Here is a 72089-nt window from a genome sequence, read left to right on the forward strand (position 1 = left end):
GTTCAACATCTTTTTCTACTCAACACACGGTGAATTTCTTCAGCATTGTGGTGAACGGTTATCAAGGTTTTCTGTCCATTTACTTGAACTTCTTCCAAGATCTTGATCAAGTCGTGGTGTTGCAACAATTGCTTTACCAATGTGAGATTCATCCTGACAGGTGTAGGTAGTAATTTGTAAATCGGTGTATCATTAGATTGTATAAGTTGATGAGATATAACTGGTGCTAAATAAGAAAAATCACATCCAGTAATTTTAACAAAATTACAAACACAAAAATTTGAATGATTTCTAATATTTACCATCACTGTATCTACTAATATAGAGTTACAAGCAGTCCTCAAGCACACACAACCTTTGCCAATATACACTAATACAGTTTCTTGATTGTCAGGACGAATCTCAAAATGACAAAAATTCTGCTCAGTGTTCAGACAAATGTCTTGAGCACTGATTGTATTACTTTCACAGATGAATCCTTGCTGTTCTCGCACAATACAAGATTCTAAATTGACAGTTTGCCATTTTTCCTCTACTTTTTGGACCCATACTCTGTGTTCGAAAGGATAGAGTATAGTTCTGTTGTGGTTCAATCCTAATGCAATGATAGGGTAAATTATGTATATTGAAGCATTGTGTATGGTTAACACAAAGGTCGTGGCTGTGTTTGTGATGGGGTTATAAGTGAAGTTTACTAAAGTAAACTAAAGTAAAGTGGCTTCTCTTATGATTGAGGTGGCTACTGATTGCATCCACAGTTGTGCCTGAGTACAACTGAGAGCCAAAGAAAGGTTATTTTGGACCACACTAAGTGTGTCTTTTATATTTACTTCTGGTAGCCAATTTATTCATTAATATTTCTGAATCAATACCATTTAAGACTTCCAATCCTGTCCCCAACACACCAGTTAGGTCTTTAACTTAATCTTTACTATCCCACTCCCATTCAATTACTACAGTAGGTAAGTGAAAAGATGTAGAAAAGCATTAGCAGCTTATACTATTGGTCATTTTAAAAATTTAGGCCTTCAGATTCGATTAATGAATGATTTGTGTTATTCTCTGTTTCCCTCAGAGTTCTTCTGCAAAAAGGAAAACAAACAGGGCTCGTCTCCTTGAGGCAAGAATAATTAAAATGATACAATTATCCGGGGGTGCAGCTTGTGGTTTTGGAAAAGTTCCAAACCATTCTCACAATTGTTTCACAGTGTTTTCACCTGTAGCCCTGCCAAAAGCTTCAGTTTGGACCAATTCTGGGGTTATTCCCCCCCACCAGCACAAAATGTTTACCTCCTGTTTGCTTAAAGGGGCTAAAATAATCCACCTGCCAGATATCCCACAAACCTTTACCCTCCCTTAAATGTAGAGGGTTGTCTTCTAAAGGGTGCCTTTCAAGCTGTCTTCGACATTGTTTGCTGACCAGGGCTTCATGATACAAGCCTTTAGCTCCAGTGTGTTTGCATTTTACATGTAACCATTCTAACAAGCGTTCCCAGTCTTCTGAAATTTGGTCCTTTTGTACGGGGGCCAGTCTTGCTAACTCATCAGCTCAGTTATTCCATTTTCTGCGGATCCCCCATCTACCTGATGAGAAGCTACCCAGCCCACAGCTTGTATAGCTAGGTTTTTTAAAGTTCCTTCAGATATTGAGAAAATGTTACAATAGTGTTCAATCTGAGCATACCACTTTCATACTGAGGCTTCCTGGACCACCTCATCAGGGGTACGGGCCCCAGAAGTGACTGTTTTTATTATTTTAAATGAGCTTCTTAATACGATCGGCTGTTGTCATGCAATCTTCTCTACTTCTACTAGAGTCAGGCTAGCAACGAACAAACTTTTCTCCCAGGCACACTGGGAGTTAAAAAGAGAATGGGCATTTATTACCACTCTTTGTTCTCACATTTCTTGTATAACCGGTTTGATACCTTTCTTGGCACCCAGGGGAAGGGGGTATTGTTCTGTGGACTGTAAGGCACTGAGGACGCAAAAATGTCACTTCAAGGGAGAAACCCCACACCTTTTAGCATCTTCTTCCTTCAGAGCAGAAATCTGTGCACTGGCATCGATTAAAAAGGTTACAAGTGCATGCTTAGGACCCACTATAGCCGTGATCAATAAATCTCCCCTCTTTGTGTGTGTGAGCTGTTGGATATAAATCCATCCTCCATCCCCCTGCCCACTACTAGGGAATGGAGGTTCTAGTTTTCCTGTTTCTCGGAGAGACTCTGGAAGTCCCCTTATCAAGGGAGTTATCATGTCAGGATTCACTGGCAGCATCATTGGGGATTCATATTCGGGAATCAATTTTCTTTCATGTATCATTTGCAAGCAGGCTGCTTTGTGTACACTTTCTAGCAATTGATTGGGTGTGCCAGTGATTGCCAGGGGTTCTCCCCCAGTTAGGGATACGTGTCACACGTACTCCATTTCAGATTCTTTAGGGAGGTGACCACACTCTTTCTTTAGTTTGGTCAGCTCAGTGTCAGTGTAAGGTGTTTGCTTACTTGTAATGTGAGGGTCAGTATGCTCCTCATTGATTTGATTTATTTGTCGGATACTTTTCTCTTCTAGCTCCCACTCTCTCAGCACTCCTGTGTTTTTTAAATATTTTTTTTAATAAGCTATTTTCTTCCTTCTCTTTTTCTAATTGTTGTTCTAAACTGAAGGTAGTTTTTTGCAAAATCTGCACCAGATTTTCAAGGGATTCTATAATTTTGCTTTCATTACTACATCGTCTGAGATGATCTTCAATCGCTGCTACTAGGTTAGCTCCTAGGACAGCACAGACTATAGCTTTATCCTTATTTGATCTAAACTTAGACTTAGTCTATAAAGAAATCACTCGGTCTACTACACTCTGTAAATTAGCCCAATTATCATGAGCCCAGTCTTCTCCAGGTACGGAGGGTCAAGCCCCATACTCTGCTAAAAGTGTGTAGAACGAGTCTCGACTTCTCACATCTCGATTATTAGCCTTTTCAGTCATTCTTATTACGAAGGGGCAAAACCCACTATGGGAAGGCACAACTTAGTTACAAAAGCCACAGCAACTGCTGCATCACCCTTCTCTTTCCTGAGTGGTTGAAGGGGCCAAAAATCTGCTACGGGAAGGCTCAACTTAGTTATACTAACAAATAAGATTACCCCTTCACTCTCCCTAGCAGACAATTCTCATCAACATGAGAGCAACACCCCTTTTGCACTTTGAGATCTTCTGGTTTGATTCCAAGAGACAGAGCCCTCTACACTACCTGCACTCCTCTGTTTCCCAGAATCCTGTCCGTGATGCCAATTTAATGTCACGGTGCATTCGGTGATGGACTCATGATGGTGAGGCGCAGAAATGATCTTACAACCCTTAAGATTGTAAAGAAGGTATGTATTTACAGCGCTGGACACATGAGGGATAATTTCACCTAATACATGTGTAAAATTACAGTAGCTGTGAGCTTGGTTAAATGCAGTCAAGTGTTACATATTCATGAAAGTTTTAGGAATGCCTATACATATTCATAACCTGTCCCCGAGAAGGCAGCTCTTATTACAATGAGTTCCAGGAGACCATTTCCATAGTCTCCACCTCCGGTTCCTCCTAGTTGCACCTGCGCAGTGATCATGAACCCGGGTCCTCTTCTCTGTACACCGTCACCTTTGGTCCAGTGTGATGAGTTGGTTAGGACTCAGACTGCTGAGTTGGTTAAAACTGGCATATCCCCTGTCCTGTGCCCAAGTTTCTGTTATCTAGTTCACCCAAGGATGCACCAAGGATGCACCCAAGGATTACTATCTTTGCAAGGCGTCAGCGAACTCCTTTTTCTCATACAATAAGTTACACAAAGCTAAGCAAGGTTAGGCAATAGTGATGTGGGTTAAAGGGTTAGCTCTCTGTTAGTTCTTTAAGTCTTTAAGTGTTAGTTCTTTAAGTGTTAATTAGTTAATTGTTAATTCCCTGTATCAATGGTTCATTTACCTTGATCTCGAAGAGCAAAATTAAGGCCTGGACACATTCCTGTGTAGCCTCATCTAGGTGTTCCTGCTCCAGCAGGGGGATTGGACTAGATGATCTTTTGAGGTCCCTTCCAATCCCTAACATTCTGTGATTCTGTGAACTAATACTGTTCAAGTCTGAATGGCCACATCACATGTTGTGGGGGTTTGAGTGGATGCAGTAACTGATGTTGCAGTTGTAGTGGCTGCAGTATCCAAGTCAGGAACTGGAGTTGCTGCAGAGTCTGTTGAGGGGGGTGCAGTAGCTATTGTATCTGTTATAAGAACTGACGTAGTTGCAGAATCTGTCTAGGGGGGTACAGTAGCTGGCATGGGCATTTCAGTGGCTGAAGTGCTTGTAGCTTTAAGAGCGGCAATTCCTGTCACTAGCAAAGACTGACACACATTCCAGAGACTCTTCACTCAAATGTCCAGGGATATTCAAAATTCCCCAAAGCATCTATAATTTGCTCTAATGCCACAGGCAGAGAATAGTTAAATAGCTGTCCTAAAATATCACTCCTGAAACTGAGAAAACAAAAGGCACAGGTCTCTTTAATTTCTTCTGCTTCTACCAAAGAATTCCAAAAATGCATACTCCTGAAGTATGATAACAATTAATAGAAATACATCATTGGCTTAATTAGGATTAAATAAATCACTTCTACACAACCCATGAACAAAACTTTTATAACAACTTTATTCTGACTTCCAGAGATGACATTCCACACAAAAATATTAACAATAAGAATTAATCCCAAAAAAGACATTATTAAATCCAACCAAATTTGCAACAGCATCCTTTAAACAAAACCTGTTACAGTTTTTTTCTTATCTTATCCCCGTATGGCTCTCTCTATCCATACTTTCTCTTTCCCCATACGTTCATCTCTCCCTGTATGGGTCACAAATTAAATCTGTCAAGGTTTAAAGCAAGGCAACAATAAACAATGGCAGATGCCCTCTGTTAATCCCCACCACCATAAAAGGTGATAGAAAGATAAGGAAGAAGGACTTCAAGTTAGAAAGAGTCTTACAAGTTGGAAAAATTTTAAAGGTTTTACTAATGCTACTAATAAATAGAGAATAAATATATATACAAAATATACAAAAGCAATCTTGAATGTCCGATATGGAGTTGGCATCACTCCAGCAGCGGCGGAGCTAGGAGCTTGGCTCCAGCAGGTGTAGGGCAGGCACCCGGAAGTCATGGGCGGGACTTCACAGCAAACCAGAAAATGGATTTCAAGGATGCAGGGCCTGAGGCCTATAGATCACAGGCAGACAGACAAGGTTTTCTCCAGATTCTAGCCACGGTCGAAGAGGCGAGACCCTTGTGATCTCTGCTCTTATATAGGGTACATGATGATTATGGGATGGAATACTCAGTTGGTCAATTTTAGTCAGTTGTTCCATCCACTCCTCCTTCCAAATATGTCCCATTATCCGTTAACCTTGGTTACCATAGTAATAAATCTAAGCATGAGCTTCTTCAGCATTCCGTTGGTCCTCTTATCAGCACCAGTACAGTGTCTAGGAAAAATATGCAGTTACTTAGAAGGCACTTAGCTGAACTTAGCTGAAAGGAAAAATCACTAAAAGAGAACTGGTCTTGTTTTTAACAAAACCAGGACACAAGTTTACTGAATAGGGTCTCCCATACAATATTTCAGAAGGGCTTACTTTTTCTCTTATTCTTGAAGTAATGTGAATTCTCAGGAAAACAATTTACAATACATCTATCCATTTTGCATGAGATTCCTGTCACAATTTAGCTAATTGTCTTTTTATAGATTGATTCATTATTTCTACCTTCCCACTACAATGAAGTCTCTAAGGGGTATGTAAATCCCATCTTACCCCTAGAAGAGTAGAAATGGTCTGTATTATTTCTACTATAAAATGTGGAACGGCCAAACCTTGGTATGATTTTATTCAATAATTTCTTTGCTACTTCCCTAGTTTTGTTGGTCCGTCATGGGAAAGTTTCAGGTCATCTGGAAAATTCAGAAAAATCAATTTACCAAAATTGTCCCAGAAAATTCCCTCTTTTTACCTCTCCAGGTGGAGGCTTTAACCCGATCTTACAACTTTGCATTTTAGGTCAAATTGCATATCTTTTAACACTTACTATCATAGCATCTACTCTCATATAGGTTTTGTAGGATCAAGGCACACATTATCGCTTCATTGGCCACTTTCTTTGCAGTTTAACTTCAGATTGTCCAAATTGGTGAGCCTTACAATGCATTACTGACACCTCTGGTGATACTTGTAAAGTCAGAAGTCCTCTTTCTTTCCACATTGTCTCATGTGCATGCACAATTCCAAAAGCATATGCAGAGTCTCTATATATTAACCCACTCGCCTTGTTACAGTTCTTAGGCTCTAATCAAAGCAATCAGCTCAGCTTTCTGTGCTGACATATTTGATGGCAATGATTGTGATTCAGTTATATTCTCTAGTTACCACAGCATATCCAGATGGTCGTTCTTCACTCAGAGCAAAACTGCTCCCATGAACAGAGTCTACTCTGCATCTTCCAGTGGAGAATCCTTTAAGTCTGGTCTGCTAGAAAAAACTTGTTCAGTAGTTGGTTATGATTAAATATAAGCAATAGAATAGCAGGATTCAAAATGTTGTTGTTTTTAAACCTACATCATCCTGTTCCAGTAATGCTGCTTGGTACTGTACCAGGTGACAGCCAACGGTGTCCTTGTTGTTCCAGCACTGAGGCCACAGCATATGGTGCAAATGCAGTAATCTGCTGTCCCAAAGTTAATTTCCCTGCCTCCTGAATCAGCAACACAGTCACAGATACCTGCCAAGCTTCTAATTATTTTACCAGTATGTCACCAAACAAAGCAGGATTGTTCTTAAGTCCTTTTGGCAAACAGTCTAGCAAGCTGCATCTTTCTTCCAGTGGTAGGTCTTTCCCATTCAAAGGTGAAAAGCTTCTGGCTCTCTAAATCCCATCGTATACAGAAAATGCATCTTTCAAGTCTAAAACAGTAAAATAAATGTTATTTCCTGCTATATTAGTCGAAGAGTGTATGGGCTTTGGCACTACCAGGTGCACATTTATCACAATAGGATTAATGGCTCTCAAATATTGTATCAACCAGTATTCCATAGAATGTGGTTTCTTTACTGGCAAAATTGGAGTATTATTTCTCCCTTATGAGTATTATTTCTCCCTTATGAAGAAAGGCTGAGGGAGCTGGGTCTCTTTAGTTTGGAGAAGAGGAGACTGAGGGGTAACCTTATTAATGTTTATAAATATATAAAGGGTGAGTGCCACGAGGATGGAGTCAGGCTCTTCTCAGTGGCAAACAATGATAGGACAAGGGGCAATGGGATCAAGCTGGAACACAAGAGGTTCCACTTAAATTTGAGAAAGAACTTCTTCTCAGTGAGGGTAACAGAGCACTGGAACAGGCTACCCAGGGAGGTTGTGGAGTCTCCTTCCCTGGAGACATTCAAAGCCTGCCTGGACACATTCCTGTGCGACCTCACCTAGGCGTTCCTGCTCCAGCAGGGGGATTGGACTAGATGATCTTTTGAGGTCCCTTCCAATCCCAAACAGACAGACAGACAGACATACATACATACATACATACATACATATTCTGATTGACATTCCTGCAAAAGTCCATAGTGCATAAACTTGTTAATCAAAGTCTCTAACCCCACTTTGGCTTCCATGTTTATTGGATGTTGTTTTTCCTTACCGAATTGAAGTCCTGTTTCAGTTCTGTCTCAGTTCTGTTAGTGTAGTGTTGGCTTTACCAGGTACTTTAGCTGCCCATACTAGTGAAAATACAGTATCCAAAATTTCCTTGGAGATTTCTTGCTCACTTTGCTGTTCTGATTGCAGCAAGCAGATCTGTGCTTTCCAAGCATTTTCTTGTGGGATATGCAGCTGAACAGAGTTCTCAGAAAATGTTATTTGAGTTTAAAATTCTTAAGATTCTTCTCTCCCTGATAACCGTTCACTCCGGAGTCTGTATTTTAGAACTCCAGAGGCAAACTTTCAGGCGAGGTCTGATAACCGTATGCAGAGCAGACTTTCAGGAAACAAATTCTCAGAAAAAAAAAATTTAATGGAGTAGAATAGCAGGAGGACTGGCTCAAGCTGGGTACCTGCACAGAGGTTCCGACCTGAGCATAGAAAACCATAGACTTTTATATCTTTGCAAATCATTCGTACCATGATTCAGTCCAATAGCAATATTTCATTTTGAGGTCTTCTTGCTTCTCATTGGATCTTTTTCTCTGATTCCATGTCGGCCTTTATTTTGTTCAGCTTAGACATTATTTATGGTCCATAGCCTTGCAGGTACTGTTTTGTCTGAATAAATCCTTTCTTCTCAGCAAAGTGCAAAATAGGCCCTGTTTTGCAGATGTCTGTAATGTCTCCGTGTTAGCCTTGGATCGTCGTTTTTCCCATTAGTTCTGTTTTTCCAAGCAAAGTGCAAACTAGACCTTATCTTTCAAGTGTTCAGTGTAGTCTGTAGTTGCTTTTGGTAAATATGAGCAGAACTTTGAAATGGAGAAATAAACTTAACGACAGAGTCAGTTATACTGTTAAGCAGCATTCTTTTATTTTATCAGTGCTGGGGAACACTGGGGATCATCCTCCATAAGTGCTCCAAAGACTGGATGCTCTTGCATTGCTTATATTCACATAATTATTACATATGTATTACAATTTTTGAAAATTTTGACATACATCTATACTAAAAAATAACTGATGAAGTTAGTTATAATTGTTTAGTTTCTTACAATACATCTATTAATTATTATTTAAATATAAACTCTGCTTCTAATCAATGTATTACTTAATCTCCTGTCTCTCTCTTGTCATGCAGAAGGATCTAAAACTTGAAAAATATCCCCTCGTTTTGCAGATGGTCAGAAAGCATTTATCACGTCAATTGGTTAATGATGGGTACATCTTTTGTAACTTAATCACGGTATACATGAATTTGGCAGTTTCTCTTCAACTTTACAGCTTAAAATTTTAGCAAATCCAGCTTACCAAGTAACATAAAGAAAAGAGTATATTAAAAAACATACTACTTTATACCGCTAAATGATTCATTACATTTGGTGTGCATCTACTTAAACTAAATGATTAATACTGAACTTGAATTGGGCTCATCCACTGACCTGTGAGTAGTAAAACCATTGCCATACAGCTCACTTATTTAGCAGGGAGAGCTCAAAGTGGGCTCATCTAGGCTGTCATATTCATAGAATGAAGTGGTTGACTCGTAGTCAAATTGCATGCAGTAGGAAAAGTATGCAAAAGACTCACTGCGCTCACAAGTTACTGGCATTCAGTGTGCCATCCTGCTTCCTTGTGGGTCTCCTGGAAGGAGTTCTTGGCCTGGCTATGGCTCAGGCCCTTACCTCCTCTGGAGCCTGGACCAAACTGCTGCTGGTTTGGCTGAGGGGGGGTCGAGTGCATCTGCCACAATCATGCATATTCATTACATTTCCAGGAAATCCTTTACATATGCATTACATTTCTTGGAACCACTTCACATATGGTTTAGTGCTAGAGTTACGTTATTGTTGGACTCAGTGAACCTGAGGATCTCTTGCAAATGAAATGATTATATGATTCTATATGTAAATGTCCCCAGCACATGCGCAGTTCAATGAGTCAGGGGTCTTGCGAGAGTCCTGGGAGGAAGTAAGTCTTTCTCAGCCGCCCTGCTGTTTGACCTCAAGTCCTGGGCAGGCACAGTTCCTTTGTTATTTGGCTTGTAACCGCAAAGACAGTCTGAACTGGTCCTTGTGCTGGTCTCATCACCTTGTCTTCTAAGAGCAAGCGCATTGTGTCTTACCCTGTTTCCCCCAAAATAAGACCTACCCAGAAAATAAACGCTAGCATGATTTTTCAGGATTTTTGAGGATGCTTGAAATATAAGCCCTACGCCAAAAATAAGCCCTAGTTACAGTTCATTAAAAAATGTCAATTTAAATAGTGTCTAGGTAGCTATACATATAAAAAAGTAATAAGTTTTGGAGCAAAAATTAATATAAGACCCTGTCTTATTTTTGGGGAAACAGGGTAGCCTTCTCCTGCTTATCTTAATGAATACCATTCTTTTTACTTAATGCCTAGTAAGTGCCTAACACCTAACATATATGAACCTTAATTTTATTAAATTATTTTATTACTAATTTCAGATTTTTGGTATCACCATCATTCATCACTGCTGGGAGAGGGACAGAGATCAGGCCAACCCCTGTGGAGGGGTTTCTGTTAGATGGAGATTTGTTACTGAACCAGCCAGGAATTTCAAGGGCAGCTCAAAAGTTGAGAGCAGGACCTGCTGAGAGAGGCAGCTCTACAATAACAAGGCCTCAACGTGACGTAAATCAATGGACCTATCAGCGGTGAGACTCCAGTGCATGGACATTTCGTGAACATAGATGATATCCAATCAGTGAATGCATGATCGGAGCGTGGACGGGTGATCAGAGAATAGTTGCATATATAAGGAGGTTTGTTTCTGTAATAAATGGCTTTGCGTGATTCACATTGAATTGGAATGCTGAGTCCTTTATTCACTCCAACAAATGGTGACCCCGACGTGATACTCTGAACGGTGTATCACTACGATCGGGGAAAAGCCTGGAGTGGTCCAGCTGGAGGTGGATCAGCTGGACTGAGAACCGGGAGGAGGCGTACGGACATTCCGCAGACAAATTTGTCAAAGAAATCGCCGGAAAAGGTGAGCGGCTGGGGCAGGAGGAGGGAAGAGTGAAGCTCCTCCTGATATTCTCTCTGTGAGAGGACTTAAATATTAAGAAAGTAACATACATAGACTGTTAGTTTGGTGTAGAACTAACGGCTACCTGGGAGAAACCGAGAAGGCTTTTAAACTTGAACTTTGGGACGATATAGGGCAGAAATTATGGGATAAGGTCAGCAATGGAGATAAAGAAGCTAAATCATTAGTAACTACATCGAAGTTTATAATTACCACCTTAAAAGATCTTAAGGTTGAATGGTCTGCTGCTGCTGGAATTTTTGTAGCGTTGCAGCCTGATAAGAATCCTGAAAGTCGCTGTGAAGTTTACCCGGTTCATGTCTTTGATACCGTCCCTATTCCATCCCCTACTGTGCTTTTGGCATCCCCTATAGCTCAGCAGTCCAGGGCAGGGGGGAGGAAAAATGCCGAGCAGGTGGTCTCCTACACTATTACCCAACCCTGATGAGAATAGCAAGTCCAAAGGATTGGAGTCAGACAACTTTGCCCAAAGAACCTGTGAAAGGTGAGAATGCTAAAGTTGTAAACAAGTGTACTATCAATCCTTTTACCAATTTGTATCTGCCTTTATTGTCTTTTAACCCTCCAACTTCCACGAGAGAGCAGAAGGAGTTGCCGGATAAGAACTGGGCAAAAGAACTGTGTGGAAGATTAGATCAGCTAATAGCGAGTGAATCCAGCAGTCGGCAATGCGGTCATGGTGATCGTGATGGGAAAGGGGATGTGCCTGGGGACTCAGGTTTTACGAATAATTATGATTCTAGAAACTACTGGCGAGAATGTGCACTCTTCCGAACCCCCCTGTTAGTAATGATTCTACAGCACCATTCAAGTCCGCGTTATCTGATGACTTGGATGAAGATGAGGGTTTGCAGCATTTTTTTTTTTTGAAAAGTTAACAGGAAAAAGAGTATGTGTACATGTTTCCCCGAGATCAGATAAAAACCATGAAAGACTAAAGCAAAATTAGACCTATGTAATGTAACAGCTATAGATCATTTAGGATGGAACGATGGGGATTCGTTGAAAGGGGCGGGTATCCCCCAACTCTTGGAAGAGACACTAATTGACACATCACAATAACAGGCGTGATTAGTTTCTGAAATCCTGAGGCAGTCAGCAGACCTCGCATATCAAGCTATGACAGAGGTGCCTGAAACCAACAAAGCAGCCAAATTATTTACAGATATTAATCAGGGTCCCAATGAGAATTACATGCAATTTATTGACCACCTTCAAGATGTCATCAATAAGCAGGTTGAAAACTTAGAAGCTAAGGAAGCACTGGCCTTGAAATTAGCAGTAGAGAATACTAATGTTTGCTATCAACATGTTATTTGCGAGTTTTACAGTACATATTACATGCTTCTGTGTATTGCCTCTCTGAAAATCAAGCAGCTTGTCAGGAATGTGAGTTAATTGTTTTGTGCCGTAAAACCTTCTCCCCATTTTTCCGACTCACGCTGCAAGCAGCCCTGTGTTTCCCTCCCTCCCTCCCTCTTCTCAAGGTCTTTACTTACAAGATGGGGTCAGAAATTACTGTTTTCAGTTGTGTTCCTAAGAAATCGGTATTGGGAGGTGTTTTACAACATAGGAAAGCACTTGGAAATAGGAGAAAATAGGATCTTGTTAAGTATTGAAATTAGTGTTAACTGCTGTGTAAGTTAGATGAATGGGAAAAGCGCCCAGAGAATAGAATCTTGAAGTAAAACTCTGTGTTGCAATTAATGTTGTTTTTAAGGCGAGAAGAGCAGGACAAAAAAAAACTCTACAAGAGATCATTAAATCATTTCAGACAGTTTTACAGGCGGAGCGATTTGAACTTCAACAAGCTGAGAGAGAATTAACTGACAACACACAGGTCACAGTAAACTTGTTAAAGTCTGCAAGATGATTTCCTTATTAACCTGTTTTCTTTGTGGGTATCTGTTTAACCATGATGCAGTTTTGGTAGGTCTTTGTTATATGGTACGATGAGTTCACAAACTGTTAAATCATGAGAATCTGTTGACTCAAAATGTGCGTTTTGTGATAATACAGAAGACCATGAGTAATTTAGTTCTTTACTGAGTGAATGTGATGGTAAAATTTTCGTGTGTAGCAACTGTTATTTTTCTTTCTAGCATGCTAGCTTTATTCCAGTATCCAGACTTGCACAACTCTATGATAGGCTGTGTCTCATCTCGATGTGCTTGATTTGGCTCTTTTGTATGCGCACCATGTAAAGAATCCTGGTTTTGGGATAACAGTTGTAGCGTACCAGATGAGACACTAATAAAAGCCTTGCCCAGTCCAGCTTGCTGCGGCGGCGGGGGAGCGGGTGCCAATTGGGCGCCAGCGTGCACTGCCCTGTTTTGTCAGGGAGACCCAGAGGTACCTCCATCTGGCTGAGTAGTAAGCAGTTCTGTCGAGGGTTTAGATTGCAGGGTGACAACAAAAACCCTGGCAGATGTATTGTTAACCTCCTCTCCCCCCCACTTCCCCCTTTTGCCCCTCCCTCTCCCCCCTTCCCACTAAGGACAGGCGATCGGGAGGGAAAGAAGGACAGAGAGAAGAGAGTTGGAAAAATTAAAGATGTTTTACTAATGCTACTAATAAGAATAGAGAAAATAATACAAAATATACAAAACCAATCTTGTAAGTCTCAGCAACTGCAGAGCCAGCACCCAAAGTCCTGGATTAGACTCTGTAGCCAACCGGAGCTGGATTCAGTCTCTCACTAGGTCTCAGTTCGCAGGGACGACTAGCAAGGTCCTCTCCTAATGTCAACCATAAGCAGAAGGGAAAAGGAAAAGGGTGAGATCCTTGTGATCTCCCACTTTTATATGAAGTATTCACATGAATGGAATGTTATACACCACTGGTCAGTCTCTGGGTCACCAGTTTCTCGTTGCCCCTCTCACGAGATGTCCATCCGTGCTTATCAATAAGTTTGCATTCAGTTGCTAGGTTTACCAAAACATGTGTCTGGTTCTCCAGGAAAATGCAGCTAATATGAAGGCTTTAGCTGACAGGCAAAATTCACTAAAAGAGAAACTTGTTTTTCAACAAAACCAGGACAAGTTCAAAGGTGCAATGCAAAAATTGAGATATTGTCTTGAATTAGTGTAACTGTGATCCATCTGCATATTTGAACTTGGTATTTGGTTTTTATATCTGAGCTCAGTATTTTAATTTGCAGATATATATATATTTAGTACCAAAATAATTTTATTTGGGGAGATAATTACAAAATGGGAACCGATTCTGCTACTCAAGTACTACCTTGCTCCCCCTTAGGATGTATCCTTACAAATTAGAGTAATTGCTTATGTTGTTACCTAATAATTTTGAGACCAGAAAAGAATTTAAGTTGTTAAACTTTGATTCGCATTGAATTTATGCATTTGTTGGAGGTATGGGAACTAAAACTAAATGCTATGATAGATGTGAATTTGGAAGAGGTTGTATTTAAAAGTTGCTAGAATATGGACTGATTTGGATCTAGGAAAACAGAATAATGGATTTGTGTTTATTATACTGTTTTTTGACATCTGTAAATTGTAAAAGGTAAATGGAGCTAAGTAATGTAACTATTGCTGAGCTACTCGGAATTGCATATAAAGTGTATTATGGTTGGAATGAAATGGGAAAACAAAAAAAGCAAAATATCCCAGGTCTGTGTCAAGTTGCAAGATAAACTCAGCTCATTGTAACTGAGGATTTTGCCAGGGCCTCCTACTTCGTACCAGCAATTATGCCAGCTGCGTGGCCTTGGTACATCTGAACTGCAGCAAGAAGAGAGAGAAAAAAAAAAAAAAAATTGGAAAAACCTGGCTGCCCACTTTCAAGGCGGTGAAAGGGGGGTTTTCTCTCCCCCCCACTGCAGCGATGTAATACTGAATGGAGCAGTCTGGGGGTGAAATTTAAAGGCATCCCTAGCAGATCTGTAGTTCTAATGAAACTGGGAAATTAAACCAAAAATTTGTTAATAGACTTATTCTGTGGTAACTAATTGTGAAAGACTTCTTCGTAAATTCACCATGATAGTTTTTGAGATTGTGGGAAAGAAAGAAAGAAAGACCTTTTTTTTTTTTTTTGAGACCAATGGAATGCCAAATTTGAAACAAAGTTTTACCATATGAATTCTTGTAGCTGCCAGAAAGCCCTGTACATCTCTTGGGTCAAGATTTGTTAAGTAAATTGTAAGTTCAAATAACATTTTCTGAGAATTCTGTTTAGTTGCATGGCCCACAAGAAGCTACTTGGATGGTGAAGATATGCTTGCTGCAAGTGAGACATGTCCAAGGAAATTTGGAATGCTGTATTTCCACTAGTATTAACAGCCAATGTTTTGATAAAGAAAACACTACACTGATAGAACTGAAACAGGACTTCAATCCGGTAAGGGAAAACAATATCCAATAAATATGACAACCAAAATGGAATTAGAGACTTTGATGAATAAATTTCTGACAACCTTAGAAGCTAACTGCATTCGATTGGACTTGCAGATTTGTCTAAGAAACAACCTGTGGCTATTATGGGACAGTATGATGAGATTGCTAACAGACTGATAGATCAATTGTCACTCTGATCAAGAAAATGCAGGGAATGAATTTAAGTCTTAATAGGCCATGATCCTTTTATTATATACGTACCATTTGTGAAATTTAATTCTGATTTTTTTTATTTGTAATCTATGTCCTTGTAAATTGAACTAGCTGGTTTTCTTAACAGCACAGCTGTTGGCATTCATAAATGTAAATTGCTGCAGAACCTTCAAGTCTTTAACATCAGGTCACAGGCCATACTTGGTTTTGGTCTGATCCTACATACTTGCAAAGTTTTTGTTGATGGTTTTGAGAAGTCTCATAAAGCTGTAGTGGTCTGGCATGAAGATAAAAATTGGCATTATTCTGTAAAAATTATTGAAGGTTCAACCCAATTAGCAGAACTTGGCACAGCTTTAAATTACTTAGAGCTTTTTAAGGAGGAACCTCTATATTTGATTTGTGATTTTGAGTACGTAGTCAAGGTCCAACGCATGTATCTGATTCCGAAGCTGTTTGCTTGTTTATTTAAAAACAAACAAACAAAAAACAAACAAACAAACAAAACAAAAAAAAAAAGGGGGGGGGGAGGAGAAGTAGGGGAAACACCACCACAGGGCCAGTTGTCGGAGTCATTGTATGTGATGAAATAATTTGCAAGTATGACCCAAGGCCATGGTAGGTCAGAGGGAACCTACATTGGTTGTGGTCAGGTTGCTGGTCAATGGAGAGGGCCACATCGATTGAAGGCCTGGGGAGGGGGTTGTGTTTGTGGCATTGCAGGGCGGGGATCGGGGTGGATTCCTGCGAGGTGGGTCGGGCCGTGGCTGAGTGGAGATGGCAAGGATTCGGTGAATGCGAATGGACAGGAGGGAGATAAGTTGTGAGGACTGTTTCAGATGTAGACCATGAATCCTGGTTCGGTGTTGTGGATGCTCACAGACCTGGTGATCTAGAAGCCTATTAGCAAGCTCGTGGTGTGCCTTCTGTGGAGAATGACAATTTGAACAAACAGCAGGAGAGTCAAAAAGGCAATATTACGCTTAGATAGTCAATGCACTCTTTCTCACTGATCTAGCAGCTGGTAAAACCTTAGGAGACATATCAAAGTTAAGCTATTGGTCTTTTAAATAGGTTAATCTAACTTCTGAAGTACTAACTCAATTAATAATAGATGTTGATGGTATTGGACATGTTGCTCTACAAAATCACGCAGTTATAGGTTTTCTGCTTTTAACATCAGGATTCTGGTTGTGCTGTATTAACTTGTTTGATTATTCTGGATCTATTAATAAGTGCTTTAGACAAAGTAGAACAGTACATTAATAAGATTGCCGTAGTAAAATTAAGGTTTGACACATAGCTTAAATGTTTTGGAATAAGTGGGTAGTTGTTTGATCTTATTAAATAAGGCTTAGTTGCATTATATGTAACTGTGATTGTTGTGTTAATCATGTGCTGTATATTGCAGTGTATTTCAAAGATGATTCAGCGCGCTGTAAATGGGGTCTGGCTGGTTCAAGAACAAAAAGAGGGGAATTGTGGAGGGGTTTCTGTTAGATGGAGATTTGTTACTGAACCAGCCAGGAATTTCAAGGCCAACTCAAAAGCTGAGAGCAGGACCTGCCGTGGGAGAGAAGCAGCTCTACAATAACAAGACCTCAATGTGATGTAAATCAACGGACCTATGAGCAGTGAGACTCCAGCGTGTGGACAGCTCATGAACATAGATGATATCCAATTAGTGAATGCATGATTGGAGCGTGGACGCATGATCAGAGAATAGTTGCATATATAAGGAGGCTTGTTTCTGTAATAAATGGCTTTGCGTGATTCACGTTGAATTGGAATGCTGAGTCCTTTATTCACTCCAACAAACCCCCACAGCTCTGCTCCTGCGGGACCACCAGTGAGGGTCCTATCCCACAGCATGGCAGAGTAGTGGAGGGGACACCAACTCACTGAGGCAGTAGCCATTGGCCAGCCCCTCCGCTTGTACCATGCATGCCACCAACAACCAGCAATTGCCCAAGGAGCTGGGGGGAGAGAGCAGGAGGGTCAGCACCGTGCATCTCCTCCACGTCCCAGAGACAACTCTGGACTCACCTCGGCATCCTGGGTATCCATTCAACTGATCCGGGAGATGGGGTGCTTGGGGATCACCAGGAAGTGGACGGGGTTTTGAGGAGCCACGTCGCAGAAGACCAGGCACTGCTGGGGGGAGCAGGGTGAGCCCCGCACCCATGGGTGTTGCCCACCCCCCCCCTCTCCCCCGTACAGACACGTGCTCTGCTGTCCTGGTTATCTTGTCGACTTCATAGAGCAAGGGTGTCAAACTCATTTTCACCGGGGACTCCTACAGGAGTACATCTATACAGTCCTAAAATTACATTCGGCCCTTTGTAGGCAACCGCAAGGCTGATGTGGTCCCCAGTGAAAATGAGTTTGACACCCCTGTCATAGAGGATTCTGGCAGGCATGCTGCTGCCTGCTGCGCCTTGCCCACCTCCTCGTCCTGCCCGCTGGGCACCGCTAAGCACCACTGAGGCGGAGGGGCACGCGGGCCTTACGACCTCCCCCCATAGGGATGTGGACCCTGTGGCCTAGGGTGGTGGGGGAATGCGGGAGGCACAGGGAGATACACAGGCCAGGGTGATGTGGGGTGCAGTAGGCACATGGGGGCGATTTACATGGAGGTGATATGCATGGGAGTTATGGGGGATGCACGTGGAGGTGAGGGTGGACACACACGGGTGCTCAGAGGCCCAGTGCAGTGCCGTGTGGGTGCTCACTGCAGGGCTCATGCCCGCCGCAGACCTTGCCCCGAGGTGAGAGCAGCGGCGAGTGAGACACAGGGCAAAGGCACGACCAAACCCCCGGCTTCCCTGCACGCAGAGTCCCCCGCATCGCCCAGCCACGCGCCTGCCCACCTCACCACCTATTCGCCTCTGTCACTCCCATGCCTGGACCCTCGGCGCCTTAAAGGGTCCGCACGCCCCCAGGGTCGACACCTCTGAGCACTATGTAGGCATCACCTACGCACCGGCCCGCTGAACCTCTGCCGGAGAGGAACTCGCCGAGCTCGAGTTCCCACTCGACCCTCCCCGCCGCCAGTGCCCCCTCAAAGACCCTGGGGCGAAGGCTGGGCCAGACGGGGTTTATTGGGTGCTTCAGAAGCCCATGCAGGGACGTTTGTGGCGGGGCTGGGAAGCGGAGAAGAGCTGACTCTGGGAGGAGAGGATGGAGAGCTGGCTAGCCTGGCTGCCGGGGGGGGTGAAATTCGGCCCCCACTACCAGGTAGTCCCGCAGTGCCTTCTGCCGCTCAGCGCAGGCTCTGGGAGGAGAACAGAGCTTCGTCGGGTGCCAGCAATGCCGGGGGACTGCCTCGCCCCGCGCCCGCGGAGAACCTTCCCGGGAGAACATGGGGTCTGGCCGGGGAAGAGCGGCGGTGACAGCTCAGCTCCAACAACTCGGACTGGTGGGTGAGGGAGGGGGTGAAGCTGGCTGAAAGGCTGTGACGACCCCGGGCTTGCTTCTGCTGCCTCTCCTGCAGCGCCCACTGCCTCTGAGCCAGGTTGAAGCTCGTCTTTTCTTCCCACCACTGCCTCCAGTCCCTGAACCAGGCTGCCGTCAGACAGGTGCTCAGGGGGACCGGACCCCCTGCCAGCTCCGGGGTCTGTGGCAGGGCTGGGGGCTCCCAGCACTGGATGCAACCCCCTTCCTGCACGGTCTGGCGCAGCCGCTAGCATGCCTGCCTGTGCAGGGTGCTGGAGATCACTGGCACCCCCAGAGGTGCCTGAGGACTGGAGGAAAGCAAATGTCACTCCAGTCTTCAAAAAGGGCAAGAAGGAGGACCCGGGGAACTATAGACCGGTCAGCCTCACCTCCATCCCTGGAAAGGCGATGGAACAACTTATCCTTGGTGCCATCTCAAGGCATATAGAGGATAGAGGGTCATAAGGGGCAGTCAACATGGCTTCACCAAGGGGAAGTCATGCTTAACCAACCTCATAGCCTTTTATGAGGACATAATGAAATGGATAGATGATGGCAGAGCAGTGGATGTGGTCTACCTTGACTTCAGTAAAGCCTTTGACACAGTCTCTCACAGCATCCTCACAGCTAAACTGAGGAAGTGTGATCTGGACAATCAGGTAGTGAGGTGGACTGTGAACTGGCTGAAGGAAAGAAGCCAGAGAGTTGTGGCCAATGGGGCGGAGTCTAGTTGGAGGCCAGTATCTAGTGGAGTACCTCAAGGGTTAATACTGGGGCCTGTATTATTCAATATATGCATCAACGACTTGGATGAAGGAATAGAGTGCACTGTCAGCAAATTTGCTGATGACACTAAACTGGGAGGAGTGGTTGACACGCCAGAAGGCTGTGCTGCCATCCAGCGAGACCTGAACAGTCTGGAGAGTTGGGCAGGAAAAAATTTAATGAAATATAACAAGGGCAAGTGTAGAGTCTTGCATCTGGGCAGGAACAACCCCAGGTTCCAGTATAAGTTGGGAAACGACCTGTTAGAGAGCAGTGTAGGGAAAAGGGACCTGGGGGTCCTGGTGGACAGCAGGATGATCATAAGCCAGCACTGTGCCCTTGTGGCCAGGAAGGCCAATGGCATCCTGGGGTGTATTAGAAGGGGTGTGGTTAGTAGATCGAGAGAGGTTCTCCTCCCCCTCTACTCTGCCCTGGTGAGACCACATGTGGAATATTGTGTCCAGTTCTGGAGTCCTCAGTTCAAGAAGGACAGGGAACTGCTTGAGAGAGTCCAGCGCAGAGCCACAAAGATGTTTAAGGGAGTGGAGCATCTCCCTTATGAGGAAAGGCTGAGGGAGCTGGGTCTCTCTAGCTTAGAGAAGAGAAGAGAAGAGAAGAGAAGAGAAGAGAAGAGAAGAGAAGAGAAGAGAAGAGAAGAGAAGAGAAGAGAAGAGAAGAGAAGAGAAGAGAAGAGAAGAGAAGAGAAGAGAAGAGAAGAGAAGAGAAGAGAAGAGAAGAGAAGAAGACTGAAGGGTGACCTCATTAATGTTTATAAATATGTAAAGGGTGAGTGTCATGAGGATGGAGCCAGGCTCTTCTCGATGACAATCAATGATAGGACAAGGGGCAGTGGGTACAAACTGGAACACAGGAGGTTCCACTCAAATATGAGAAGGAATTTTTTCACCGTGAAGGTGACAGAGCACTGGAACAGGCTGCCCAGGGAAGTTGTAGAGTCTCCTTCTCTGGAGACATTCAAGACCTGTCTGGATGCCTTCCTGTGTATCCTCATCTAGGTGTTCCTGCTCTGGCAGGGAGATTGAACTAGATGATCTTTCGAGGTCTCTTTCAGTCCCTAACATTCTGTGATTCTGTGAGTCTGTGATTCTCTTTCTGGGTGAAGAGATGCTTCTGGCTGAATGTGGGAGACCGGATGTGCCAGGGGGCTCCCTGCAGCTTTTGATAAGCACCTGCAGCCAGCAGCAGTACCGCAGGGACACAGCTGGGCAAAGCCAGTGCAGGCTGGGGGCTGGCACAGTTCTCCTTGGAGCATTTAGCTTCCTCCTGGGCTACTGTGTGATGGATGCACTTGACCTCCCCCCAACCAAACCAGCAGCAGTTTGTTACAGGCTACAGTTTCCAAATTACAAATGCATGTAAATGCAGATCCATTAGCATTACAACAAACTTTCAAACCCTCACCAGTTTTGAATGTGCCCCCACTCACTGAAGAAACACCAACAGAAGGCGTTTGGTTTACCAATGCCTCAGCAAAAAGGATAAATGGTAAATGGCAATACAAGGCTGCTGCATTCAGTATTACCACTGGTGAACAAGTAATAGAAGAAGGTGAAGGGAATGCACAAGTGAGAGAGTTAAGAACATTTTATGTATAAGAGTCTGGTACATGACTAAAAAAATACTCCCTGTTCATCACGAGGAATTCTTCAATGCTGCAATGACATTTAATATTACTAAAGCTATTTGCTTAAAAAAAGCTTGCACACATTATCATTGCATATATATAATATTAATTTAACACTTAAACCGCTGATCTACAACACACTGCATATTTATGACACAGAGGCAAGAGGTAACTGCACTACCACTCTATGAGCTGATAAAGTGGATTCACTGTAGTCAGGGGGTGGAATGTGACAGATGCACTTGACCCTCCCCCAACCAAACCAGCAGCAGTTTGCTACAGGCTCCAAAGGAGGTAAAGGCCTGAGCTGCAACTAGGCCAAGAATTCCTTTGAGGAAACCCACAAAGGAACAGAATGACATAGTGAACACCAGTAAGTTATGGGTGCAAGGAGTCTTTCCCACTGTATGCAATTTGACTACGAGCCAACCACTTTATTCCATAAATATAACAGCCTGGGTCAGCCTACTTTGAGCTCTCTCTGCTCAACAAGTGTGGCTGTATGGAGATGATATTTTACTACTCACAGATCACTGGATGAGCTCCATATAAATTTCATATAAATCATTTAGCTAAGTAAATGCATATTATAATATTCCACCACCACGTGGCAAGATTCATAATTTTAAGTCTTTTAATGTGTCAGCTGGCAGACTCTTATTTTCCCCATCTTCAAGAGTTGAACTTACCCTCCACACTGACTGAGGTGATATTGTAAACTCAGCAAATTAATAACTCTTAAAACCACTTTTAAGGTTTTAAAAGTAGCATTCCTTTATTCCACACTGGGACCCCACTGGGGATATTCCACCATGAGTGCACCAACAACTGATCATTTTTGCTTTGCTTATATTGACAGAAAAATTACATATTCATTACAGTTCTTGGAAATTTTTAACATAGAGTGCACCTATACCAAGAAATGATTACATAAACATCTAGTTATTTTGCGGTCTTTGCTGCCATCTAGCATTCTTCAGCTTGTATTGCAGACTCTTACAGCCTGGTCGCATTTTCCTCTTCAAGGGTCTTCCCATCGTGTCTGGCAAATGACCTCTCCTCGTTGGCAACTCCTCGATCAAGTGCAGTATATACCTACTTATATAAGCTATTATTTGAGCCACACCTGTGTTTTTTTCTAATTAATTATTACTTTATCATCCTGTTTCAGGTCCTCCTTCTAAAGACTGGATCCTGTTCCTAAAGAATATGTTGTAAATCTCTAATACAAGGTCTGCTTACATAGTGAACTTCAGGTGGAATTTAAATAAATACCATTTTTTTAATGAAGTCAAACCAGATTCAACTTCTGTAGCAGGGAGAGAGACATGAGTGTGTTGCGGTTGAGACGGACAAACGACATAGACCAAGTTGCAAATGATTTGGCTGCTTTGTCGCTTTCAGGCACCTTTATCATAGCTTGATATGCGAGGTCTCTTGACTGCCTCAGGATTTCAGGAATTTATCGTGCCTGTAGTTGTGGTGTGCCAATTAGTGTCTCTTCCAAGAGCTGGGGGGTAAATCCCAGCTTTTTGGTAAGTTCGGTTTACGCTCTGAAACTCTACCCCCACCCTCAGGAATTTGCTCTGCAGCAGCGTGGGAGGGGGGCGGGGGCAGACTGGGGGGACCTAAATTTATAGGAATTACGTTATTTAGCTCAGTCTGGCTCACCACAGGAGGATCCTCCCCACCTAAATCTCCAGGCAAGGGGGGATAGGAAAAAAAAATGTCCACTTTTTCCTTCTGCGACTGATAGCGGCGGGGCAGAAGGTTGAACTGTGATTAATGGTGGTGACGCAGATGGCGGAACCGCGACTGATGATGGTGGAGCAGACGTTTGAGCCGTGATTGATGACAGCGGAGCAGTCGGTTGAACGCACTGCTCTGACCGGTGCTCCGGGGGCCCCTCCCGAGATCGTATATAACCCAACGCTGTTTTTTCATGTGAGTCTTTCATAGCTTTTATCTGATTTCGGGGCCACACATACGTACGCTCCTCCTCTATTCCTTTTAACTTTCCAAGAAAGTGTCGCGGATCCTTATCCGTATCAGATCATATGGACTTGGGCGGTGTTGACGAACCTTTAGTAACAGGGGGGGTCGGAGTAGTACTTAATCTCGCCTTTTCCTCCGAATCTGGCCCAGGAGAGCCAGGAAGACCATCCCTCCCCACTGTCTCTGCATGTTTCCGTTGCTCTTTTAATCCTCTGAAAGTCTCTAGCAACAAGTGACATGTTGTTAACAGTTCAGTTGTTTCTTTGCATCTTTCACTAGTGCTTTGCCCCATAGTAACACAGTCCTTCCTTCGTAAAGTCAGTTCCAGAGGGCTAATACCCTGCTTCTTCAGAAGCAACTTTCATGTAGATAATATAATACCCCCCCCGTTCCCGGTAGCTCACCAACTCTTAGTGTGGTGTCTTTTCAACGATCCGGATCTTCGGTAGCTCTCCTCGGCTGCTCTATCAGCTGTACCGGGCTCCGTCTCCACAGCTCGTCTTCAGCTGTCACAGCTTCACCGCTGTCTCTTCTTCATGCGAGATCCTTCTTCATACAGGATCACGTAGGGGTCACCATATGTCACGGCTGAGACGGACAAACGACATAGACCAAGTTCTTCCAGGATGAAAGTAGTAGATGCCATTTATTGCCACAAGTGCATTTTTATACAGTTTTACCAATTCATGTGTCTCTTCACTATTGTTTACAAGTTACAGCAGTAACATCTCATTGGCTAATTTTGCTATCATCAGTGTTACTCTTCTATCCCCTTCTCTCTCACGGGTACATCCTTAATATCTCCGGATACTCCTTTACTCCCATCTTTCTCATGGGTAGGCCTTCATATCTTCAAGGCTAATTTCTCTTACCATGCCCTCCGTCAGGGAATCCACGTACCCACCGTAGTCCCCCACACTAGGGCTAGGATCACAGTCATGACAGGCAGGGTCCTCTTCAGATGCCGGTCACCTGTTCTGTCTGCCCCTCCTTGCAGGTACACCCCTCTCATTTATGGAACGTGCAAAAATTATCAGCAACCTTGGCTGGACCTCTTCTGCATACCATTGTTACCATTATCAGGTCTGGAGCAAACAGTGTCTGGAAAACATGCAGCCAACTTCAGAAAAGTGCAGTTACTTAGAAGAACTTAGCCAAAAGGAAAATTCACTGAAAGAGAACTGGTCTTGGTTTAAACAAAACCAGGACAGAAGGCATCTGCATGTGTGAGACTATAATGTTAGCAATAGTAAAAGACTTTCTCCTGAACTGGGAAACAGGGGGTTGAGTTATTTCATTTTGTGGTCAGTCTCTACAGAAACAGTGATTTGGTAAACCAACTTTTAACTTGTATACAATATAAAGTGAAGACAGTTAGTTCACACTTTATTTTGGTATGCATATGTGATCATGCAGTTGAGGAGGAGAAAGATCAATGAAATAGAAGTGAACGTGTTTGTAGAGATAACTAGAAAAAACTGTCACCTGCCAAAAAATGACACATAACCATTTTCTTTATTATCAGGCAAAGAGGCAATAAAAGCATTTTCTGGGAGTATTAATTTCAAATAAAAGTGGTGTGCAGAAATGAACTGGTTGTTGAGACTAGGGAAGGTGGGAAATGCTGCGTGCCTGTATGTCATTGTTTAGCCCTGGTTTTCCCAGCCAGCAGCTAGAACCACATGCTGCTCACTCACCCCTCCCCTGCCCCCAGTGGGATGGAGAGGAGGATTTAAAAAAAAAAAAGCAATAAAGGCAAAAAACTCGTGGGTTTAATCAGGCAGCAAGGAGAAAAGAAAGAACAAATAAGCGGTAACATAACAGCACTGGTCAAGGAACCCACAAAGACGATAGTCTCCAGCAAGTGATGAGCACAGCAGTGACTGCAGAGGAACCACGGGAGGTTTAAACGCGGTGAACCGACGTGCACAGCAGTGGCTATGGTAAGAACTGAGGCTGGGCATGGATTGGAGAGAGGAGGGGGAGATTCCGATCCTGCCAAAAGAGTCGCAGTGAAAGTGCTGATCTCGAGAGAGGGGCTGACCCGGAAGGGGCGTTGCCAAGAGCAACCGGGGAAGATTTAAATGTCCTCCTAGGGAGCACAGGTAACCAGGTCTAGTGAACAGGGCAGAAGCAGTTCGTGCAGGCAGTTTAAGCAGGCAAGGCAAGCTCAAGTGATTTATCTCACTTGGTTGTTGTCACCCTCACAGAAGGAGCTGACTATGGTATCCACTTGGGGCAAAGGTGAGTACTCTGCACTCAACAGGAAAGAGGCAGCAACTCAGACAGAGCTGCTATGGGAACATGCAGCTACCCAGATCTCAGGCTGCAGAGAATGCCAGAGCCTTTCACTGGTATGGAGTGGTAATACAGAAAACAGTTGTGTGAGGTGTGAGCAGGTGGATGACCTGCTCAGTCTGGTAGTGGAGCTGAGAGAAGAGGTGGAAAGGTTGAGAAGTATCAGGGAGCTGAAAAAGAAAATTGACCGGTGGGATCAAGCCCTGGCTGCCCAGGGGCGGGTAAGACCACCAGCAAGAAACAAAGATCAAGGGATTCCTGTGTCCTCCCCTTGCCTGACTGAAGAAAGCAGGTCAAGGGAAAGGGATGAATGGAAGAAAGTCCACACACAGGGTGGCAGGAAAAACACCCTCCCCACCTTCCTAGGTGCTGCTGTCCAACAGGCATGAGGCTCAGGATGTGGAATGCAGCAACATGAGGAATAAGGGGAAATAGCAGTGAGTTCCTGCCCCGGGGCAGAAAGAGGAGGGTTCCTACTGTGACCACTCCACCCCTCCAGGTTCCCTTGCAAAGCAGGTATGAGGCCTTGTAAGTGGAACTAAACAACAACATTGAGGGAGGTGGTTCCATTAAGTTGGAGGTGCTGCAGAGGATAAGTCACCCTGCACCCTCCATTAAAACAGCTCCCACAAAGAAAAAAAGGTGGGTTGTGGTTGTAGGAGATGTCCTATATGCAGGCCCACTTCTTAGGAAAGTCTGCTGTCTCCCTGGGGCCAGGGTCAAAGATGTAAAAAGGAAACTTCCTGCCCTGGTTAGGCCCTCAGACTACTATCCATTAATAATTTTTCAGGTAGGCAGTGATGAAAACTAAAGACAATCAAGAGAGACTTCAGGGCCTTGGGATGACTGGTCAAGGTATCAGGAGCACTGTCCCAACAGTTGCAGGGTACAACAAGGAAAGATACAGGAAGAGACAGCAGATTAATACCTGGCTACAGGACTGGTGTCACTGACAGAATTTTGGGTTTTTTGATCATGGGCCAGCTTGCAGGGTACATCAAGGAAAGATACAGGAAGAGACAGCAGATTAATACCTGGCTACAGGACTGGTGTCACTGACAGAATTTTGGGTTTTTTGATCATGGGCCAGCTTACATGGCACCTGGCCTGCAAATGACAAATGGGATGCACTTGTCTCAAAAGGGGAAAAGGATCCTGGGGCAGGAGTTAGCAGGACTTATTGAGAGGGCTTTAAACTAGATTTGAAGGGGGAGGAAACCAGGTGTGGCAGAGGCAAACCCAAGGGTGACATGCCAGCATCTGAGGGTAGTGCTAATGAGGCCCTTGGGTCTGCTGACCCCGTGGAATCAATGGCTCAGCTGAACTGCATCTATATGAATGCACACAGCATGGGCAACAAACAGGAAGAACTGGAAGCCCTTGTGAGGCAGAGAAACTATGATTTAATTGACATCTCAGAAACATAGTGGGATGAGTCTCATAACAGGAGCACTGCAGTGGATGGCTATAAACTCTTCAGAAGGGGTAGGCGAGGAAGGAGAGGAGGTGGGGTAGCCATGTATGTTAGGGAGGGTTTTGATTGTCTGGAACTTGAGGAGGGTGATGATAGGGTTGAGTGTCTATGGGTGAGAATAAAGGGGAAGGGCAACAAGGCAGACATCCTGGTGGGGGTCTCTTACAGACCAGGATAAAGAGGCAGACAAAATATTTTGCAGGCAGCTGGGAGAAGTCTCCTGATCACTAGCCCTTGTTCTTATGGGGGAGATCAACCTACCAGATGTCTGCTGGAAAAAAAACACAGCAGAGAGGAAGCAGTCTAGGAGGCTCCTGCAGTGCATGGAAGACAACTTCCTGACAGAGCTGGTTAGTGAGCCAACTAGGGAAGGAGCCCCACTGGATCTCTTGTTTGTAAATAGAGAAGGGTTCGTGGGCAACATGTTGGTTGGAGGTCACCTTAGGCACAGTGATCGTGAAATGATTGAGTTAGTTATCCTTGGAGGAGTTAGAAGGGTAGTTAGCAGAACTGCTACTTTAGGCTTCCGAAGGGCAGACTTCGACCTCTTCAGAAGGCTGGTTGACAGAGTCCCTTGGGAGACAGTCCTGAAGGACAAAGGACTCCAGGAAGTCTGATCTCCCTTCAAGAAGGTAATCTTAGAGGCTCAGGAGCAGATAGTCCCAGTGTGCTGGAAGGCAAGCCGGTGGGGAAGGAGGTCAATCTGGCTGAATAGAGAGCTGCGTCTGGAACTTAGGAATAAAAAGAGAATTTATGACCTTTGGAAGGAGGGGCGGGCCACTCAAGAGGAATACAAGAATTCTGTGAGGCTATGCAGGGAGAAAATCAGAAGGGCCAAAGCCCAACTAGAGCTAAGCCTGGCCACCACTGTGAAAGGCAACAAGAAATGTTTCTATAAATTCATTAGGTCGGGAGAGGTTCTCCTTCACCTCTACTCTGCCTTGGTGAGACCACACGTGGAATATTGTGTCCAGTTCTGGGCCCCTCAGTTCAAGAAGGACAGGGAACTGCTGGAGAGAGTCCAGCGCAGGGCAACAAAGATGATTAAGGGATGTCACGGCTGAGATGGACAAATGACATAGACCAGTTTCTTCCAGGATGAAAGTAGAAGATACCATTTATTGCCACAAGTGCATTTTTATACAGTTTTACCAAGTCATGTGTCTCTTCACTATTGGTTACAAGGTACAGCAGTAACATCTCATTGGCTAATTTTGCTATCATCCATGTTACTCTTCTACTCCCTTCTCTCTCAAGGGTACATCCTTAACATCTCCGGATACTCCTTTACTCCCATCTTTCTCACGGGTAGGCCTTAATATCTTCAAGGCTAATTTCTGTTCCCATGCCCTCCGTCAGGGAATCCAAGGACCCACCGTAGTCCCACAAAGGGAGTGGAACATCTCCTTTATGAGGAAAGGCTGAGGGAACTGGGTCTCTTTAGCTTGGAGAAGAGGAGACTGAGGGGTGACCTTATTAATGTTTACAGATATATAAAGGGTGAGTGTCATGAGGGTGGACCCAGGCTCTTCTCAGTGACAACCAATGGTAAGACAAGGGGTAATGGGTTCAAACTGGAACACAAGAGGTTCCACTTAAATTTGAGAAGAAACTTCTTCACAGTGAGGGTAGCAGAACACTGGAACAGGCTGCCCAGGGAGGTTGTGGAGTCTCCTACTCTGGAGACATTCAAAACCCGCCTGGACACATTCCTGTGTAGCTTCATGTAAGTGTTCCTGCTCCAGCAGGGGCATTGGACTAGATGATCTTTTGAGGTCCCTTCCAATTCCTAACATTCTGTGTTTCTGTGAACAAGAAGAGGGCTAAGGAGAATCTCCATCCCCTGATGGATGCAGAGGGAAACAGTGACAGAGGATGAGTGAAAGGCTGAGGTACTAAATACCTTCTTTGCCTCAGTCTTTAACAGTCAGAACAGTTGTGCTTCAGGTACCCAGCCCCCTGAGCCAGAAGACAGGGATGGGTAGTAAGATGAAGCCCTAATAATTAAAGAGGAAATTGTTAGCGACCAGCTACACCACTTGGACACGCACAAGTCTATGGGGCCAGATGGGATACACCCAAGGGTGCTGAGGGAGCTGGTGGAGGTGATCACTAAACCACTTTCCATTTTCGGTCAGCAATCTTGGCTAACTGAGGAGGTCCCAGTTGACTAGAAGTTGGCAAACGTGATGCCTATCTACAAGAAGGGTCGAAAGGAGGATCTGGGCAACTGGAGACCTGTCAGTCTAACCTCGGTGCCAGGGAAGGTCCTGGAGCAGATCATCCTGAGGGGCATCACATGGCACATACAAGAGAACCATATTATCAGGTCCAGTCAACATGGGTTTATGAAAGGCAGGTCCTGTTTGACCAATCTGATCTCCTTCTATGACAAGGTGACCCAACTAGTAGATGAGGGAAAGGCTGTGAATGTTGTGTACTCAGGCTTCTGTAAGGCCTTTGACACCGTATCCCACAGCATTCTCCTGGAGAAGCTGGCCTGGATGGCCTGGATGGGTGCACTCTTTGATGGGTAAAGAACTGGTTGGAGGACCAGACCCAAAGAGCTGTTGTGAATGGAGTCAAATCCAGTTGGTGGCCAATCACAAGTGGTGTTCCCCAGGGCTTATTAATGGGGCCAGTTCTGTTTAATCTCTTTATCAGTGATCTGGATGAGGGTATTGAGTGCACCCTTGCTAAGTTTGCAGATGACACCAGGTTGGGTGGGAGTGTTGATCTGTTGGATGGTAGGAAGGCTCTACAGAGGGATCTGGACCAGCTGGATCATTGGGCTGAGGCCAGTTTTATGAAGTTTAACAAGGCCAAGTGCCAGATCCTGCACTTGGGTCACAACAACCCCATGCAACGCTACAGTCTCGGGGAAGAGTGGCTGGAAAGCTACTTGGCAGAAAGGGATCTGGGGATGTTGATTGACAGCAGGCTGAATATAAGCCAGCAGTGTTCCCAGGTGGCCAAAAAGACCAACATCATCCTGACTTCTCCCTGGATAGATGAACTTAGTAAATACGGGTATGGTTTTCCTGAAAGTCTGATCTTCCATGATTTTTGATCATCTGAACTTAGAGCTCTTACAGGTTGTGGAATAATTACTGAGGGAGTAAATTACAGAAACTAATTATGAAGGATCCACTTATTGAGAAGTTATATCCACATCTTCAGCATATAAGGCAGCTGCACGGCAGGGAAGAAATAAATCTGCTCTGTATGGTTTCACTCCCCCACCTGGCCTGCATTCTTAGATGGTAGTGCATGGGGAAGCCCAATGTACTGGCAGTTAAGAAGTATGGGGGAGTGGATTGGTGTGAAGATACTGCAGCCTGTGTAAAAAGGCAGGTACAGGAACCAGATGGTATAGCTGCTGCCAATTTTTAAGATAAGGTATAGCTGCTGTCAGTTAAAAAGAATAAATGTTCATCCAAAGTGCTAGTTACTGAGCGAAAAATTTGTCTGGTGGATGAACTTTGCTCATTATAATCTCACTACAATACCAAAACACACCTCCATCTCAAAGGATACCTACCTCCAGTGCAATTTTAAGCATGCTCAGTATCACCATTTACTGCAGGGTGACAATAAACCATGGCAGATGCTCTCTGTTAACCCCCTGCCCTCCCTTCTAAGGAAAGGTAACGGGAGGAAAAGGGAGAGAGACTTACAAGTTGGAAATGTTTTAAATGCTTTACTAATACAAAATATACAAAACCAATCTTGAATTTCCCAGGGTAGTGCAGCATTGCCCATGGTGGAGCTGGTGTGGCTCCAGCGGCTGCAGGACAGGCACCCAGAAGTCCTGGGCTGGAATCCACAGTAAACCAGAACGAGATTCAGGAATGCAAGGTCTGGAATCAGGCCTTGGATCACAGGTGTGAAAGGCAGGGTCCTCTTCAGATGCCAGCCATGGTCGAAGAGAGCGAGACCCTTGTGATCTCCCACTTATACAGGGTGTATGACGTGTATGGGATGGAATACTCAGTTGGTCGATTTTAGTCACCTGCCCTGTTTGCCCCTCTTTGCAAATACAGAATCACAGAATGTTAGGAACTGGAAGGGATCCCGCAAGATCATCTAGTCCAATCCCCCTGCCAGAGCAGGAACACCTAGATGAGGTTACACAGGAAGGCGTCCAGGTGGGTTTTGAATGTTTCCAGAGAAGGAGACTCCACAACCTCCCTGAGCAGCCTGTTCCAGTGCTCTGTCACCCTCACTGTGAAGAAGTTTCTTCTCAAATCTAAGTGGAACCTCTTGTGTTCCAGTTTGAACCCATTACCCCTTGTCCTATCATTGGTTGTCACCAAGAAGAGCCTGGCTCCATCCTTGTGACACTCACTCGTTGTATATTTGTAAACATTAATAAGGTCGCCCCTCAGTCTCCTCCAAGCTAAAGAGACCCCAGCTCCTTCCGCCTTTCCTTATAAGGGAGATGCTCCACTCCCTTAATCATCTTTCTGGCTCTGTGCTGGACTCTTTCAAGCAGTTCCCTGTCCTTCATGAACTGAGGGGCTCAGAACTGGACACAATATTCCAGATGTGCTCTCACCAGGGCAGAGCAGAGGGGAAGGAGAACCTCTCTCAACCTACTAACCACCCCCCTTCTAATACACCCCAGGATGCTGTTGACCTTCCTGGCCACAAGGGCACAGTGCTGGCTCATGGTCATCCTGCTCTCCACCAGGACCCCCAGGTCCCTTTCCTCTACACTGTTCTCTAATCGGTCGTTCCCCAACTTATACTGGAACCTGGGATTGTTCCAACTCAGATGCAAGACTCTACACTTGCCCTTGTTATATTTCATTAAATTTTTCCCCACCCAACTCTCCAGCCTGTCCAGGTCTCTCTGGATGGCAGCACAGCCTTCTGGCGTGTCAGCTATTCCTCCCAGTTTGGTGTCATCAGCAAACTTGCTGATAGTACACTCTAGTTCCTCAACCAAGTCATTGATTAATATATTGAATAGTACTGTTCCCAGTACTGACCCTTGAGGCACTCCACTAGATACAGGCCTCCAGCTAGACTCCGCCCCATTGACCACGAGTCTCTGGCTTCTTTCCTTCAGCCAGTTCCCAGTCCACCTCACAACTTGATCATCCAGTCCACACTTCCTCAGTTTAGCAGCGAGGATGCTGTGGGAGACTGTGTCAAATATTTTGCTGAAATCAAGACAGACCACATCCACTGCTTTGCCATCATCTAGCCACCTCGTTATGTCCTCATAAAAGTCTATCAGGTTGGTCAAGTATGACTTTCCCTTGGTGAAGCCATGTTGACTGGCCCTAATGACTCTCTTATTCTTGATATGCCTTGAGATGGCACCAAGGATAAGTCGTTCCATCACTTTCCCAGAGATGGAGGTGAGGCTTTCCTCCAGTCCTCAGACACCTCTCCCATTTCCCAAGACTTGGCAATGATGATTGAGAGTGACCTAGCAATGACCTCAGCCACCTCCCTCAGCACCCGTGGGTGCACCCCATCTGGACCCATGGATTTATGAATGTCCAGATTGCTTAACTGCTCCCTAACCGAGTCCTCAACAACTAAGGCAGACTCCTCCATTGTCCTGACTTCCTCTGGGGCCTCAGGGGTACGGGGCTCCGCAGGACAGCCTCCAGCAGTGTAAACAGAAACAAAGAAGGCATTCAGTAACTCTGCCTTCTCTGTATCTTCTGTCACCAGGGCACCCACCTCATTCATCAGTGGGCCTACATTGCCTTTGGTGTTAGTTTTATCTCCCATGTATTTGAAGAAGCTCTTTCTGTTGTCCTTGACTGCTCTTGTAAGGTTTAATTCTAAGGAGGCCTTAGCATTTCTTGTTGCTTCCCTACATCCTCTGACAACAGCCTTATATTCTTCCCAAGTGGCCAGCCCCTCCTTCCATGATCTGTAAACTCTTCTCTTCCACTTCAGTTTGCCCAGCAATTCCCTGTTTAACCAAGCATGTCTCCTGGCTCCCTTCCTTGACTTCCTACCTGTCAGGATGCTCTGATCTTGAGTTTGGTAGAAGCAGTTCCTGAATGCTAACCGACTATCTTGGGCCCCTTTACCTTCAAGCAGCCTTGCCCATGGGATTTCTCCTAGCAATTGTTTGAAAAGGCCAAAGTTTGCCCTGCTGAAGTCCAGGGTTGCAATTCTGCTTGCTATTCTGTTCCTGCCACATGAGATCCTGAACTCCACCATCTCATGGTTGCTGCAGCCAAGGCAGCCCTCAACCTTTACTGCTTCAACCAAACCCTCCTTGTTAGTGAGGATGAGGTCCAGTAGCACTCCTCTCCTAGTTGGCTCATCCACCATTTGCATCAGGAAATTATCATCGATGCACTGGAGGAACCTCCTGGACTGTGGCTGGCTGGCCGAGTAGTCCTTCCAGCAAACATCAGGGTAGTTAAAATCCCCTGCAACAACCAGGACCTCTAATTGTGAGGCTGTTCTCAGCTGCCTGTAGAATGCCTCATCAACTTCCTCACCCTGATCTGGTGGCCTGTAATAGACACCCACAATAATATCACCCCTGCCATTCCCCTCTCACAGGACATGCAAAATTTTATCACTAACCTTAGCTGCTATAGCAATAAATCTAAACCTGGGCCTCTTCTGCATACCGTTGGTACCCTTATTTGGTGTCAGAAGTGTGATAAGAACCCATACCTGGATTGTTCCCTGTTGTTGAATTTACTAAAAGATTATAAGGCTTGCCCGAGTCCTGAGGGTCTTAAGTGGGCCTCTGGATTCTGGTCGTGTCCAGATATTGTAACTCAGCGAATAAGGAACTTGGCAAAAGAAAATAGGTTTAAGCTCGGAAAAGGTAAAGCAATTGTGTGTGCTGTATTAGGTGCAGCATTGATAGCTGGTCAGAAAGATAAAGAAACTGACCAGGCGGTGATTAAGTCATTGCAGACAGAATTGGCAGTAGAGTGTTCTAAGTGGCAACAAGCAGAAAAAGAGTTGGCTGATAACAAACGAATCATAGAAAATTTGCAGAACAATTAACGAGATGCCTTTTCAAGAGAAAGGCAGATAAGCTTGAAATTGGCTAATTATGAAGATTTGGAAAGTGATCCGGGGTTTTCCAACCCAGTAAAAGAAACTTCTCTTACAGCAAGGGATGTAGCTCCTCTTTACCCGTGGAGAGAATTGGAGGTTGTGTCAAAATGCGATCCTACTCCCAAGCTTCGGCCACTTGTTAAAACTGAAATTGTACATGACGGTGGGGAAGCCGAGCCCACCATTGTCACTAAAGAAATACCGTATACAGTCACTGAGCTAGTAAAGTTACAGGAAAAATATAGCAGGCTGGCTACGGAGACTGAGACGGAATACGTGTGGAGAGTTTCTCTGACTGGTGGTGGCAGAATAAGGCTTTCTGAGGAAGAATCTCGAGGATATTGGGGTCCTGGCGTATTTCTAACAGTAGAAGATGACAGGGAGCCTTGGTCCCTGACCCAGAGAGCTGTGTATTGGGCCGGTGGTTTAGACCCTTTGGAGAGGGGAGACCCACTTGCTATTCCTACCTCTGGGGTAAGCCAGCTTACTGAGAGCATTCAGAAAGCAGCTTGTCTTCAGCTGATGCATGATAGGCATTTGGTTCCTCACCAGCCCTCTCCAATGTTGCTGTTTGCTGACCCTGACAGGATGACCCCCTTAATTAGAGGGTTACCTGACTCGTTAAAAGTCTATGCCATACAAATCCAAGATCGTCTGAGAGCCACCACAGCAGGGGGGCCTCAGGCTGGACCGGGTCTCTCTTGGGGAGAGATTGCACGGGAGTTGATTAATTATGGCCAGCGTATGGGGTTCGTCGGTAAAGACGTTAAGTCTCAAGTAGCAGTGTGCCGAACTGAAGTAGAGGCAAAATTCCCTTGCCCCCGATCTAAGAATTTTACAGGGGTAGGTTAAAGGCATCAGTGTTGGAAATTAGGTCTGGATAAAGGTATTCCCCGAGAACTGATGGATGGTTTGCCCCTCCCCAATTTACAGCTGCTTGTAAAGATGTGGAAACCAGCAAAAACAGATCAACCAGGAAAGCTACAACATAGAAATAACCTGTGGCTATGGTTGGACAGTATGATGAGAATGCTACTAGACTGATATACCAACTGTTACTCTGATCAAGAAAATGCAGGGAATGAATTTAAGTCTTAATAGGCCATGATCCTTTTGTCATATATGTACCATTTGTCAAATTAATTCTGATATTTTTTTATCTGCAATCTATATCCTTGTAATTTGCACTAGCTGATTTTCTTAATAGCACAACTTTTGGCACGCATAAATGTAAATTTCTGCAGAACCTGCAAGTCTTTAACATCAGGTCATAGGCCATACTTGTATTTGGTCTGATCCTACATACTTGCACAGTTTTTATTGATGGTTCAGGAAAGTCTCATAAAGCTGTAGTGGTCTGGTGTGAAGATAACAATTGGCATCATTTTGTTAAAATTGTTGAAGGTTCAACCCAATTAGTGGAACTTGGCACAGTTTTGCATGCCTTAGAGTTTTTTAGGGAGGAACCTCTAAATTTGGTTCATCAACAACCATCAACAAAAACTGTGTGAGCATTTTGAATAAGACCGAATACAAGTACGGTCTATGGTCTGATATCAAAGACATGCAGATTTTGAAGCAATTTACATTTAGGCATGCCAAAAGCTATGCTGTTAAGAAAATCAGCTAGTGCAATTTGCAAGGACAGAGATTGTGAATAAAAAAATCAAAATCTGCTTTCACAAAAGGTACTTATATGACAGACAGATCGCGACCTACTAAAGCCTGAATCCGTTCTCTGCCTTTTTTGATCAGAGTAACAATCAATTCCAGGGGCGCAGTAATAGTTTTACGAAAAGAATTGGGCAAAAAAATCCATTCCAAGTATATCTGTCTGTTTGCATTCTCATTATACTGTCCCACAATAGCCACAAGTTGTTTCTATGTTGTAGCTATAAATAGACAAATCGCAAGTCCAATCGAATGTAGTTAGCTTGTAAGGCTGTCATAAATTTATTCATCGAAGTTTCTAACTCCATTTTGGCTGTCATATTTATTGGATATTGTTTTCCCTTACCGGATCGAAGTCCTGTTTCAGTTCTATCAGTGTAGTGTTTGATTTATCGAAACATTGGCTGTTAATACTAGTGGAAATACAGCATTCAAAATTTCCTTGGAGCTTTCTCACTTGAAGCAAGCAGATCTGCACCATCCAAGCAGCTTCTTGTAGGACATGCAACTAAACAGAATTCTCAGAAAACGTTATTTGAGGTTACAATTACTTAACAAACCTTGACCCAAGAGAGGTATAGGGCTTTCTGTCAAGTACAAGAATTCATATGGTAAAACTTTGTTCCAAATTTGACATTCCATTTGTCTCAAAAAATGGCCTTTCTTTCATTCTCTCCCATGATCTCAAAGACTATCACAGTGAATTTACTAAGAAGTCTTTCACAACAAGTTACCACAGAATAAGTCTGTTAAAAAAAAAAAAATATTTTTTTTTTAGTTTAATTTCCCAGTTTCATTAGAACTGTGGATCTGCTAAGGATGCCTTTAAACTTCACCCTCCAGACTGCTCTATTCAGTATTACAACATCACTGCAGTGGGGGGGACAGAAAACCTCCCTTTCACAGCCCTGAAAGCGGGCAGCCAGGTTTTTCCTTTTTTTTTTTCCTTTCTCTTCTTGCTACGGTTTAGATATGGCGAAGGCCATGCAGCTAGCATAATCACTGGTATGAAGTAGGAGGCTTTGGCAAACTCCTCAGTTACAATGAGCTGAGTTTATCTTGCAGCTTGACACAGGCCTGACATTTATGTTCAAATACAGGCCTGGGATATTTTGCTTTTTTGTTTTACCATTTCATTACAACCATAATACACTTCTTACGCAATTCCAAGTAGCTCAGCAATAGTTACATTCCTTAGCTCCATTTACCTTTAAAAATTTACATATGTCAAAAACCAGCATATTAAACATCAATCCATTATTCCATTTTCCTAAATCCAAATCAGTTCATATTCTAGCAACTTTTAAATACAACCTCTTCCAAATTCACATCTATCATTGCATTTAGTTTTAGTTCCCATACCTCCAACAAACACATAAATTCAATGCGAATCAGAGTTTAACAACTTCAGTTATTTTCTCATCTCAAAATTATTAGATAACAATAAGAGCAATTACTCTAATGTATAAGGATGCATCCTAAGGGGGAGAAAGGTGGTATTTTAGCAATGGAACCGTTTCCCATTTTTTAATTATCTCCCCCAAACAAAATTCTTTTGGTGTTGGAGCGATAAAGGACTCAGCATTCTGATTCAATGTGAATCACGCAAAGCCATTTATTACAGAAACAAGCCTCCTTATATACGCAACTATTCTCTAATCACGCATCCACGCTCCAAGCATGGATTCGCTAAATGAGTATCATGGGCAGTCCACACGCTGGAACCCCACCGATGATAGGTCCGACGACTCACGCCATGCTGAGGCCCTGTTAATGAAGAAACGCCCCTCTTTCTCACAGCAGATTCTGTTCTCAGCTTCTCGAAGTGGCCTTGAGATTCCTTTGGACCTGACTAATTCAACAACATATCTCCATCTAACAAAACCACTCCACAATTCCCCCTTTTTGTTCTTGAATTAGTCAGACCCCTTAAACAGCATGCTGAATCGTCTTTGAAATATACTGCAACATAGAACACGTGATTAACAACATAATTACAATTACATATAATGTAATTAAGATCAAACAAATACCCACTTATTCCAAAACTTATAAGCTATATGTCGGGCTGTAGCATGAGGTACGGCATATGTTTCCAACCATCCAGTGGTTGCTTCCACCATTGTAAGTACATAACGCTTACCTTGACGTGTTTGTGGAAGTGTAATATAATCAATCTGCCAAGCTTCTCCATACTTATACTTTAACCATCGCCCCCCATACCATACAGGCTTTAACCGTTTCGCTTGTTTGATTTCGACGCAAGTTTCACATTCATGAATAACCTGTGAAATAGTGTCCATAGTTAAATCCACCCCTCGATCACGAGCCCATTTGTATGTTGCATCTCTACCTTGATGCCCTGAAGCATCATGGGCCCCCCGAGCTAGGAAAAGTTCACCTTTATGTTGCCAGTCCAAGTCCACCTCAGCTACTTTAATCTTAGCAGCTTGATCCACTTGTTGGTTGTTTAGATGTTCCTCGGTGGCTCGACGTTTAGGTACATGAGCATCTACATGCCGAACTTTCACAGGCAGGCTCTCTAGCTGAGCAGCAATGTCTTGCCACAGTGTGGCAGCCCAAATGGGTTTACCTCTGCGCTGCCAGTTGCTTTTCTTCCATTGCTGTAGCCACCCCCACAAGGCATTTGCTACCATCCGTGAGTCAGTATAAAGTATTGGCCACTTCTCTCGTTCAGCAATGTCCAAAGCCAGCTGGATGGCTTTCACTTCTGCAAACTGACTGGATTCACCTTGTCCTTCAGTGGCTTCTGTAACTTGTCGTGTGGGACTCCACACAGCAGCTTTCCACCTTCGATGTTTTCCTACAAGACGACAGGATCCATCTGTGAACAGTGCATACTGCTTATCAGTCTCTGAAAGCGTATTATACGGTGGTGCTTCTTCAGCACGTTTTACTTCCTCCTCATCTGGAGACATCCCAAAGTCTTTACTTTCTGGCCAGTCTGTAATAACTTCTAATATCCCTGGACGGTTGGGACTTCCAATTCGAGCTCGTTGCGTGATCAGTGCAATCCATTTACTCCATGTAACTTCGGTTGCATGATGTGGAGAGGGAACCGTCCCTTTGAACATCCAGCTCAGCACCGGCAGTCGAGGTGCCAGGAGGAGCTGTGCTTCAGTGCCGATCACTTCTGAAGCAGCTCAAACTCCTTCATATGCTGCTAGTATCTCCTTTTCAGTTGGAGTATAGTTGGCCTCAGATCCTTTGTATCCTCGACTCCAAAAACCTAAGGGTCGACCTCGGGTTTCTCCTGGTGCTTTCTGCCAGAGGCTACAGGTAAGTCCATTATCTCCGGCTGCGGTGTAGAGCACATTTTTAACATCTAGTCCAGTTCGGACTGGTCCAAGGGCCACCGCATGAGTTATCTCACGCTTAATTTGTTCAAAGGCTTGTCGTTGTTCAGGGCCCCACTCGAATTGCTTCTTTTTACGAGTCACTCACAATGTGGCTGTAGTCAGGAATATGCATTCTCCAAAAACCTACAACGCCCAAGAAAGTCTGTGTCTCCTTTTTATGAGTAGGTGGAGACATTGCTGCAATTTTGTTGATCACATCCATTGGGATCTGACGACGGCCATCTTGCCATTTTATTCCTAAAAACTGGATCTCTCGTGCAGGTCCCTTGACCTTGCTCCGTTTTATGGCAAAACCAGCATCCAAAAGAATATGAATTATTCTCTCACCTTTCTCGAAGACTTCTTTCGCTGTGTCGCCCCATACGATGATGTCATCAATATATTGCAAGTGTTCTGGAGCTTCACCTTGCTCCAGCGTGGTCTGGATCAGTCCATGGTAGATGATAGGACTGTGTTTCCACCCCTGGGGCAAGCGATTCCATGTATACTGGATGCCCCTCCAGGTGAAAGCAAACTGCGCCCTGCACTCTGCTGCTACAGGAATAGAGAAAAATGCATTAGCAATGTCAATTGTAGCATACCACTTGGCTGCCTTTGACTCCAGTTCAAATTGCAGTTCTAGCATGTCAGGCACAGCAGCACTCAGTGGTGGTGTAACTTCATTCAGGCCACGACAGTCTACAGTTAGTCTCCACTCGTCACTAGACTTACGCACTGGCCAGATTGGGCTGTTAAAAGGTGAGCGAGTCTTACTGATCACACCCTGGCTTTCCAATTGACGGATCAGCTTCTGGATAGGAATCAAAGAGTCTCGATTGGTGCGATATTGCCGGCGATGCACCGTCGTGGTAGCAATTGGCACCTGCTGATCGTCAACCATCAGCAGTCCTACAACAGAAGGGTCATCTGAAAGACCAGGCAAATCAGACAGCTGTTCAATTTTCTCAGTGTCCACAGCTGCTATACCAAATGCCCACCTATACCCTTTTGGGTCCTTAAAATACCCTCTCCTGAGGTAGTCTATGCCAAGGATGCACGGAGCATCTGGACCAGTCACAATGGGATGCTTTTGCCAGTTTTTTCCAGTTAGGCTCATTTCAGCCTCTACAACAGTCAGCTCCTGGGATCCCCCAGTCACTCCAACAATATTGATGGATTGCGTCCCTTTATAATTAGAAGGAATTATTGTGCACTGAGCACCAGTGTCCACTAAAGCTTTGTACTCCTGGGGTTGTGTTGTACCAGGCCATAGTATTTGTACAGTCCAATAAACTCTGTTATCCCTTTCCTCCACCTGGTTGGAGGCAGGGCACCTCTAATTCCTGTTTTGCACAGTCTCTGGGTGTGAATTAGAGGTTCCTTCAAGAGCATCAGAATCTCTTCTGCTCCTTTTGTAAACTGGAGCAGCCACCTTCCTAGGAGTTTTTCCTTTTATCTCACGTACTCGTTCCTGAAGTTCTGAGGTAGGCCTTCCATGCCACTTATTCATGTTTTCTCCCTGCTCATGTAGGAAGAACCACAGTGAACCTCTTTTTGTGGGCTGTCTCTGCCCTCTCTCTCGAGATTGGAAACACCTTCTCCTAACAGCTGAAACATAGGTTTGTGCAGGTCGTGAACGGTACGAGTCTTCTCTGAGCTCTTTGATTTCTTGCAACAGCTTTTCAAACCGGTCATCAGATTTTTCACACAGTTTCTCCACAGCGGATACACAAGCCCGTAGAGAACCAGCAAGGCTGTCCTCAAAGTACCGGAGCTGCTCAATCACTTCATTAATTTCTTGTATACCTCTAGCTGACCAGACCATTCCTGCCAATGACTTAGCATATGCAGGTGGTGCACTTTGTACAAATCTGCGCCACATAGATTTTGTACAATTGATTCTATCTGGGTCTGTCCCCTCTTGGCTGTTTGGTCCTAGATAGATGATCTCTCACACAGCTAATTCTCTCAGGAACTGGATACCTCTCTCCATAGTATTCCATTTCCCTAACTTGGATATACAATCTTCCTTGTAGGGAAATCTGACTTTCATAGCTGCCAGGAGTCGGGTCCAGAGAGTAGCGGCATTAGACTCTCTTGAAATTGCCCTATCAATGGTGGAATCTTTTGACAGAGATCCCAGCTGCCTGGCTTCACCACCTTCTAATTCAATTGTTTCTGCCCCATTGTCCCAGCATCGCAGCAGCCAGGTTAAAATATTCTCGCCTTCACGACGACTAAAGTCTTTTCGCAGATCTCTCAGCTCACCTGGAGAAAAGGACCGAGTGGTGGTCACTTCATCTCCACCCTGTCCTGATGATGATGCCTCTTGGGTTGATGTTGGCCCTGTGCCATCACCTGCTGCACGGGTAGTCTTTCTAGTGACTTTCTTACAACCAGCAACTGATGCTGATATGGGTTCACCATCATTTGATTCATTTTCAGAGTCTGAATGACTGTCACAGTGTTTGCTGTGGTTACAGCAGCAACAGTGCCCAGTGTGTCAAGACGTGGGGGCTGCCTTGTTAGCCTTTGAGGCTGGAGAAGTAACGTTATCTGCAGCGACCTTGGCAGAGGAGCTCTGCGGAGGAGCTGTATCTTCAGCCTGTGAAGCCGCGGCTGGGGGGGCAGTGGCTGCAGCAGCAGCTTTGGCTGTTTTGCCTTTTCTCGAGCGGCTAGGAGTGCTTTTTGCTAAAGCTTCCGAAGACGCACTGCAAATCTCAGGACTAAGAAGAGACGCAAACCTCCTATTGAACCTCATTTCTCTTAACAGTAACACAAACTGACACACATTCAGCAAACCAGATAACACCATCACAGTTCTATCAAAGCTCCAAGGATATTCAAAGTTCTCTAAAACATTTGCAAACTGTCCTAGTGAAATCACAAAAGTATTGTTAGTCAGCCTTTCTAAAGATTCGCTTGACCAATTAGCAAATATAGAGCCATTCTGCTCTTTAATCTCTCCTGGAGGTTTTTCAAGGTAAAGCAAAATCGAGTAGAAATTCATTAGCAGCTGCAGTATAATGAAATAAACCAATGCCAAACCACACAGAATCATCATGACCGCTGTCCAGTTTCTTGTTGTTATATAATGAATACTTCGATTCAGAAAGAAACACCAACACAGATATGGGATCAGCGAGCACAATGTAGAAAATAACTGATACAACTTTTGCCATAACATCTTTAAATCAATGTAATTCACTTTGCCTTAATACCACTAAATAATATCTGAAGCAAACAGACGCGCGAGTATCACAACTCTATGAGTTGGCACCGTGCCAAGAAAATTGAAAGGTATGTCAGAGCAGTAGAAAAGCCAAAAATCTCCAAATTTACCCCTTTCTCTTGCCCCACGTTGGGCGCCAATTATCTGTCGAGGGTTAAGATTGCGGGGTGACAATCAAACCCTGGCAGATGTATTGTTAACCTCCTCTCCCCCCCACTTCCCCCTTTTGCCCCTCCCTCTCCCCCCTTCCCACTCAGGACAGGCGATCGGGAGGGAAAGAAGGACAGAGAGAAGAGAGTTGGAAAAGTTAAAGATGTTTTACTAACGCTACTGATAAGAATAGAGAAAATAATACAAAATATACAAAACCAATCTTGAAAGTCTCAGCAACTGCAGAGCCAGCACCCAAAGTCCTGGATTAGACTCTGTAGCCAACCGGAGCTGGATTCAGTCTCTCACTAGGCGTCAGTTCGCAGGGATGACCAGCAAGGTCCTCTCCTAATGTCAGCCATGAGGAAAAAAAAGGGAAAAAGGCAAAAAGGGACGAGATCCTCGTGATCTCCCACTTTTATATGAAGTATTCACGTGAATGGAATGTTATACACCGTTGGTCAGTCTCTCGGACATCAGTTTCTCGTTGTCCCTCTCGCGAGATGTCCATCCGTGCTTATCAATAAGTTTGCATTCCATTGCTAGGTTTAACCAAAACATGTGTTGGGTTCTCCAGGAAAATGCAGCTAACGTGAAGGCTTTAGCTGACAGGCAAAAATTCACTAAAAGAGAAACTTGTTTTTTAACAAAACCAGGACAATGTCAAACCTTAACTTTACCATGGCAATCTTATTAATGTACTGTTCTAGTTTGCCTAAACCACTTATTAATAGATTCAGAACAATCAAACAAGTTAATACAACACAACCATAATCACAGTATCACAGTATCACAGTATCACAGTATGTTTGGGATTGGAAGGGACCTCAAAAGATCATCTAGTCCAATCGCCCTGCTGGAGCAGGAACGCCTAGGTGAGGTCGCACAGGAATGTCTCCAGGCGGGCTTTGAATGTCTCCAGGGAAGGAGACTCCACAACCTCCCTGGGCAGCCTGTTCCAGTGCTCTGTTACCCTCACTGAGAAGAAGTTCTTTCTCAAATTTAAGTGGAACCGCTTGTGTTCCAGCTTGATCCCATTGCCCCTTGTCCTATCATTGTTTGCCACTGAGAAGAGCCTGGCTCCATCCTCGTGGCACTCACCCTTTATATATTTATAAACATTAATAAGGTCACCCCTCAGTCTCCTCTTCTCCAAACTAAAGAGACCCAACTCCCTCAGCCTTTCTTCATAAGGGAGGTGCTCCACTCCCTTAATCATCTTTGTAGCCCTACGCTGGACCCTCTCCAGCAGTTCCCTGTCCTTCTTGAACTGAGGGGCCCAGAACTGGACACAATATTCCAGATGGGGTCTCAACAGGGTGGAGTAGAGGGGAAGGAGGACCTCTCTCGATCTACTGACCACCCCCCTTGTAATACACCCAAGGATGCCATTAGCCTTCCTGGCCACAAGGGCACAGTGCTGGCTCATGGTCATCCTGTTGTCCACCAGGACCCCCAGGTCCCTTTCCCCTACACTGCTCTCTAATAGGTCATTCCCCAACCTATACTGGAACTTGGGATTGTTCCTGCCCAGATGCAGGACTCTACACTTTCCCTTGTTAAATTCCATCAGGTTATCCCCCGCCCAACTCTCCAGCCTGTCCAGGTCCCGCTGGATGGCAGCACAGCCTTTTGGCGTGTCAGCCACTCCTCCCAGTTTAGTGTCATCAGCAAACTTGCTGATAGTACACTCAATTCCCTCGTCTAAATAATTAATGAATATATTGAATAATATTGGCCCCAGTACTGACCCCTGAGGCACTCCACTAGATACTGGCCTCCAACTGGACTCCGCACCATTGACCACCACTCTCTGGCTTCTCTCTTTAAGCCGGTTTCCAACCCACCTCACTACTCTATTGTCTAGACCACACCTCCTCAATTTAGCTGTGAGGATGCTGTGAGGGACTGTGTCAAAGGCTTTACTGAAGTCAAGGTAGACCACATCCACCGCTCTGCCATCATCCATCCACCTTGTTACATTCTCATAAAAGGCTATGAGGTTGGTCAAGCATGACTTACCCTTGGTAAAGCCATGCTGACTGTCCCTAATCCTAATGTTAAAAGTAGAATATTTGTAACTGCGTGTTTTGTGGATTTTGTAGGAATGTCTCATAATTTTACCTCATTTTTGCATTGACTATTTAAGTATAATATCACCCTTTTGGCTCTCCTGCTGATTGTTCAAATTGCCATTCTCCACAGAAGGTACAGCACCTGCTTGCTAATAGGCTTCTAGACCACCAGGTCTGTGAGCATCTATAACACTGAATTAGGATCCATGGTTTACATCTGAAACAGTCCTCACAACTTATCTCCCTCCTGTCCAGCTGCATCCACTGAATCTTTGTTGTCTTTGTTCAGCCATGGCTTGACCCATTTCGTGGGAATCCACTTCAGTTCTTGGCCTGTAATGACACAAACATAACCTTTTCCCCAGGTTATCAATTGATGTGGCTTTTTCCACTGACTAGTTATTTGACCATAACTAATGTAGGTTCTTTCTGATTTAGCACGGTTTTGGGTCATACTTGCAAAGTATTTCATCACATACAATGGTTTTGACAACTGGTTTTGTGGTGTTTCCCCTACTTTCCCCCCCTTTTTTTTAAAACCAACAAAGAAAGAAAGTTTGGAATCACATACGTGCATTGCATCTTGACTACGTACTCAAAATCACAAATCAAATTTAGAGGTTCCTCCTTAAAAAGCTCTAAGTAATGTAAAGCTGTGCCAAGTTCTGCTAATTGGGTTGAACCTTCAATAGTTTTTACAGAATGATGCCAATCGTTATCTTCACACCAAACTACTACAGCTTTATGAGACTTCCCAGAACCATCAACAAAAACTGTGCAAGTATGTAGGATCAGACCAAATACAAATATGGCCTATGACCTGATGTTAAAGACTTGCAGGTTCTGCAAAAATTTACATTTATGCATGCCAAAAGCCGTGCTGTTAAGAAAATCAGCTAGTGCAATTTACAAAGACATAGATTACAAATAAAAAAAAAATCATAATTATATTTCACAACTGGTACATATATGACAAAAGGATCATGGCCTATTAAGACTTAAATTCATTCCCTGCATTTTCTTGATCAGAGTGACAATTGATATATCAGCCTGTTAGCAATCTCATCATACTGTCTCATACTAGCCACAGGTTGTTTCTATGTTGTAGCTATAAATAGACAAATCTGCAAGTCCAATCGAATGCAGTCAGCCTGTAAGGTTTTCATAAATTTATTCCTCAAAGTTTCTAACTCCATTTTGGCTGTCATCTTTATTGGATATTGTTTTCCCTTACCGGATCGAAGTCCTGTTTCAGATCTATCAGTGTAGTATTTGCTTTATCGAAACATTGGCTGTTAATACTAGTGGAAATACAGCATTTGAAATTTCCTTGGAGATTTCTCACTTGCAGCAAGCAGATCTGTGCCATACAAGCAGCTTCTTGTGGGACATGCAACTAAACAGAGTTCTCAGAAAACGTTATTTGAGCTTACAATTTACTTAACAAATCCTGACCCAAGAGAGGTATAGAGCTTTATGGCAAATACAAGAATTCATGTATTAAAACTTTGTTCCAAATTTGGCATTCTATTGATTTCAAAAAACAGCCTCTCTTTCATTCTCTTCCATGATCTCAAAAACTAGCATGGTGAATTTACTAAGAAGTCTCTTACAACCAGTTACCACAGAATAAGTGTATTAAAAAAAAAAAAAATTTGTTTAATTTCCCAGCTTCATTAGAACTATGGACCCACTGGCAATGCCTTTAAATTTCATCCCTCAGACTCCTTGATGCAGTATTACAGTTCTCTAGCAATAGCATTGCTTGGAGGGAGAATAAAACCTCCCTCTCGCCCCCATCTGGGATGACAAGACATCCAGCCCAGCATGAAAACAGATCGGTTCGAACTCCACATTAAACCAACCTGGCTGCACTCCACACCCAAATCAGTACCAGTCTGACCCAGAGAAGCATTGAGCACTCTGACCTCCAAAAGCTGACCAGTATGAAAAGACTGACTTCAGCAAGGAGGTAAAATTATGAGCTCTTTCCCCAGATGTGCCAAAACCTAGGAACAAGACAGAAGGAAAAAGAAACATCACCAGCAACCCCTGATTCAAAGCTGAGAAAGCAACACAGTGCCACAACAAGGATGGATGACAATACTCCAGGAAAAAAAAAGACAGAGCAGGGGGAATAAAGCCCCCCTTTCTCCACTTAGCAGCGGGCAACCAGGTTTTTCCATTTTTTTTTTCTTCTTTCTCTTCTTGCTGCAGTTCAGATATAGCCAAGGCCACGCAGCTGGCGTAACTGCTGGTACGAAGTGGGAGGCTCTGGCAAACTCCTCGGTTACAATGAGCTGAGTTTTATATACCATTCCAATTAGCTCAACAGTTGTTACATTCCTCAGCCCCATTTACCTTCCACAATTTACAGATGTCAAATACAGTATATTAAACATCAATCCATTATTCCATTTTCCTAGATCCAAATCAGTTCACATTCCAGCAACTTTTAAATACAACTTCATAAAATACCAAGTTCACATCCCTCATAGCATTTAGGTGTTTGTTTGTTTCTTTTTTTTTTTTTTTCAGTGCAAAGCAGAGTTTAACATTTTAAATTATTTTCTGGTCTCAAAATTACTAGATGACAATATAAGCAATTACTCTAATGCGCAAGGATGCATCCTAAGGGGGAGCAATTTGGAATTTCAGCAGTGACATTTTAGCAGTGGAACGGGTTCCCATTTTGTAATTATCTCCCCAAACAAAATTTGTTTGGTACCAAATACAAATATGCAAATTAAAATACTGAGCTCAGATATGAAAACCAAATACCAAGTTCAAATATGCAGGTGGATCACAGTTACACTAATTTAAGACAATCTCTCAATTTTTGCATTGCACCTTTGAACTGCTTACTGCTCAGCCAGGTGGAGGCACCACTGGGTCTCCCTGACAAAACAGGTCAGTGCGCGCTGGAGCCCCATCGGCACCTGCACCCCCGCTGCCGCAGCAAGCTGGATCGGGCAAGGCTTTTATTAGTGTCTCATCTGGTGCGCTACAACTGTTATCCCAAAATCAGGATTCTTTACTTGGTGTGCATACAAAAGAGCCAAATCCAGCACATTGAGATGAGACAGAGCCTATCACAGAGTTGCGCAAGTCTGGATACCGAAATAAAGCTAGCGTGCTAGAAAGAGAAATAACAGCTACTACACTCAAAATTTTACCATCACATTCACGCAGTAATGAACTAAATGACTCACGATCTTCTGTATTATCACAAAACGCACTTTTTGAGTCCATGGATTCTCATGATTTAACAGACTGTGAACTTATAGTACAATATAACAAAGACCTACTAAAATTGCAACATGCTTAAACAGATACCCACAAAGAAAACAGGTTAATAAGGAAAGCATCTTGCAGACTTTAACAAGTTTTCTGACCTGTGTGTTATCAGTTAAGTCTCTCTCAGCTTGTTGAAGTTCAAATCGCCCTGCCTGTAAAACTGTCTGAAAAGATTTAATGATTTATTGTCAGAGTGCTTTCCTATGTTTTAAAACACCTCCCAATACTGATTTCTTAGGAACACAACTGAAAACGATCATTCCTGATCCCATCTTGCAAGTAAAAACCTTGAGAAGAGGAGTGAGGGGGGAAGCAGAGGGCTGCTTGCAGCATGAGTGGGAAAAGCGGGGAGAAGGTTTTGTGGCGCACTTAAAAACAACTAGTAAAACAATTAACTCACATTCCTGACAAGCTGCTTGATTTTCAGAGAGGCAATACACAGGAGCACATAATATGTACTGTAAAACTCGCAAATAACATGCTGATAGCAAACATTAGCATTCTCTACTGCTAATTTCAACACCAGTGCTTCCTTAACTTCTAAGTTTTCAACCTGCTTATTGATGGTCTCTTGAAGATGGTCAATAAATTGCATGTAATTCTCATTGGGACCCTGATTAATAGTTGGAAATGATTTGGCTGCTTTGTTGGTTTCAGGCATCTTTATCATAGCTTAATAAGCAAGGTCTGCTGACTGCCTCAGGATTTCAGAAACTAATCACACCTGTAATTGCGGTGCGCCAATTAGTGTCTCTTCCAAGAGCTGGGGGATACCCGCCGCTTTCAACGGATCCCCATCTTTCTGACCTAAATGATCTATAGCTGTTACATTGCATAGGTCTAATTTTGCTTGAGTCTTTCATGGTTTTTATCTGATCACAGGGCAACATGTACACATACTCCTTTTCCTGTTAACTTTTGAAGAAAATGCTGCAAACCCCCATTCTCATCCAAGTCATCAGATAATGTGGACTAGAATGGTGCTGGAGAAACATTAGTAACAGGGGCGTTCAGAACAGTGCACATTCTCGCCAATAGTTTCTAGCATCATAATTATTAGTATAACCTGAGTCCCCAGGTGCATCCCCTTTCCCGTCGTGAACAGCATCATCACATTGCCGACTACTGGATTCACTCACTGTTAGCTGATCTAATCCTTCACGCAGTTCTTTTGCCCAGTTCTTATCCGGCGACTCCTTCTGCTCTCTCATGGAAGCTGGAGGGTTAAAAGCTGGTAAAGGCGGATACAAATTGGTAAAAGGACTGATAGTACACTTGTTTATGAGTTTAGCATTCTCAGCTTTCACAGGTTCTTTAGGCAAGTTGTGTGACTCCAATCCTTGCTATTCTCATCAGAGTTGGGTAATAGTGTAGCAGGACACCCGCTCGGCATTTTTCCTCCCCCTGCCCCGGACTGCTGAACCCTCGGGGGTGCTGAAGGCACAGCAGGGGCTGGAGTAGGGAAGGTATCAAAGACACAAACTGGGTAAACTTCACAGCGATTTTCAGGATTCTTATCAGGCTGGAACGCTACAAAAATTCCAGCAGCAACAGAGCATTCAGGCTTAAGATCTTTTAAGGTGGTAATTATAAGCTTCCATGTAGTTACTAATGATTTAGCTTCTTTATCTCCATTGCTGACCATATCCCATAATTTCTGCCCTATATCGTCCCAAAGTTCAAGTTTAAAAGCCTTCTTGGTTTCTGCCAGGTAGCCGTTAGTTCTACACCAAACTAACAGTCTACGTATGTTACTTTCTTCATATTTAAGTTCTCTCACAGAGAAAATATCAGGAGGAGCTTCACTCTTCCCTCCTCCTGCCCCAGCTGCTCACCTTTTCCGGTGATTTCTTCGACAAAATTGTCTGCGGAACGTCCATACGCCTCCACCCGGTTCTCAGTCCAGCTGATCCGCCTCCAGCTGGGCCACTCCAGGCTTTTCCCCAATCGTACTGATACGCCGTTCAGAGTATCATGTCAGGGTCACCATTGGTTGGAGTGATAACGGACTCAGCATTCCGATTCAATGTGAATCACGCAAAGCCATTTGTTACAGAAACAAGCCTCCTTATATATGCAACTATTCTCTGATCGCGCGTCCACGCTCCAAGCATCTATGTTCACGAGCTGTCCACGCACCGAAGTCTCACTGCTGATAGGTCCATTGATTTACGTCATGTTGAGGCCTTGTTATTGTAGAACTGATTCTCTCCCACAGCAGGTCCTGTTTTCAGCTTTCCAAGTTGACCTTGAAATTCCTTTAGGCCTGGCTAGTTCAGTAATCAATCTCCGTCTAACAGAAACCCCTCCACAGTTGCAGATTCTTATACTGTAGCTACAGGCTGTTTCCAGTCTGCCAGGGTTTCACATGCTTTCTTCCATCAGAATGCTGCTGCCTTAAAAAAGATGTTTGGTCTCACTCTCGAGCAAGTGAGAGACATAGTGCGCTCTTGCCCGGAATGTCAAGGCGTGATTACAAGCTCGCCCTCCCTTGGAGTTATCCCTCACGGACTCTCAGCTAATGACATTTGGCAGTCTGATGTTACACGTTTCATCCTTTGGCCGTTTGAAATATGTATATGTTTCAGGTATGCTTTGTGCATCTGCGCATACAAGTGAGTAAAGCAGAGATGTTCAGTGTCACTGGACCCACTATTTTGCTATGCTGGGAGTGCCACAACAGATTAAAACTGACAACGGTCCTGGATACACTGCTAGATCCACGCAATATTTTTTACAGCAATGGGGTATTTCGCATGTCACAGGTATTTCACATTCTCCCACTGGACAGACTGTCATTGAACGAGTACATTCCACACTGAAACAGATGTTATTAAAACCAAAAAGGGGGAATATGATGCCTCAGGAACAATTAGACAATGCAATATATGCTTTAAATTTTTTGATTTGTACAGTGCCTCCCTCCTCTATCACAGCAGTGGAAAAACATTTCCGTGTTCCAGATTCACTGTCTCAGAGACCAAAGGTTTTATACCGGGATCCCCTGCACAACAGTCAGTGGCAAGGGCCTGTAGAACTAATCACCTGGGGGAGGGGGTATGCTTGTGTTCTTCTTCCAACAGGACCAAAGTGGTTTCCTGCGAACTATGTTAAACCTTTCTATGAGTTGGACAAACATGATGCAGGACTCAGTACCAAAGATGCAGCATCTGTCCCTGCAGCAGAGGGCAACAAAGAAACAGAAGAGACCAAAGGAAGAGTCACTAGCATATCAGAATGATACAGATTTACATTATTTGGACTAGGGACTAACTGGTGAAAAAAATTTCAATGCATTTGTTTTCCTTATTAGTATGGCTAACCAACTTTCTCCAATATTTGTTAATAACTGTAATTGCTGTAATTTGTATTATTCTGTTCTATTGTAGGTTGATTTGTAATGATAATGTATAACAGGAAAATGACACATAAATGACACATTAGGTATGATGATCCACAGTGGGCATTCGAACTCACCAACAGAATGCCCCCTTTTGACTTTGGAGACAAGGGGTGACTGCACCACCACTCCAGAGTAGTTTGTCAGATGACTGTGGTCACAGGCTGGATTGTGAGGCAGTACACATTCCCCTGAAATCTGGAGCTTTCAATGAGGAGATTGATGGCTCTTTAGTACCTTCTGTGCCCCACTGTGCCTGTCCCCACATATATACACCTAGAATGGTACCAAGGTGTTGTCAATCAGATTCACCTCTACCAACTGGTGGGTCAGGAGGGGTGGGACCTTCAGTCAGTTGACAGGGTCCTTAACAAAGGAGGTGCCCAGACTAGCTGAGAAGCTTCTGGATTATGTTGTAATGCCCACAGCCACATCTGGCCAAACAATGAAACGCCGAAGACCCCCTTTGAGTGGTCTTCTCAGAGCTGCTGGTCTGTAAACTGGAGTGCTTTCCTTAGACAGGAACACCATCTAAGGAAACTTCCTGGGATTAATGACACCTCACTTCTTTATTTGAGTGAGTGACTATTTCTTGTGAGTACCCTGAAGTAAAAGGCTTCTAGTTTTGTTTCTTGTGAGTGACTACATGCACGTTGTGGATCCTCATTATTCTTATGATATTGTATTTAAATAATCTCCTTAGCTGATATCTGAATGTGTATTTTCTGTTATCGGAGTGCTAAATATGTCTAATACCATTTGTCCTGGTATTGTTAAAAAACAAGTTTCTCTTTTAGTGAATTTTGCCTGGCAGCTAAAGCCTTCATATTAGCTGCATTTTCCTGGAGAACCAGATACATGTTTTGGTAAACCTAGCAATGGAATGCAAACTTATTGATAAGCACGGATGAACATCTCGTGAGAGGGGCAACGAGAAACCGGTGACCAAGAAACTGACCAACTATGTATAACATTCCATTCACGTGAATACGTCATATAAAGTGGGAGATCAGGAGGATCTTGTCCCTCTTTTCCTTTTCCCTTCTGCTTATGACCGACATTAGGAGAGGACCTTGCTAGTTGTCCCTGCGAACTGAGGCCTAGTGAGAGACTGAATCCAGCTCCGGTTGGCTGCAGAGTCCAATCCAGGACTTCGGATGCTGGCTCTGCAGTTGCTGAGACTTTCAAGATTGCTTTTGTATATTTTGTATTATTTTCTCTATTCTTATTAGTAGCGTTAGTAAAACCTTTTTAATTTTTCCAACTCTCTTCTCTCTGTCCTTCTTTCCCTCCCGATCACCTGTCCTTACTGGGAAGGGGGGAGAGGGAGGGGCAAAATGGGGAAGTGGGGGGGAGAGGAGGCTAAAAATACATCTGCCAGGGTTTTATTGTCACCCCGCAATCTAACCCTCAACACCACTGAAATTGAATTATGGTGTTTATGAGTGATATGAAGTAAAATAACAGTCTTAGCTAATGTGCAAGGCCTGATTTAGGATTTAGCCAGTACCCTGCAAAATAATTACACAGTTTGTAAGAATTAGGACTGTAAGACAAAATGGCTAACATTATCTAATAGCATAAAGTGATTAGATCCTAAAACTTCATTTTCAGCTCTCAATCTGCATATATGGGTTTCTGTGGGAACTGGATATGCTTGTGTGATGTTTTTTCTTGTAGTCCTTCAAATAATCTGGAGAATGATACAGAATGCAAAGAAGAACAAAGCCGGGTCCTTACTGTGCTCATTGAGAACCTGATGTTTAAAACAAAAAAGGGGGAAATGTTGGAAAGTAAAATGTGAGAAAGCAAGATGTGTGGTTCCAGCCACCTGTATGATAAAGGAAGAGCAACACTAACATGACCATCTGGATGGTCAAAGGCATAATACTAACATAATAATATATAAAGGGCCTTGGACAGATTATTTTGAAGTGAGTTTCTCATAATTATAAAAAGTTATAGCCCAGACTTGCAAGAATGGTATCTCAGGCCGGATAACCGCCCCCAAGTGTATGTGATGTGTGAATGTCCTTGGGCCTGGTCTGTGAATGAGTGGGAACATAACTGAAACAAAGATAACATGAGTGTGGTGTGTTTTTAATAACAATTACTGGAAAAACATGTAACATCTTAGTCCAGGCCCCTATCTGTAAATCCTATTAATTGTCAGTGGCTAATAAAGAGAGGGTCTCAGCCTGGCTCAGCTCTCTGCTTGACCCGGCTCTGCGCTCCTTCCTGAACAAGATCTCTGACTGTACATGCATCTCTGTCTGCATCCCAGTATGCGTTGTCCCTAATCGCCTCAGCAGGGAGAAGAGCTCTTGAGACCCTTCCTGTGCTGTGTTTATGTAGCCAGTGTCATGATCTTGCTGGAAGGCATAGTGTCCTGTTTTTTTTAAAAACAAGACAAGTTTCTCTTTTAGTGAATTTTCCTTTCAGCTAAAGTCTTCTTAGTAACTGAACTTTTCTAAAGTAGGATACATGTTTTGGTAGACATAGCAATGGAATGCAAGGTCACTAATAAGGATGCACGTCCCGTAAGTGAGAGGGGCAAGAAGGAGGGAACTGAACAGGTGACTAAAACTGACCAATTAAATATTCCATCCCATTCACGTGATACTTTATATAAAAGTGGGAGATCACAAGGATCTCGTCCCTTTTTTCGCTCTTTGATTATGGCCGGCATTTGGGAAGGACCCTGCGAGTTGTCCCTGTGAACTGAGGCCTAGTGACAGACTGAATCCAGTTCCAGTTTGCTGCAGAGACCAGCCCAGGACTTCCGGGTGCCTGCTGCTGCTGCCGGAGCAGTTCTTTGCCAGGATTTTCAAGATCAGTTTTGTATATTTTGTATTATTTTATCTGTTTTATTAAGCAGCATTAGTAAAACACTTTTAATTTTTTCCAACTCTCTCTCTCTCTGTCCTTCTTTGCCTTCCAGTCGCCTGTATTTAGTGGGGAGGGAGGGCTAAGGGGGCTGGGGGGAAGAAGAGGGGGTTAACAAAGCATCTGCCACAGTTTATTTTCCCCCTGCAATCAAACCGTGACACATAGTCAGCTATGGACTGCTAAATATAATCTAGACCTCCATGGCTGCATCCTGTGGTGTATTCCGCTCACTGTGTTCAGAGTTTCCAAATCATGGGCCGGCTTACATAGCACCTGATCTGCTAGCAACAAATGGGATGGACCTGTCTCAAAAGGGAAAAAGATCCTGGAGCAGGAGTTAGCAGGAACTATTGAGAGGGCTTCAAACTAGCTTTGAAGGGGGAGGAAACCAGGTGTGGCAGAGACACATCCAAGGGTGACAGGCTGGCATCTGAGGGTAGTGCTAACGGGGCCCTTTGGTCTGGAATCAATGGCTCAGCTGAAGTGCATCTATACAAATGCACGCAGCATGGGCAACAAGCAGGAGGAACTGGAAGCCCTTGTGAGGCAGAAAAACTGTGAAACATGGTGCGATGACTCTCATAACTGGAGCACTGCAGTGGATGGCTATAAACTCTTCAGAAGGGATAGGCAAGGAAGGAGAAGAGATGGGGTAGCCATGTGTGTTAGGAAAGGTTTTGACTGTGTGGAATTTGAAGAGGGTAATTATAGGGTTGAGTGTCTATGGGTGAGAATCAAGGGGAAGGGCAACAAGGCGGACATCCTGGTTGGGGTCTGTTACAGACCACCCAACCAGGATGAAGAGGCAGATGAAATATTTTGCAGGCAGCTGGGAGAAGTCTCCTGATCACTAGCCCTTGTTCTTATGGGGGACTTCAACCTACCAGATGTCTGCTGGAAATACAACGCAGCAGAGAGGAAGCAGTCTAGGAGGTTCCTTCAGTGCATGGAAGACAACTTCCTGACACAGCTGGTTAGTGAGCCTACCAGGGATGGAACCCCAATGGATCTGTTTTTTGTTAACAGAAAAGGACTCATGGGAAATGTGTCAGTTGGAGATTGCCTTGGGTATAGTGATCATGAAATGATTGAGTTCACTATCCTTGGAGAAGTTAGGAGGGTGGTCAGCAGAACTGCCACTTTGGACTTCTGAAGGGCAGACTTTGACCTCTTCAGAAGGCTGGTTGGCAGAGTCCCTTGGGAGGCAGTCCTGAAGGACAAAGGAGTCCAGGAAGGCTGGTCTCTCTTCAAGAAGGTAATCTTAGAGGTTCAGGAGCAGACCATCCCCATGTGCCGGAAGGCAAGCCAGCAAGGAAGAAGGCCGGCCTGGCTGAATAGAGAGCTGTGTCTGGAACATAGGAATAAAAAGAGAATTTATAACCTTTGGAAGGAGGGGCAGGCCACTCAAGAGGAATACAAGAATTCTGTGAGGTTGTGCAGGGAGAAAAATAGGAGGGCCAAAGATGAACTAGAGCTGAACCTGGCTACTGCTGTGAAAGGCAATAAGAAATGTTTCTATAAATATATTAGCAACAAGAGGAGGGTTAAGGAGAATCTCCATCCCCTGATGGATGCAGAGGGAAATATAGTGACAGAAGATGAGGGAAAGGCTAAGGTATTAAATGCCTTCTTTGCCTCAGTCTTTAATAGTCAGAACAGTTGTGCTCCAGGTACCCAGCCCCCTGAGACAGAAGAAAGGGATGGGGAGCAGAATGAAGCCCCATTAATCCAAGGGGAAATGGTTAGAAACCTGCTACACCACTTGGACATGCACAAGTCTATTGGGTCAGATGGGATCCATCCAAAGGGTCTGAGGGAGCTGGTGGAGGTGATCACTAAACCACTTTCCATTTTCGGTCAGCAATCTTAGCTAACTGGGGAAGTCCTGGTTGACTGGAAGTTGGCAAACGTGACACCCATCTACAAGAAGGGCCGGAAGGACGATCTGGGGAACTACAGACCTGTCAGTCTTACCTCAGTGCTGGGTGAGGTCATGGAGCAGATGATACTGAGTGATATCACATGGCACATTCAAGAGAACCGTATTATCAGGTCCAGTCAACATGGGTTTATGAAAGGCAGGTCCTGTTTGACCAACCTGATCTCCTTCTATGACAAGGTGACCCAACTAGTAGATGAGGGAAAGGCTGTGAATGTTGTGTACTCAGACTTCTGTAAGGCCTTTGACACTGTATCCCACAGCATTCTCCTGGAGAAGTTGGCAGCTCGTGGCCTGGATGGGTATATTCTGCAATGAATAAAGAACTGGCTGGAGGGCCAGGCCCAAAGAGTTGTGGTCAATGGAGCCAAATCCAGTTGGCAGCCGGTCATGAGTGGTGTCTCCCAGGGCTCAGTACTGGGGCCAGTTCTGTTTAATCTCTTTATCAATGATCTGGATGAAGGTATTGAGTAAGTTTGCAGATGACACCAAATTGGGTGGGAGTGTTGATCTGCTGGAGGGTAGGATGGCCATACAGAGGGTTCTGGACCAGCTGGATCGTTGGACTGAGGCCAACTGTATGAAGTTTAACAAGACCAAATGCCGGGTCCTGCACTTGGGTCATAACAAGCCCAGGCAACACTACAGGCTCAGAGAAGAGTGGCTGGAAAGCTACCTGGCAGAGAGTGATCTGGGCGTGTTGAATGACAGTCAGCTGAATATGACCCAGCAGTGTGCCCAGGTGGCCAAAAAGGCCAACAGCATCCTGGCTTTTATCAGGAATAGTGTGGCCAGCAGGACTAGAGAAGTGATTGTCCCCTGTACTCGGCACTTGTGAGACCGCACCTTGAATACTGTGTTCAGTTTTGGGCCCCTCATCATAAGAAGGTCATTGAAGTACTAGAGAGAGTGAAGAGGAGGGCAACGAAGCTGGTGAGGGGCCTGGAGCACAAGTCTTATGAGGAGCAGTTGAGGGGACTGGGGCTGTTCAGCCATGAGAAAAGTAGGCTGAGGTAAGACCTTATCACTCTGTACAACTACCTGAAAGGAGGTTGTAGCATGGAGGGTGTTGGCCTCTTCTCCCAAGTAGTAAGTGATAGAACAAAAGGAAATGGCCTCAAGTTGTGCCAGGGGAGGTTTAGATTGGACATTAGGAAAAAAGTCTTCATGGAAAGGATTGTCAGGCATCGGAAAAGTCTGCCCAGGGAAGTGGTGGAATCACCATCTCTGGAGGTGTTTAAAACGCATTTAGATGAGGTTCTTAGGGACATGGTTTAGTGCTAAAGTTAGGTTATGGTTGGACTTGATAATCCTGAGGGTCTTTTCCAACTGAAATGAGTCTATGATTCTATGTTTTAAGCTTTAGCTTGATAAAATAAACCAAATTTACACCTGCAACCTGAGAAATGCTACATTTTTTTCCAGGCTCCGGGGTGTGGTAGAATTCCCAGGGCAGGTTTAGATGTCGTCAGTTGGCTACACAGCATCCCTTCCTTAAATGTCAAGGCCTTAGCTGACAGTGTTTGTATAGGCTGTGAAGTTTGTGGAGAGAACTTATCCTCAGCAAATGTTTAGCCAGAGCCTCTCTGAAAAACAACAGGAAAGTGGGGAACAAATATAAGATTCAGTGATTGCCCTGATTTGTCAAACTCTCCAAAGATCCATGGCAATAACTGAGGCCAAAACATCTTTAGTCAGCCCCCAAGGTTTTTGTAAGCTCTGCCTGCCCTCATCCCAGACCTCACAATTCCTAAATAGAACCGGCAGAGTGTTTGGGGAAAAGCTGTGATTTTCTCTGAGAAATCAACCATTGTGTGGGAGCCCTAAAAATGGTGCCATGGTATGTACACACTATGGTTTTGTTTGTTCAAGCATTCTTGCTCATAGAAATAGTAAAAACTAAGTCCTCATTGTACATGTACATAGGATGAATATTCTGAGTTTCAGTCTGTTCTGTTCTCTTTCCCATTAATAACTAGGGTAATCTTCTTTCAAACTCAAAATGTCATGACTCTAAAGCTAGGAAGATATTACATGCTTAAGAAGATGTATTCAACTTTTGGTGTATATACTTTATACATAAAGTAAAATATTTAAAAGCTAATTTTTACTTGTTCGGTCTAACAGAATTAGAAAGCAGGTAGGGTTTTTTTGTTGCTGTTGGCTTTTTGTTGTTTTGTTTGTTTGTTTTTTTCAAAGTATTGCTTTACTTTTTTTTTTCTCCCTAAGATCTTAATAGCAAAAATGACGTCCTTTGTGGCCTACTTCCCATTTTCAAATTAAACTATATGACACAGGGATTTCGTTTTCTTTATTCTATTATTCTTATTTTTGGTTGATTATATCTGTGTCCTACCATATTCAAAACTGAGTTATATATTTCCATGGGGAGACAGAGCAGGAAGGAAATTACTTGTTGTAACCATCATTCTCACTATGATATAAACACTTCTGTGAGAGGATGGTTATCTAAAAATAATTGAATTCTCCATTTACCTTATCTCCACTGGAAACTTGTTCCTGTCAAGAGGGATGCTTGGTCTCCAGATCTTGTGTATCTTTGCCCAGGCTTTATGCATGGCATGAGATAACAGTAAGTACTAACTCAGTAGATTCTAGATCAAAATCTAGTACTATGCTGTGATCATTAGCATAGTTTGCTGAAAATATTACCTGAAGCATATATTTTTCAGCTTTTAGTCTTTGTTGTATTTGCCTGCTTGGCAGTTTCATATTAGGACAGTTAGTTCTAAAAATAAGTATTTTAAAGTATAGTTTTGGGAGCTGAAGTTGACAAATAGATATTAGATTCACTTACTGCCAAAATTTCAGTACTATTTATATTGGTAACTGCCAGTTTAAAAGAAAAACTCCACTTAACAGGGATGTAGGAAACTCTCAACTTATCCAAATACTGCATGTTTACAATTCAAACATTTCATTTTTATGTTTCAGATTGAAAGTAACGATCAATACTTTAAAAAGGATATACTTAAAGTCAGATTCCTAAACACCTACAAAGGATGCTTAAAGGCCACTTAGAAATCTGAAACCAGGTTAATTTTGTGTAGGGAGCTAATTTGAGGCAACTAGATGTGAAACTATTAGAAATTGTTGCTCATTTGGCCAATATGAATTGTGGAAAAGATTAAGGGCAAGTGCTAGATGGCTTCCTAGCCAAGGAGATCATTCTAGATTCTGGAAATACACACAGGCTGTCAAATGCATTAAGGAAACAAGTTTTTTCTCCCAGGCAAAAATGAACAAGAGCTTCAAAATGAGATTAATAACAAGAATTTTAAAAGTATTCTGAAATAATATAAGATTTTTATATATAAACGCAATTTTCTATAGTTAATTTCATAATTCAGCAGAACAAATTTGCACCTTCTCAATGTCTTACTCTCTTTTCTAAGCAACTCTTTCTAAATATTGGTTTTTTATGTTCCAAATTGTCTTTGCATGTGACATTTCATTTTTTTATCCTGCTTATGGCAACAATGTAATAAAGTTCAAGTGCTTAAGCAAACGTCTTCATTTATTAAGTGTAGAGAGATTATACTGCTCCAATGATAGCTTTTCTCTGTTGTAACTAATGAGTATGATAGGGGATGCACTGATTCCCAGACCTCAGAGATACGGTAAAAATATTCAGATTGAAAAATATAGTCATACACATTAATAGAAAAGCTGCCTGTATGAATCGCTGTCTCAGCCTAGGCTTTGCCAACACAAACAATTTAAGAAGTATATCAAAGTTAAGGACATGTATTGAAAGTGTGATCCACTCTTCATATGAGATCAAAATGTGGTAGTGGACACTTTCCATGTTGGGCTGCTTATAATTATGCACAATTTCACCCATTCAGACCAAAGTTTTCTATGATGAGAATTTAGATGAGGTTATGATCACCCATATGTTTTATTTTGGTTTGGGTTTTTTTTCTGTTGTTATTGTTGTGGCTATTTTATTATGCCCCTCCCTCCCCTTTTTTTTTTAATTTGTGGAATTTTCAACCAAAACAATTCAGCCATTTCCAAGAATAACATCAGAGTAAATACACTGTTCATTCACTATAAAATTCTCAGAGCCATTCAATACAAATATCTTGTGTTTTTATGCTTTAGAACCAGAACCAAAATTTGATGGAAGGATCACCTTGCTGTCAGGGATGTGATTTTACCATCTCTATGAGAATCTAGCCAAGTTTGATGATAGACCTCTCTTAGTTCATACAGACCATTAGAAACATCTTTGTGTATGACAGATAAATCATCATTTGTCTGCTATTCACCCATGTATAAGAGAGTCACAAAGCCTGAGAGAGGCTTTTACTGACATTGCTTTTTAAAATTCCAAAAATTGTTGCAGGTTGTCTTTCCTGTTCTTTCATTGCCTTTGCTGCTGAATCTGCATAGCAAGGGGCATGAAGAGCCAAACTGGAGTGAAGCGAGAAGAGCAGGAGCACAGGAAGAATGGAGATGAGACACCAGAAACAGGAAGGAGAAGAGTAGAAAGTGGGTCAGAGCAAAAACATGGAAGTAAGTGTGGCAGGTGCAATGAATATGTGCAGAAACTATTGGAAAGAAGGAAAAACAGGATGTCAGGCAAGAAGAGAAGTACTAGGTCAAAAATGCTACAGGCCATAGGAGACAAGGACAGGGGAATTGAGACTCCATTGGGCGTAAACTGCACTGGCACCTGCAGGCAAGCCCAAAATCTCCCACTCTCTGTTAATAATTCTGTCAAATAATTGGTGTGAAACCTTACAATTGGGTTGAGACCAAACAGCTGTAGCAAATCCTTTGTGTAAGGAGTACATTTCTTCCCTGCTAGTGGTTCATTCACATAAAAGGTAACATGCTTGTGGTAGGTTGGCCCTGGCTGGCAGCTAGCTTCCCCCTTCCTTCCTCACAGCAGGACAGGAAAGAAAACAGAAAGAATAGGAAAAAGCTTGTGGGTCAAGATGCAGGCAAGGAGATCACTTTGCCAATTGCTGTCATGGGCAAAATAGACCCCACTTTGGGTAATTTAATTTATTGCCAATTAATATAAATAGTTAATTACTGATTTGGGTATTGGGAAACAAAAAGAGTAATGAAGCAAACATTAAAACACTAGGGGAAAACACATTTCTTCCTCCTCTGACCTCTGTGTTCCTTCTGCTGTTTCTCACTCTATTTTTCCTCCTCCTTTGCCTATATAGCATTTTCTACCCTTTCTTAAGTACCTTTTCCCAGAGGCACCACCAGCACGGCTGGTGGGCTCAGTTGTGTCTTGTGGTGTGGAGCCGGCTGGAATCAGCTGGTTTTGGCACAGAGCAGCTGCAGCCTCCTCTCACTGACACCACCCCTGCAGCCCTCTGCTACCAACCCTGTGCCACCCACACTCAGTACCCTACTGGTTTTAGTTACCATATGAATTCAAGTGAGTGAAGACTGTATTGTGGAGCGTGACAATGGGCAAAGTAGCTCAACAAGAAGCCATTGAGATGGAGGTTGAAAAGGGAGAAAGCAAGGTTTTCATGGCAGGTGCAGGTTGTGTTGGTTTTCTACAATGCAACCTGTACAGAAGAGCAGTATGGTTGCATAGTTAAGCATCCCAAATTTAGGAAATATCTAAGTTGAGATTTCCCTGGTAACCTTAGCTTGCCTCTGTCAGTATGCGTGTGCTTTACTGTGATCTTTAAGGATGTATTCAACATAGAATCATAGAATCACTTTGTTTGGAAGAGACTTTTAAGAACATTGAGTCCAACCATAACCTAACTCTAGCACTGAACCATGTCCCTAAGAACCTCATATATACATCTTTTAAACACCTCCAGGAATGGTGACTCAACCACTTCCCTGGGCAGCCTGTTCCACTGCTTCACAACCCTTCCCTTTTTGGCAGTCCCAAAAATCTTACATATCCGGTCTTTTCAAAAAGACTCAGCCCCATTCAATGCACTGCAAGACAATAATCCAGGAATTAATTGGATTTGGGTGGGGAATGAGACAATCACATAGGTGTCTTGGAACTGTAACAGAAGCTGGAAAATGTTTACTGAATGATAAGTGGACTGCGAAAAAGTGTGCTAGACAGAAAGCAAGCAGTCACTAAAGCTGTCTAATTAAAACTCTTAGAGCTGGGCAAGAACTGCAACCATGCAGAAGGAAAAGAACAGAAATTCCCATGCAACAATTAAAATGTAAATATGGAGCTTTCTGCTCCTTGACTGCTTTGTGTTACTTAAACTATAAAAATCTATACTTTGCTTTATTACTATGCTTTAATACCATGAAGGTATTTAAAAACAATTCAAATACAACTTTAAAAAGATACCTCGAAACAAAGTAATTGCAAAATTAAAAACTGAATCAGAATACCCTGGAGAAATGTCAGGATAGTCTTTTTTTTTTTTTCTTTCCCAAAGACAAAGTTTAATTTCAATCAATACTGTTAAAAAGGAATTTAATTGGAAAAATCCACTGGAAAATTTTAAATAAGCCTTCCCAAGCACTTTGAAAAATTTGCCTGTTGCATCTTCATCAAAACTCACCAAATCAGTGTGTCTCTAGAAGTTGAAACTCCTGTTCTTCCCGAATAAACTCTATTTCCCTCACAGAACTGTTGCAGTAAGCAATTAATTCATTTACAAAACACTCTTGTATTACTGCAATGAATGTCACAGAAAACAGAAGGCAAAAATTAATAATTCTATGTTCATTATAAAGACTGGGTTTTATGAGGTATGTCAGGCCTGAGGTCACCCATGAGGCAACTGAATATAAAGAAATATAAAAAAGATATCCACTCAAAGAGGACTTCACATGTAACCTATAACATGAGTCTGTTTTTTAATACTATCATAATGCATATGATTGCATACAGTTACTCAGGAAATCATTATTCCAACCTATTCAAAATTAATTACTTTATTTAGTGATTTTAAAGTCCTTCTAACATTGTAGGTATACAACACAATATATTCTGAAGTAAGCTTATGAGATGCTAAAGTGAGTAATCTGTTTTAACCATCCCTTTAAAACAAAAATAAGCAGTTATTTCCAATAATGCAATCAACAACTGAACAAAAAGAGATTAAATAGCTTCTTAAATAGGAATTTAAAAGGTTCTTTCAACAGCCACACTTTCCCCTTTCAAAAAGAATGTTTTCCAGTTTTCAAAGCACCTTCAGGATGGACAAGGGATCAGACCCAGCCAGCATGGGTTTAGGAGGGGCAGGTCCTGTCTGACCAACCTGATCTCCTTTTATGATCAGGTGACCCCCTGGTGGATGAGGGGAAAGCTGTAGACATGGTCTATCTAGACTTCAACAAAGCCTTTGACACTGTCTCCCATAATATACTCCTGCAAAAGCTGGTAGCCCATGGCTTGGACAAGTGTACTCTCTGCTGGGTTAAGAACTGGCTGGAGGGCTGGGCCCAGAGAGTGCTGGTGAATGGGGCTGCATCTAGCTGGTGGCCAGTCACTAGTGGTGTCCCCCAGGGGTCAGTGTTGGGTCCAGTCCTGTTTAACAGCTTTATTGATGATTTAGATGAAGGGATTGAGACCATCATCAGCAAAGTTGGGAGGGAGTGTCGACCTGCTGGAAGGCAGGAGGGCTCTGCAGAGGGATCTGGATAGACTGGAAAAATGGACCGATTCCAATGGGATGAAATTCAACGAGGCCAAGTGCCAGGTCCTGCACTTTGGCCACAACAACCCCCTGCAGCGCTACAAGCTGGGCACAGAGTGGCTGGAGAGCAGTCAGGCAGAAAGGGACCTGGGGGTACTAATTGACAGGAAGCTCAACATGAACCAACAGTGTGCCCAGGTGGCCAAGAAGGCCAATGGTATCCTGTCCTGTATCAAAAAGAGCATGGTCAGCAGGACAAGGGAAGTGATCCTTCCCCTGTACTCTGCATTGGTGAGGCCACACCTGGAGTATTGTGTTCAGTTCTGGGCCCCTCAGGAAATGTCTTCCCCTCAGGAAAGAGATTGAAGTGCTGGAGCAGGTCCAGAGAAGAGTAACAAGACTGGTGAAGGGACTTGAACACAAGACCTATGGGGAGAGGCTGAGGGAGCTGGGGTTGTTTAGTCTGGAGAAGAGGAGGCTTAGAGGTGACCTCATCAGTCTCTATAACTACCTGAAGGGAAGTTATAGCCAGGTGGGGATTGGTCTCTTCTCCCAGGCAGTTAGCAATAGGACAAGGGGGCATGGGTTTAAACTCTGCCAGGGGAAATTTAGGCTGGATATTAGAAAGAAATTCTTTATGGAGAGAGTGATCAAGCATTGGAATGGACTGCCCAGGGAGGTGGTGGACTCACCGTCCCTGGAGGTTTTTAAGCTGAGATTGGACATGGCACTTAGTGCCATGATCTAGTAAATGGACTGAAGTTGGACCAAGGGTTGGACTTGATGATCTCTGAGGTCTTTTCCAACCCAGTCGATTCTGTGATTCTGTGATTTTAATGTGTTACATTTTTTTTCTACCATTGCAGTGCTTTTAATGTGATAATTAGAACTGTTAGCAAGTATAGGGGAACTTTATAAGGGTATTAAATCATTCTAACACAGTTTTGGGTTCTGATGGATTTAGTAAAGACTTCTAAAATGAAATTCCAAACAAATAAAATTACTAAATTCTTGATCCAGTGGAAAAAAAAAATTGCAATGACATAAAAGCTAAAGAAGTCTTGGAAAGGATAATATGTATGTATCTCTAAAATCTGTGCCATGGTAATTTGTTGAATGAAAAATTTACCCAAGGCATATAAGGTATTTCATCTGTTACGGTAAGATTTAGGAAATAACAATAATAAGTTGTCTTACCCCTGCAGCATTTTATTCTGACTCCAGGAGGGTCAAAGTCATAATTATTTTCCACAAGGAAATTATCCTGCTATTAAGCCACCATTATCTTTATATGTAGCTGTCACGGTGCATTCGGTGATGGACTCATGATGGTTCGTTTACCTTGATCTTGAAATGCAAAATTATGGCAACCAAAATGCCGAGGGGTTATAATTCAATCAAACAGTGTTACTTAATTATTTTGCCCATAAAGCGGCATGCGATAGCGAGAGAGTAAGAAAAAGGGAAAGGAAAAAAAAAGAAAAAAGGGAAAGAAAAATAAGAAGATGGGAATGAGGATTTGTTTACCACCAGATGAGTTCCAAAGGTGTCCCTCTGGTCTCCGGTCCTGTAGAGTTTTGCCGGTCCTCTGTTGTGGTTCAGGATCCTCTGGTGGGAAGATCTTAACAATGTCCATTTGGGAGTCATCTCTTCTGCTTCTTCACCCCCCGTCGCTCCCATCGTTCAAGGCCAGACTCCGCCTTTGTTTTGCAACCCAGGCTTAAACTGCACAGGCTTGAAAAGTCCTCGCTTCTCTTGCCAGGACCCATCTGTGCTTGCATGGCCTCAAGTTCAGGGGTCTCTTTCTGGTCCATTGAGTGACCTCAGGACCCTTGGTGAGGTTCTGGGCATGCTCTTCTTCATTGGCCTTTGTTTGAGGGAGGAGGTGGCGGACAGGTGTGACTGAGGCTGCAGGTGAGAATCCATCTTCTGGATGGCAGCTATTGTCCCTGGGTCAGAGAGACCCACATAACAATCCCTTTTAGGAAGCAGGGGCTAGCTTGGCTGAGGCAGCAGGCGAAGTCCATACAGCAGCCATTGTTAGCAGTAGCCCTCCGGGTCGGAGAGACCTGTGCAACACAGTTCTTCTCCTCAGGGCTCTCTCCAAGTCATTGTCCATGCGTTCTTTCTGTCAGGGCCTCAGTTCTCTCAGTTCCTGATGACTATGTTTCAAGTAAATACTGCTCCATCTTCAGACCAACTCTTACAGTAGCCCAGATAATGCAAACTCACAGAATCACAGAATGGTTGCAGTTGGAAGGGACCTCTGGAGATCATCTAGTTCAACCCACTTTCTAAAGCAGGTACACCTAGAGCAGATTGCACAGGAATGTGTCTAGGCAGGTCTTGAATGTCTCCAGAGGAGACTCCACAACCTCTCTGGGCAACCTGTTCCAGTGCTCTGTCACCCTCAAAGGAAAAAAGGTTCTCCTCATATTCAGATGGAACCTTCTATGCGTCAGCCTGTGCCCATTGCCCCTCATCCTATTGTTGGGCACCACTGAAAGTAGTCTGGTCCCATCCTCTTGACATCCACCCTTCAGATATTTAGAAATATTGATGAGATTGCCTCTCAGCCTTCTCTTCTCCAGGCTGAACAGACCCAGCTCTCTCAGTCTCTCCTCATAAGAAAAGTGCTCTAGGCCTCATATCATCTCCATAGTCCATCGCTGGACTCCCTCCAGTAATTCCTTATCCTTCTTAAACTGGGAAGCCCAGATCTGGACGTAGTACTCCAGATGCATCCTCACCAGGGCAGAGTAGAGGAGGATAACCCTCGACCTGCTGGTCACGCTCTTCTTAATGCACCCCAGGTACCATTGACCTTCTTGGCCATAAGGGCACATTGTTGACTCATGGTCAACCTGTTGTCGACCAGAACTCCCAAGTCCTTTTCTGCAGTGTTGCTTTACAGCAAGTCCGTCCCCAACCTTTACTGGTGCCGGGGGATATTCCTCCCCAGGTGCGAGACCCTACACTTGCCCTTGTTAAACTTCATTAGGTTCTTCTCTGCCCAGTCCTCCAGCCTGTCCAGGCCTCGCTGAATGGTAGCACAGCCTTCTGGTGTGTCAGCCCTTCCACCCAGTGTGGTATCACCAGCAAACTTGCTGAGGGTGCACTCAGTCTCTTCATCCAGGTCACTGATGAACAGGTTGAACAAGACTGGACCTAACACTGACCCCTGGGGAACCCCACTAACTGCAGGTTTCCAACCAGACTTTGCACCATTGATCACAACCTTCTGAGCCCTGCCCATACAGCCAGTTCATGATCCATCTCACCGTGCATTCATCCAGCCCACACTTCTTGAGCTCACCTATGAGGAGGTTGTGAGAGATGGTCTCAAAAGCCTTGCTGAAGTCAAAGTAGACGATATTCACTGCTCTTCCCTCATCTACCCAGCCAGTCATACCATCACAGAAGCTATCAGATTTGTCAAACATTATTTCCCTTTGGTGAACCCGTGCCGATTACTCCTGATAACCTTCTTTTCCTCCACATGCTTAGAGATGACATCCAGAATGAGCTGTTCCATCACCTTTTCAGCGATGGAGGTGAGGGTGACTAGCCTGTAGTTTCCTGGGTCATCCTTCTTGCCTTTTTTGAAGACTGGAGTGACACTGGCTTTCTTCCAGTCCTCCAGCACCTCTCCTGTTCTCCAAGACCTTTCAAAGATGATGGAGAGTGGCTTTGCAGTAACATTTGCCAACTCTCTCAGCACTTGTGGGTGCATCCCATCGGGGCTCATGGATTTGTGGATGTCCAGTTTCTGTAAATGATCTCTAACCTGTTCTTTCTCAACCAAGGGAAAGTCTTTCTTTTGCATGACTTCGAATCATAGAATGAGAGAATCGTTTCGGTTGGAAGAGACCCTCATGATCATTGAGTCCAACCATAACCTAACGTAACTCTAGCACTAAACCATGTCCCTAAGAACCTCGTCGAAACACCTTTTAAACACCTCCAGGGATGATGACTCTACCACTTCCCTGGGCAGCCTGTTCCAATGCCTGACAACCCTTTCCGTGAAGAATTTTTTCCTAATATCCAATCTAAACCTCCCCTGGCACAACTTGAGGCCATTTCTTCTTGTCCTATCACTTGCTACTTGGGAGAAGAGGCCAACACCCTCCATGCTACAACTTCCTTTCAGGTAGTTGTAGTCAGTGATAAGGTCTCCCCTCAGCCTACTTTTCTCATGGCTAAACAGCCCCAGTCCCCTCAACTGCTCCTCATAAGACTTGTGCTCCAAGCCCCTCACCAGCTTTGTCACCCTCCTCTGCACTCACTCTAGTATTTCAATGTTCTTCTTATGATGAGGGGTCCAAAACTGAACATAGTATTCAAGGTGCAGCTGTATGGGAATGTAGTGGAAGATTTGGTGAGGAGGTTGTTTAAATGTAAATCCGCTCAAGTGACTTGCAACTGTCTGTACAAAAAGCACATACATCACACTAATTGTTTTACTGACCTTGTGTGCTTGATGAGTAGAACCTCTGTGTTAGATAACATAGGCCTGTGAGAAACTCTAGGCACCTTATCACTAAGTCTGAGATTTCTGCTTTGTTGTGAGAAAGAGTGCAAGGCTGTGCCTGCTTGAAACCTTGAAATACAGGCGAGCTCAGTAGGCCCAGTGATCTTCCAGCAGGGCTGAACTTACCAGTGCCTGCATCCTCGCTTGTGTCATCTCTGCCTGGGAGCTTAGGTGCGACTTTGGAGATTCCCCAGTAGAGAGGTAACTAAAATAAAATTTGTTCTTTGCAATGTATTTGTGGCTTCTGGCTCTTCTTGCAACGTACCTGTGTATGTGTACACAGTGGCCTCACTAGCGCCGAGTACAGTGGCACAATCACTTCTCTAGTCCTGTTGGCCACACTATTCCTGATACAAACCAGGATGCTTGTCATGGTTGAGACGGACAAACGACATAGACCAAGTTCTTCCAAGATGAAAGTAGTAGATGCCATTTATTGCCACAAGTGCATTTTTATACAGTTTTACCAATTCATGTGTGTCTTCACTATTGGTTACAAGGTACAGCAGTAACATCTCATTGGCTAATTTTACTCTTCTACTTCCTTCTCTCTCACGGGTACATCCTTAACTTCTCCGGATACTCCTTTACTCCCATCATTCTCACGGGTAGGCCTTCGTATCTTCAAGGCTAATTTCTGTTCCTATGCCCTCCGTCAGGGAATCCACAGACCCACCGTAGTCCCCCACAGATGCTGTTGGCCTTTTTGGCCACCTGGGCACACTGCTGGGTCATATTCAGCTGGCTGTCATTCAACACGCCCAGATCACTCTCTGCCAGGGAGCTTTCCAGCCACTCTTTCCTAAGTCAGTAGCGCTGCCTGGGCTTGTTATGATCCAAGTACAGGACCCGGCACGTGGCCTTATTATACCTCATACAATTGGCCTCAGCCCAACGATACAGCTGGTCCAGATTCCTCTGTATGGCCTTTCTACCCTCCAGCAGATCAACACTCCCACCCAATTTGGTGTCATCTGCAAACTTACTAAGGGTGCACTCAATCCCTTCATCCAGATCATTGATAAAGAGATTAAACAGAACTGGCCCAAATACTGAGCCCTGGGGAACACCACTCATGACCGGCTGCCAACTGGATTTGACTCCATTCACCACAACTCTTTGGGCCTAGCCCTCCAGCCAGTATACATGTATGTCATAAATATTTATAAAGTTTACAAACTGTTTATTTCTCACTTGGTCCTGTACACATCTCAGTGGTGCAAAGCAGAGGGAAAGAGAATCAGTAATTTCTGATATCCTAGAAAAAAAGACTGGGAAAAAACCTGGAGGTTAAGTGCTATTTTGTACTTATGGAAGTTAAATCTCTTCAGATCATTTTTGGTACAGACTTGCAGAGACAGAGTGCCTGAAGACAGGCTATGTTTCAGATTGGGTCTCTCATGTCTGCCATATTCAAGTTTAAAATAGTATATTTTGTCATTTTTTCTATGCTAGGAAGCCAAATGTGTCAGAAATGTTATATACACATTTGTATTAGAAATTTAATATATTATTCTTTGAAATCATCAGCTTTTGCATTTGTACTGAGAAAGTAACTGCGGATATAACACAAGAGTCAAGAAAAGGAAAAGAGTCAGAATATGGAAGTAGAAAGTAAAAAGAAAAACAGAAAGAATCTTCTGAAATTCCCACATATATTGACTATTTCTTTGTTGTTGCCTTTTTTTTTTTTTTAACCACGAGGTCACCACTCCATCTAGAGCAGAGGTGTCAAGCTCATTTTCATCGCAGGCCACATCAGCCTTGCCATTACCTTCAAAGGGCCGAATGTAATTTTAGGACTGGGTAAATGTAGGAGTAGTTACATTTATCCAGTCCTAAAATTGCATTTTGCCCTTTGAAGGCAACCACGAGGCTGATGTGCCCCCCTCCAGTGAAAATGAGTTTGAAACTCCTGGTCTAGACTATTCATGGCCCATGGGAAAGCAACACAGCTATGAACCCCCTTCTTTTCAAAGACTCAGGTGTCTCAGGTATCAACTTTTTTCTAACTGTTCAAATACATGTCAAGGCATTTACTTCCTGACAATATGTATTTTTAATCTATCATTCATTGTGGCTAACTGAACTCAGGCAAATTTACAGTGAAACACAGAGTTAACTTTAGGTATGTCCCGGAAATGAACGAGATACCTCTATACCCATGTTTGCTTGTGTCATGGAAGGGCTGAGAACCAAAACCAAGGTATAAAAGCCAAACATCACAGAATCAGGCTTAAGCCATGCAGCTTCTCATTTCAGTAGGCTGCTTTGCAAGAATACGAGCAATTTCTGCTAGCACTTCAGAACCTCAAAGCACTCTAAAGGCTGATCTCTGCCAGCTGGGAGTAAACTGAATCAAGCAGTAACAGTGCATAACACTTTAAATCATAGCCTAACCCTCAAGCAACCCTCAGCTAAAGACTGGGAGTTGCAGTGGTATCAAAGCAGCATTTTTAACACTACTAACTTTAACACTACTAATGACTAAGTGAAAACAAAGAGTGAAGGCTCACAGTTGTCATGTTGTTTCATACAGAAAATTGCATAGCAACATCTCAGTTTTAAAGCATGATCGTAGCATAGGAACCTTATCATCTGGTATTTATGGCAAACACCTCCTCAAGTAAAAGGCAGGGTTTTTTATCCAACCTAGCTAAAATCAACAGCGGTGAATCCAGATAAATAAGTTTACCTATTTTTCAGCAATGCTTGTTTTGTTTAAAAGTATGATTTCTCTAGGGCATGCAGATCAGCAAAAATTCCTCTGCAAAACAGCATTCCTAACCAGTGGCAACACCTTTCCTCTACTCTGCATGAAGCAAGTGCAGAGGAAGAAAAAAAAATTGACTGCTTTCAGCATGTTGCCATTCATATTTTGAAAAACATACAGTGCTAAATTGTTTCCCTTCCAAATCTGTCCTACAGTTGCATCCACAGAAACCCAGAATTATCACTCAAATCTTGCCAGTTTCTGTTCTCTTTCAGTAATAAGAGTTTTCCAGGCAAGGGCTTCTGAATCAAACTTATTTACATCCAAACACAAATAGGACTCTCTGCTCAAGGTTATTTTAGAAATGACCCATTTTTCTACTGAGATTCATAGAATTTTATGTTATTTTTCTTCAATATGGGCAGATATAACTAATAAAACTGTTTTGACAAACACTTTGAGTTTGCAGATTTTTGTGATATATGAACGTGACTGACTTGATAACAGAGAGGCATTATGACCACCTCAGTACTTAGTACAGTGGTGAGATTTTATTTTCGTATCTCTACATCTGTGTCTGCAGGAAGAATCTGAGGACTTTTTCTTGTTACTTTGGTTTTAAACCATTTAGAAATAAGTGCTGTGCGTAAAAGAGACTGGATAAAGGGCAGAGGAGTAGGCTGCTTTCTGAATAAATCATTGTCCAAAAATCTTTGTTTTAAGCTGAAAAAAGTATACTTGTTAACATAATTTCATGGCTGAACTTCAATAATCTCTGTGACAAAAAGAATTGAAGGACCATGTGAAGATTAAGAAGTGAAGGTTACTAATTTGATTCACAACAGGCTCAGCAGAAACATGGTATTTGGTGTACCTACTTCAGGGAAGTAAACTCATGACGAGCATTTAAACTGTCAAAAATGTGAAATGACAATCAAAATCCTAAGTTACTCAGTCTTTTCAAAAACAGGAATGCAAAGAATTTACAGAAACCACTTTTCAGAAACCACAGTTACTAGAATACTTATTAACTTGTGGGGCATAACTAATTGTTTGTAGTTAACTCCAGAGAACCATGACAAATGTGGAACTTTTTGTTTTCGTTCATAATTTGACACTTAGACCAACACATAACTAGAGCAAGCTGGTTCAATGCCATCACTAAAA

The sequence above is a fragment of the Patagioenas fasciata genome, chromosome W (genome assembly GCF_037038585.1).
Source record: "Patagioenas fasciata isolate bPatFas1 chromosome W, bPatFas1.hap1, whole genome shotgun sequence".
NCBI classification, from domain to species: domain Eukaryota; kingdom Metazoa; phylum Chordata; class Aves; order Columbiformes; family Columbidae; genus Patagioenas; species Patagioenas fasciata.